Consider the following 72089-nt stretch of genomic DNA (forward strand, 5'->3'; position numbering starts at 1 on the left):
TCCACCATACCTACCTATATGCGGTATCCACCTGCCGTTCCAAGTAAATTTGTATGTGCCAAACTCTAAACCTTCAAATAAATATCCTATTTTGTATGCTCGAAAACTCATGTATCAACTAGGGTTGTCCGTATCTTCCATGTTAGGCGGGTTATTCTCAAGAGGAGTGGACTCCGCTCCTCACTCACAAGAAAGTGGCTGGTCACCGGGATGCCCAGTCCCATGCTTTATGCAAACTAAATCAAAATAGCTGCAAACAAAACTCCCCCTGGGACTGTTGTTAGTTGGAGGCACTCGTTGTTTCGAGTAAGCCATGGATTGATGCTTGTTGGTGGAGGGGGAGTATAAACTTTACCATTCTGTTTGGGAACCGCCTATAATGTGTGTAGCATGGAAGATATCGCCATCTCTTGGTTGTTATGTTGACAATGAAAGTATACCGCTCAAAATATTATTCATCTCTATTTCAAAACCGAGCTCTGGCACCTCTACAAATCGCTTTTACCCTCTGCGAAGGGCCTATCTATTTACTTTTATGTTGAGTCATCATCCTCTTATTAAAAAGCACCAGTTGGAAAGCACCGCTGTCATTTGCATTCATTACTGTTAGTTTACATTGAGTATGACTTGACTGGATCTCTTTTACCATGAATTACAATGTCTAGTCAGTCCTTGATCTTTAAAGGTGCTCTGCATTTATGTTTTGCGGTCACAGAAAGGGCTAGCGAGATACCATCTTGTCATATCATATTATGATTGTTTTGAGAAAGTGTTGTCATCCGAGATTTATTATTATTGCTCGCTAGTTGATTATGCCATTGATATGAGTAAACTTGAGACCTAAGCATTATTGTGAATGTGGTTAGTCATAATCTTTGCTGAAAACTTGAATGCTGGCTTTACATATTTACAACAACAAGAGCAAACAGAGTTTGTAAAAGTTTTTCTTTATTACTTTCAGTTTGTCAACTGAATTGCTTGAGGACAAGCAAAGGTTTAAGCTTGGGGGAGTTGATATGTCTCCGTCGTATCTACTTTTCCAAACACTTTTGCCCTTGTTTTGGACTCTAACTTGCATGATTTGAATGGAACTAACCCGGACTGATGTTGTTTTCAGCAGAATTACCATGGTGTTATTTATGTGTAGAAACAAAAGTTCTCGGAATGACCTGAAACATCACGGAACATCTTTTCAGAAATAATAAAAAATCCTTGCAAAAGATGAAGACCAAGGGGCCCATCACCTGTCCATGAGGGTGGGGGCGCGCCTGCCCCCCTAGGGCGCGCCCCTTACCTCGTGGCCCCCCTGGAGATCCTCCGACCTCAACCCCAACTCTATATATTTGGTTTCAGGGAGAGAAAAATCAGAGAGCAGGATTCATCGCGTTTTACGATACGGAGCCGCCGCCAAGCCCTAAAACCTCTCGGGAGGGCTGATCTGGAGTCCGTTCAGGGCTCCGGAGAGGGGAATCCGTCGCCATCATCATCATCAACCATCCTCCATCACCAATTTCATGATGCTCACTGCCGTGCGTGAGTAATTCCATTATACGCTTGCTGGACGGTGATGGGTTGGATGAGATGTATCATGTAATCGAGTTAGTTTTGTTAGGGTTTGATCCCTAGTATCCACTATGTTCTGAGATTGATGTTGGTATGACTTTGCTATGCTTAATGCTTGTCACTAGGGCCCGAGTGCCATGATTTCAGATCTGAACCTATTATGTTTTCATCAATATATGAGAGTTCTTGATCCTATCTTGCAAGTCTATAGTCACCTATTATGTGTTATGATCCGTTAACCCCGAAGTGACAATAATCGGGATACTTACAGGTGATGACCGTAGTTTGAGGAGTTCATGTATTCAGTATGTGTTAATGCTTTGTTTCGATACTCTATTAAAAGGAGGCCTTAATATCCCTTAGTTTCCGTTAGGACCCCGCTGCCACGGGAGGGTAGGACAAAAGATGTCATGCAAGTTCTTTTCCATAAGCACATATGACTATATTTGGAGCCTACATTACATTGATGAATTCGAGCTAGTTCTGTGTCACCCTAGGTTATGACTGTTACATGATGAATCGCATCCGGCATAATTCTCCATCACTGATCCATTGCCTACGAGCTTTCCATATATTGTTCTTCGCTTATTTACTTTTTCGTTGCTATTGCTATCATCACTACAAAATACCAAAAACATTAGTTTTGCTATCATTACCTTTTGCTACCATTACCACTACTATCATATTACTTTGCTACTAAATACTTTGCTTCAAATATTAAGTTTCCAGGTGTGGTTGAATTGACAACTCAGCTGCTAATACTTGAGAATATTATTTGGCTCCCCTTGTGTCGAATCAATAAATTTGGGTTGAATACTCTACCCTCGAAAATTGTTGCGATCCCATATACTTGTGGGTTATCAATATGCTAGGAATCCCACGCAGGCTGGCCAAACACAGCCTCAATATATTGAAGGAATATAAGCCGGTCAAGCAAACACTGCGGCGCTTTTCCAAACACAAACGACAAGCTATGGGGGAGGAGCTAGCCAAGTTAATCGAGGTCGGATTCATCAGAGGAATAAAACACTTGTTCTGGCTAGCAAACTTGGTGATGGTGCCAAAGAAGGATAAATCCTGGCGCCTGTGCATCGATTTCAAAGACCTCAACAAGGCCTGCCCTAAGGATCCCTTCCCCCTCCCCCGCATCGATTAGATTATTTATGCTACTGTAGGACAAGACTCACTGTGTTTCCTCGACGCATACTCCGGATACCATCAAATCAAAATGAAGGAGTCCGGTCAAGCCGCAACGACATTCATTACCCCATACGGGCCTTTCTGCATCAACACTATGCCCTTCGGGCTTAAAAACGCCGGCGCCACCTACCAACGCATGATTCAAACATGCCTGGAGAAGCAAATCGGCAAGACAGTTGAGGCATATGTGGATGACGTTGTCATCAATACTAGGCACGCCGAGTCATTAATAGGCGACATGCGTCTCACATTTGACAACCTCCGCAGATATGACATCAAGCTCAATCCGGAAAAGTGTGTTTTTGGTGTTCGCGCTGGAAAACTGTTGGGCTTGATCATTTCCAATAGAGGAATTGAGGCAAATCCAGCCAAAATCTGAGCTTTTTCACAATTGGCTACACCAACAAACCTTAAATAGGCCCAAAAACTAGCTGGATGCGTGGCAGCTTTAAGCCGCTTTATCTCCAGACTAGGAGAAAAAGCATTGCCACTTTATCGCCTTCTCCGACGCACCGACCACTTCGAGTCGACGGATGCGGCAACGGCCAGACTAGAAGAAATAAAGGCTCTTTTAGCGAGCAACCCAATCCTAGCCGCGCCGAACATCGGCGAACCGATGTTATTATACATCTCTGTAACACACCAGGTGGTGAGCGCGGTGCTCGTCGTTGAGCGAGAGGAGGACAGACACAAATTCCCACTTCAGAAACCGGTATACTATGTATCCACTATCCTCACACCATGCAAATCCCGGTACCCTCATTACCAAAATATAGCATATGCGGTCTTCATCCCATCCCGGAAGCTACGACACTACTTCCAAGCGTGCTCAATCACGGTGGCTTCTGAAGTACCACTCAATGACATAATAAACAACCGCGATGCTACGGGCCAGATTGCCAAGTGGGCCATTGAGCTCCTGCCATTCGATATAACATACAAACCACAACGAGCCATTAAATCCCAAGTATTGGCCGACTTCGTCGCCAAATGGACAGAGGCCGAACTCCCTAAAGAGTACGGTACATATTCCAACTGGGTCATGCACTTCGATGGCTCTAAAATGCTGGCCGGCTTAGGAGCGGGCGTCATCTTAACGTCCCCCACTAGAGATACAGTCCAGTACGTACTCCAATATTGTACATAGACTCCAACAATGCAGCCAAATACGAGGCCTTATTGCACGGTCTTCGGATGGCTTCCTCCATGGGCACACAATGCCTGGAGGTGCGCGGGGATTCAAATCTCGCAATATCCCAAATAAATGGAGACTTCGACGCCAAAGATCCGAAGATGGCGGCCTATCATAACGCCATACTTAAAATATCAGCTCAGTTTGAGGGACTCGAGTTTCATCATGTGGCTCGAGAAAGTAATCAAGCGGCGGATGTCCTTGCTCGCATGGGCGCCAAGCGTGACCCCCCTAACAACTTTCTGGAAAGGCTCTTCAAGCCATCCATGGTGTGGTAGGGTGAGAGCAGGAACACCAGTCCAGATCCGATTATACCCCCAGATTCCAAACACAATACAGATATCATTGGGGGCTCAGCCACCCAAATAACACCATCGGCCCATCTAATAATGGCAGTAATTGCCCCATGGACCAAACCATTCTTGGCCTACCTTAATAGGCAAGATCTCCCCGAGGATCAGAATGAGGCTCGCTGCATTGTTCGGCGCTCTAAAGCCTACAAGGTCCATGACGGAGAGCTCTACAAGAAAAGCGCTACCGGAGTCCTTCAAAGATGTATCTCCGAAGAAGAGGGACGGCAGCTCCTGGCCGAAATCCATGCTGGTCTCGGTGGTCACCACGCCGCGGCTCGGGCCTCGTAAGTAAGGCCTTTCGTACAGGTTTCTTTTGGCCGACGACCCAAGCAGATGCAGAGGACCTTGTCCAACATTGTGTCGGATGCCAGCTAGTCGCTAATCAAAGCCATATGCCGCCTACCGCCCTACAAACAATCCCCATTACTTGGCCTTTCGCGGTCTGGGGGCTTGATATGGTCGGACCCCTTAAAGGAGGAAGCCATAAGAAAAAATATCTGCTGGTCATGGTAGATAAATTCACCAAGTGGATAGAGGCCAAACCAGTTAAAACGGCCGAAGTTGGACCAGTGATAGACTTCACATCCGGTGTCGTGCACCATTATGGTGTCCCACACAGCAACATCACTGATAATGGCTCCAATTTCACAGCCGATGAAGTAAAAACCTGGTGTGCTAACCTGGGCATTAAGCTCGATTACGCCCCCGTCTATCACCCACAAACAAACGATCAAGTCGAACGAGCTAATGGTCTTATCATGAGCGGCGTTAAGCCTAGACTAGTGCAGTCTTTGAAAGAATCAGACAAGCACTGGGTTGAGGAGCTCGACTCCATACTCTGGGGGCTGCGGACCACGCCCAATTGCACTACCGGATACACACCATTCTTCATGGTGTACGGCGCAGAGGCCGTTTTGCCCTGCAAAATCATTCATGACTCACCTCGAGTGTGCATGTATGAAGAGAGAGAGAGGCCGAGCTTGATCGGCGGGACAGTCTAGATGCCCTGGAGGAGGAGCGCGATGTTGCAAAAGCCCATTCTGCATTCTATCAACAACAGGCTCGCAGATACCAAAGCAGAGAAGTGCGGGCCAAGACTTATAATGTTGGTGAGCTCATCCTACGCTTGCCAGAAAAGAAAAAAGGACAAACTCAAGCCCAAGTGGGAGGGTCCCTTCATCATAGATTAAGTTCTCACTAGAGGAGCGTACCGCCTGTGTGATGCATCGAACAATCGCTTAGAGCCGAACCCGTGGAATGCTGCTAGACTCTGAAGATTCTACGCCTAGAGCCGTACTCTTTGTTCGTCTTCTTCTCCCTTTCTTTCCATTTTCTCTCTTTTTAATTTTTTTCTCCACCTCTATAGCTCTTGTGCGGCTAAACCGCACACCTATGACGTACACATCCTTAAATGTATACACTCATAATACCTGGGGGCTTCTTTTACAGAAGCTTATTATTATTTTACGAGCATCAAGCTCACCACATATGTGTCCTTTCCTCATATGTACCTTTTCTTCGCAATTATATGCGCCATCATGAATTAAGTTTTTGCCAAGCTGGGTTGTCTGGCTCCTGTGCTTATGCCCTACGTTCCCGTTTGTTTGGCTAGGGCATAAAGGGAGCACCTCTGCGATTGTTACAGCCGGGTCATCCGGACTAGTACCTCAGTGTGACGCCCCGAGACCGACGCTCCAGACAGCTTTCATGTTTTTCGTTGTTGTCATGTGTTTTGATTGCTTTGTTGCATTCATCATGGCATCTCTTGCATTGCATCATGTCATCATGCACCCCCTTTTTAAAACTCAACTAAATAAATTGCATGGATCTTCGATCCATTTAAATCAAGGGAGATGCACATGGTGATTTCTCTTTACAACATATAAAAGGCTCCCAATATTATTAGGGAGCTATAATAAATATTCTAACACACTTGCAAAAAAATTTCATGTATTTTATACTTCAAGTTTGTTCCCCAAACTTTGCCCATAATTTCTTTCACCGCTTTCCCGTTCTCCACAAAATTCCGAACATTTTTGGACTCTCCAAAAATGTTTTCCTAATTCAAACTTATTTGAATCACATTCAAATGTGTTCGAATGCAATCCTTCCAAACGGTGCCAAATGTATTATTCTTTGATCAAGCTCCTTTTTATGAGTCTAAGAAAATCGCCACCCTGCTCCAATTCTTCTCCTATCTCTGTCTACATTTCTTATTTCTCGGTTTATTTGTTAAATCAGAAAATAAAGAAGTAAATAAGAAGAGGGAGAGAGAGAGCCCAGCCTTGCCACTTGGGCCTCCTGCGGCCCATTTGGCTCAAGGCTTCCCGCAGCCCAACCTGCGCTAACCCTAGGCGCCTGAGCCACCTCTCCCGATCCCCTCTCCCTCCGCCGCCAGGAGAATCCACGCTCGACCCCTCCTCTCGCCCGTGCCCTTTTCTCCCTCTCGATATCTCCCTCACTCGCTACCTCTCCTTTCCCTGCTCGCGCCGCCACACACACAACACACAGCGCCCCATGCCCATCCCCTTGACTGCTACCTTAGCCTCCGGCCATGGCGCCCGCGCCGGCGACCCTGCAGGCCGCTGCCCTGCTGCCATGTTCCGCCGCTGCCGCACGCCAAGTCCCGCGCCGTTGCCATCGTCACGACCTGCATCGGTCCCTGCCGAGCCCCTTCATCGAGCAGCCATAGCCGCATGTTGCCGGATCCCGTCCGCTGCGACCAGGAGCGCCGTCGCCCTCGACCCGCCTCACCGTCATCCATGGCCACGCCTTCGCCAAGTGTCAGCGCAGCCTGGCCACATCCTGTTGTTCTCCTTCATCTCCGGACCCGAGCCGTCCTCTACTTCCTCTACGCCGTCCAGGAGCCACCTCGCTCGCGCGTGTCCTCCACCAGCAGCCTGCAACGCCTGAGGAGAGCCGAGCTCCTCCCGGTCCCCATGGTGGCTGCTTCCCCTGTCCCGAGTTTCCATGGAGTCGACGTTCAAGTCTCGCGCCCCCATGACCTCGCTGCATCTCACGCCGCTGCTCATGGCTTGCACCAACCTCCTCCTCCACCGTCAAGTCCGTCGTTCCCCGTCGCACCATCGCTGGAGTTCACGTCCAAGGCCCGCTGCAACCTCACCTTCGGCCATGCCTTGCCTTTCTGTACTATTGTCACTGAACGCCAAGACCAAACGTTTTGTTTTCGCCAAGTTCCGTCAAACTGACCGACCGTGTACGTCTACCGTCGCCGTGGGTTTTTTCATCAAGTTCGACTACAGCACGAAGATGTGAACAACTACGCAGAGTCGCGAAGAATGACTACACACGGGACCCGTCAAGTTCTTCTACGTGCGTGTACGACTACACATCCGAGATGCGTCTAGTACCTCTACGGAAGACCCGAACGTCTACGATCCATGTATGATGACCGTTGCCAAAGACCGTCGAGTGAACAACTACCCTCGCCGTGGACTCGACAGGAAAATGTGTACAACTACTTCCACGACGACCGCGCACCACTACCGTCGCGAGAACGACTACTTCCTATGGCCGTCCCGAGAACACCTACTTACTTTACCGAACTCGAACCACCCCGAACTCACGCTTCAAAGGTATACCCCGAGACGACCGTCCGAGAACGAATGCTTGTGTGTATGAGATGCACCCTATGTTTGCACCGTGTCTGAGTTGTCATTTGCTTGGTCCTCCTCGTTTCCATGCCACTAACCCTTGGGAACCCGACAGTCGGGAGCACCCCACCATCTTGCTCGACTCGCTCACGCCCTATCTTTTTCACCGGCATCTCAATCGAGTTACCAGAACCGTTATGTTGCCGTGGCATCATTTTCGGATTCGTTGCCGTGGCCCCTTTTCCTTCCGCCATGTCGACAAATGCTTCATATCATGTTCATGTCAACATTTTCATAAAATTGCATAAAACTTGCACATGCCATTCGCATCATGATAATAACATTTATATGTTTAAAATTGTTGTTGCGCCAAATTGCTAATGCATATGGGGATTATTGGATTTTTTGCTTGTTATATCCGGCCCCATTTAAATTTTTTAGATAGTATAGTTTTGTTATGCTTCACCTCTTGCCATGTTAACCAACATTTAATATTGTTGAGTACCTAACCGGCAGGGAACTAAATAATTGATGTGATGTTCCGTCAATATGCAACTCGTTGCATATTGAGCTCCACTTAATTTGTAGTTTTGTTTGTTGCACTTTGCCATGCCATGCATATTTAAACCGGATATGCATAATACTTGGTTGTGCATCATGCCTTATTTATGTGATGGTTGTTTATTATGTTGTTTGTTTCTTTCTGGGTTGCTTCTCTCATTAGCATCGGTTTCGTTCCTGAGTCGCGAGGATTCGTTCGACTACGTTCGTTTGTTTCTTCTTCATGGACTCATTCCCCTTCCTTGCGGGATCTCAGGCAAGATGACCATACCCTCGAAATCACTTCTATCTTTGCTTGCTAGTTGCTCTCTTTATTGCTATGCCGCGATACCTACCACTTGCTATATCATGCCTCCCATATTGCCATGTCAAGCCTCTAATCCACCTTTCCAAGCAAGCCGTTGTTTGGCTATGTTACCGCTTTGCTCAGCCCCTCTTATAGCATTGCTAGTTGCAGATGAATATTGAAGTTTGTTCCTTGTTGGAACATGGGTTTTGTTGGGATATCATTATTATATCTTGTTTACTTTAATGCAACTATATACTTGGTAAAGGGTGGAAGGCTCGGCCATATGCCTGGTGTTTTGTTCCACTCTTACCGCCCTAGTTTCCGTCATACCGGTGTTATGTTCCTTGATTTTGCGTTCCTTACGCGGTTAGGGGAATGGGACCCCCTTGACAGTTCACTTTGAATAAAATTCCTCCAGCAAGGCCCAGCCTTGGTTTTACAATTTGCCACATAACCTTTTTCACTCGGGTTTCCGGAGCCCGAGGGTCATCTTTATTTTAAACCCTCGGGCTAGTGCTCCTCTGAGTGTTGGTCCAACCTATCAGTAGCTGGTGGCCACCAGGGGCAACTCTGGGTTGGCCTACCGAAATCTTGGACAATCCGGTGTGCCCTGAGAACGAGATATGTGCAGCTCCTATCGGGATTTGTCGGCACATTCGGGTGGCTTTGCTGGTCTTGTTTTACCATTGTCGAAATGTCTTGTAACCAGGATTCCGAGTCTGATCGGGTCTTCCCGGGAGAAGGAATATCCTTCGTTGACCGTGAGAGCTTGTGATGGGCTAAGTTGGGACACCCCTGCGGGGTTTTGAACTTTCGAAAGCCGTGCCCGCGGTTATGGGCAGATGGGAATTTGTTAATATCTACTTGTAGATAACTTGACACTTAACTTAATTAAAATGCATCAATCGCAGGTGTAGCCGTGATGATATCTTTCCGGCGGAGTCCGGGAAGTGAATACAGTCTCGTGTTATGCTTGAACGTAAGTAGCTTCAAGATCACTTCTTGATCACTTATTAGCTTCTCGACCGTGCTTTGCTTCTCTTCTCGCTCTCTTTTGCGTAAGGTAGCCACCATATATGCTAGTGCTTGTTGCACCTCCACCTCACTACCCTTTCCTACCCATAAGCTTAAATAGTCTTGATCTCATGGGTGTGAGATTGTTGAGTCCTCATGACTCACAGATACTTCCAAACAGTTGCAAGTGCCGATGATGCCAGTGCAGGTGACGCAGCCCAACTCAAGTGGGAGCTCGTTGAAGATCTTGGCCGTTGTTTTATGTATTTTCTGGTTGTTCAGTAGTGGAGCCCAGTTGGGACGACCGGAGATCTAGCATTTGGGGTTGTCTTCTTTTATTTTGGTTCTGTAGTCGGACCTTGATTGTATTCTGGATGATGTATGTTTAACTTGTCTTTGTGTGAAGTGGCGATTGTAAGCCAACTCTTTATCCCTTTCTTATTCGGTACATGGGATTGTGTGAAGATTACCCCTCTTGCGACAAACCTAAAATGCGGCCATGCCTCTAAGTCGTGCCCCGACACGTGGGAGATATAGCCGCATCGTGGGTGTTACAAGTTGGTATCAAAGCCATCCCCGACTTAGGAGCCCCCTGCTTGATCGAATCGCTAATGTTGTTGAGTCTAGAACAAAATGTTTTGAGTCTTAGGATTATATATATCGGAGAGTAGGATTCTTTTTACTCCTCAGTCCCTTCGTCGCTCTAGTGAGGCCTCCTGACGTAGTGTTTTGACTCTCCTCTCTCAAATTTCACTAAAAAAAATTAGGATCACGCGGGTATCTTGGAATCGTTCCGATGGTTTTGTGACGAGAACATTGTTCTTGGTGCCTCCTGACATTTAGGGGTTATGGCAGTGTTCCGGGGAGTTGAGCTCTGAGGTGTTGTTGTCACAATTTTATCATTGCAGTTCTGGAATACCTGAGTTTCGTCGACATCAAAAATCTCTTTTATGCAGTTGTTGGTGAGATAACCTCGACGCCAACCTGTACTTGGGCGGGAGTTCGGGAGTATTGCCATAACTCATATAACAGATGCTTTTCGAAGGTTGAGGTAAATGATTTCCGAAAGTTTCTTGGTTATGTGTTGAAGGAGGATACAGCTGGATGCAGGATTTGTTAGTTTTGGGTGAGATATTATGCTTCCCCTGCATCCCCAACACCTGATTGCATAACCAGAAAGTTTCGGGAGTTTATAAGTGGGAATTTAAGTAGCTCCTAGAATATTTTTCCAACAGACACATGGTACAATATGGGATCTATCATATGTTTGTTTCCAGCTTATTCTACAAGCCAATCCTTTGTTTTGTTTTCAGTTGTGGTATTCGAGTTGCTTCAAAGTCAAGTGTTGATTCCATACCTTCCTTAAGCGATGCTCTCATATTTCTATGAGAGTATTAATCCTTTTTGATCATCAAGGTTGTCATCTCAATTCTTTTGGGTCCGAATAACTGCCACACGTGTGGCGTCGATAGGAACCCGCCCGCACGCCTCGTGCGGCATAGACGGGGATCGGCCCGCACGACCACGTCCGAGCGCACAAAAGCACGGCCCGCACGTCCGGCGTGTGGCAACCCCGCCCGCACTGCCCCGTCCGAGCTAGAAGACCGGCTGCCCGCACGACCCAGCCGATCCACGCCTCCGATCCATCCCCTCTCTCGTACGCCACCATCGTCCCCCACCTCTCGAACCCCGACATCCGTCGCCGGCCATCCCTGGTTGCCATGGCAACCAGGGCAGATCCGTAGGGCGCTCCGACCCCAAACCACACCCTAACCCTTCCCATCCCCAGCCGCCCACTCCAATCCAGCCCTCCAGACACGATCAACTAAAACCAGGTGAAAATTCTCGATCTCGTCCTTCCCTCTCATCCTTAAGGCTGAAAATCTCCCGATCTTGTACTGGGTCCATACTATAGGGGTAGAACACTGCATGGTTCGGTGTATATTCGCAATTGCCAGGCAGAATACACCAGATCTGCCATGTACTACGTTTGAGGTTAACTTAGGTGCCTAGTTTAGGCACTTAAGTAGTTGGGTATGAAATGGATGAGTAGGAATCCCTAAAAAAGGGCAGGAAGGACGATTTTTTGAATGAAGAGGGTGGGAAAAAATAATTGCCACTTGTGTGTAACGACAGTTGCCGCTTGTGTATGATGACAATTGCCACCTATTTTGACCTGTTGCTTGCCATCCCTATCTTCCATGTGCAAGCAGCAGAAGAATACAATTCTTGTGGATTATTGATGCCTTTTTGATCATCCAGTGATTGAGAACATGTCGGAAAAGAATCGAGACGCGGAAAGGATGAATCGCGAAGGTGGCGCTGATGCTTGGGGTTCTCAAAGGCCAGAAACACCGCCTTGGGATGCAGCAGAGTATAGTCAACTCATCTCTGCACGGCCGTTGCTGCCACTACTAGAACAGTATGCAGGCGTAGGTATGATGCGTGGTAACAAAAAGAAGAGAGCAGTTGCCAACTTCGCAACGATGAAGATGACATTCTACTTATGTCCTACACTCCCATTTTTTTGCAGGTTCTTATGACCAAAACACTCTCAGGGGGCCCCATGGCAAGTTCAGTCACAAGGCGCTAACACTGACATATGTACGGGCAACCAACCTCAACTAGCTAGTATGGCTAATCAAGGTAATGCAAAACCAAAAAAAACACATACTGCTGTGGACGTGAAAAATGGACATGCAAAAAAACTGGCAAGAGGACTCACGAGTTATCACGGGTGAAAATGCAGGGCCTTCATGCAGCACGTGACATCAGCCAGCACCCATGTACCTGCCATCGACGTCATACACAGGTCAGTCCATAAAAAAAGTGAAGTTGCGGATGTTCAATTAGCAGAAGGGGCATAGTTGGCAGCTCCAAATTGCCATGACTGGACTTCTACAATTGCCATGAATTTAAAACTACATTTGCCATCCCTGGATAACTGTTGTTGCCATCAGTCGACACTTGCAGTTGCCATGGAGAAACAACTGCAGTTGCCATGCCAGAGCAACTACAGTTGCCATGTCATCGCAACTGCAGTTGCCATGGAGGAACAACTGCGGTTGCCATGCCGATGCAACTATAGTTGCCATGCCAGTAAACTGCAGTTGCCACATCAGGGGCGACTGCAGTTGCCGTGCTAGCACAAACTGCAAATTGCCATGAATTGACCAACCACTACCATGCTTACAGCGTATTACGCTGGTGGTGACACGGCAAACGTCCCGTGGCAAGCTTCACAAATTGCAGGTGGAGCACGACATTTTGGTGTCACAGACCACACAAGATGGCCAAATGCAGCACAACAAGGTAAGGAAAAAAATTGAACCACAAAAAACATCACTACATTTGTTGTTTGTAGTTTTTTGTAGGCAAAACAATAGTTGCCATGTTTGTTGAACAGTACCTGCCATGACTGGACAGCTACAGCTGCCACACATGTCCACACGCAGTCTCACGGCTTGCTGTTTGAAAATATGTCGTGCCAAATCAATCGAAGATGGTGTGATCCGTTGTGATACACATCTTATTCAACCAAAAAATCTTACTCTCGTGCTTGTTTTTTCTATTACAGAACCTACAACTACAGTGAACAGCGGTGCGGGGACATCTACTGCGGGGAGCTCTGAGCGCACGGAAGACGCGTTCCACCAGCCAGCAGACTGTCATGCCGCAAACAATTTCGAGTCAGAGTCGGGAATGGCAATCATTCCAGCAATGCCGACGAGCACCCCTTTGAACACAAGCACTAGCAACACTCGAGTAGATGGAACTGCCGCCGATACTGAAGCGAATGATGAAACTGACGACGACGCACAAGAGGATGAAGATGGTGGGCAATCCGAGATCGTGGTACCTCAGCCACCATACATTGGGCAGAGATTTGGATCGTTCGCAGAAGCAAAGGAATACCACCAGGCATACGCAAAGTTCCATGGATTTGCGGTCAACACCGAGTACCATAGGAAAATTAAGAAAACTAATGAGTACAGCAGAGGTGAGATGAGGTGCCACAAGGCACGGAGGAACAAGAAGGGGAAAGGTGTTGCGCCTGTCATTCCGGAACGAAAGAGAGGCATCATTCTCAAGACGGGGTGCCCTGTCCGGTGTAAGCTAAACATAGATGGAGCAACATGGGTGGTCAATGAGTATTTTGACGAGCACAACCACGAACTCATAAAGAAGTTCGACCTGGTGAAATTTCTGACCGCCCACAGAGGGTTCACCCCCGTCGAAAGGAAATTCGTAAAGCTGCTACATGATTGTAACGTCGGTCCATCAAGAATGGTACAGATACTATCTCTCATCCACAGCAAAAAGGGGACTCTGAGTAGCATGCCATACATACCAGCTGACGTCACAAACCTACAGGCCAAGTACCGTAGAGAGAGCAAGTTGGCAGACATAGAGGCCACAATAGCCTACTTCGATGCGAAAGCAAAGGAAGATCCAGATTTCATCTACAGGATAAGGTTGGACGATGAGGACCGTGTCAGGAACATGTATTGGGTGGATGGTGCTGCAAGGAGAGCCTACAAACATTTCCAAGATTGCATTTCATTCGACGCGACGTACCTCACCAATATGTACAAGATGCCATGCGCTCCGTTCATAGGAATAAATAACCACAATCAGTCGTTGCAGTTCGGATGCGGCCTCGTCCGGAACGAAGACACAGATGGGTACGTTTGGCTGTTCAAGACCTTCTTGGAGTGCATGGATGGACTTGCTCCGATGAACATAATAACGGACCAAGATTTCAGCATGCGTGCAGGCATAGAGGAGGTCTTTCCGTTGGCAGTGCACAGGCACTGCAGGTGGCACATTATAAAGAAGGCTGAGGAGACGCTAGGACCGTTCTTTGCCGACCGTCCAGAGCTGCACAAGGCATTCGAGCTGTGCGTGGACCACAGCTTGACGGTGGAGGAGTTTGAAAGGAGCTGGATGGCCATGACTGAAACACATCAAGTCCAGGACAACGAGACTCTTGTTAGCCTGTGGGAGAAGCGAATGTACTGGGTGCCGGCCTACTTCATGCAGTGCTTCTTCCCCTTTCTGCAGACTACGCAGCGCAGCGAGGGGTTCAATGCTGTTTTAAAGCGGTACGTCAGCCCTGGCAACTCATTGCTACAGTTTGCCAAGCAGTACACAGCTTTGCAACAAAAAATTCTGGGATCTGAGCTACAGCAAGAAGCGACCACAGCCCTAAAGCAGCCAAAATTGCTAACGTATTTACCGATGGAGAGGCAAATGAGCAAGATATACACCAACAAGATCTTTAACAAGTAAGTCAGTTGCATTACAGTCTTATTTGCATAAAAAGCACCAAGTCAGTAGGGGCCTTGTAGAGTGCAATGCAGTTGCCATGACATGCAGCTGCCATGTTTAATGAAATACTGTTTGCCATGCTTACTCAGATGCAGTTGCCATGTTAAAATGAAAATTTTGTTTTGGCATACTTGCTCGGGTGCATTTCCCTTGTTGAATGAAGTGCAGTTGCCATGTTTTATGCGCTGTGCTTCCATTGGAGCATGTTGGCATGCAAATGCCAATGTCAAAAAATGCTAAAAAAATGTTATATTGGCGACACATATGCTGAAATGCAGTTGCCATGTTTAATGAAATGCATCTGCCCTTTTTTTGAAATGCAATTGACATGTTTACTCAGCTGTAGATGCCATGTTTAATAAAAATGCAGTTGCCATGTTTTATGCAATGTGCTTCCATTGGGGAATGTTGGTGTGGAAATGACGATATCCAGTTGAAAATGTACTGCAATTGCCATGTCTGTTGTACTGCAATTGCCATGTATGTTGTAATGCATTTGCCATGTGTAGTGTACTGCATTTGCCATGTTCAACGTAATATATTTGCCATGTTCAATGAACTATGTTTGCCATGTTCAAACAAAATGTATTTCTATTTCCATGACAACATAAGGGTGTACAAGAAAAAGATCGCATGAAAGTTTAATAGAAAACACACAAAACTTGCAGATTCCAGGAAGAAATAAAGCGTGCCAGCATGTTCACGGCTTTCCGGGTGGACGAACATACGTTCAAGGTGTGTTCTATTTTGGGCATGTCAAATTCAGAACCTGAAGACGCGGACAAAGGAAGGAACTACTTCGTCAGAGCCTCGATAGGCGAAGGCGAGTACTACTGCCAATGCTGCAAATTCGAACGGGACGGCATTGTGTGCTGTCACATACTAAAAGTCATGGACATGAACGCTGTGACATGCATGCCCCGCCATTTCATAAGGAGGCGATGGACTTGGGACGCTGACGACGCGTTGGCGCCGCAGACAACACACGCAGTTCTGGCTGTGCATGACGAGAGACCTGAGTCAACCATGGAAGCCGTGAGGCACGTTGTGCTGACAAAGAACTATGCTGAGCTAATTGATGAAGCGTGCAAGAGTGATGACACAGCGAGAGTCGCAGAAAAACACAGGAAGGCACTGAAAAGAGAGCTTGATGAGATCAAAAAAAGGAAAGCCGAGGAAGCCTTACACCAGTTCCCCCGCACATCAAGTGTGCCTTCATCCACGGGGCCATCGTCTGAAAACTCGGAGATAGGATCTGGAACAGCAAGCACACAAACCCAGGTCAGGAACCCACCCCGTTCCATCACAAAGGGTCGTCCGAGAGAGATAAGGTACAAGTCGGGACTGGAGATTCAAGCAAAACACAAGAAAACGAAGAAAGGGGCGGGCAATCCATGAGCAAAAATTGGGGCGCTGTGACATGGTCCATGTGGACATTTTGTTTTGTACCCCTATACGATGGGATTTTTTTTAATTGGGAGAATGACTCTTGAGGGGGGACAGAAGTAGAAGGAAAATTCATTGAATGGATAAAATGCATTTGCCATGTTATGGGTACTTAATCTGCCATATTATGTGTAGTTAATCTGCCATGCTATTTTATACCAAATATGCCATGCTATTTTATACTAGATAAGCCATGCTATTTTATACTAAATATGCCATGCTACTTTATACTAAATATGCCATGTTAGTTGTACTGGATCTGCCATGTTAGTTGTACTGGATTTGCCATGTAAGTTGTACTGGATCTGCCATGTTATTTATGATGTATCTGCCATGTTAGTTGTACTGAAAATTTCCGGATGCTTTTTGTAATGACTCTGCATGGCATATATCCCCATGACAAATACGATGCGGTTTAGAAGCACGTAGTGTGTTGTGTGCAATGTATGGGAAAACAAGTTGGAAAAAAAAGCGTAAACGTGCATAAACCGCAGCAAAGGTTATGGCTACATGATAAACCTACCCAATGCTAGCCGGTGCAATTAGCGATGAAAAAGAACAAGCAAAACAGCCAAAAATGAAAAAATGACAATGACTTTCACTAACCATGTCTGTTGAACTACATTTGCCATGTTTTTTTTGAAAACATCGCAGACGCATTCGAAAGAGCAAAAAACGATGCTAGAAACGACGAAACCACTGTCGTAATGATAAACATAAAAACAGATCTGATGTAACGCCTAAAATAGGTTCACGTCCACACATGTATTACAGAAAACACTAAAAATGTCGCTAACACGCCACCATTACATAGTAGGCTACACGAGGTTGCAGTCATAACGTAGCACACAAAACATAGTTTTCGACAAAAGAACAGAGAGATAGTACCTTACATTCCTCAACAACAGAATGTAAGGTGTGCGTCTGGTGTGTAACGCCACGTGATCACTTGTACTTCTTGATGACTTGCTTGACAGCTTCCTCCACGAACTCGCGTGCTCCGGACCGCTTGTTGAAATCTTCATTCGTCAGCCAGTTCCATGTGCAGATTTTTCGGAGCTCAACGACCGTTGCATCTGTGATAGCGGGGACAATTCTGCCTTCCCACTTTGCAAAGTATTCCAGCGCGTGAAAGCCACAGTCTGTCCTGCACGAGGAAAAAGAGTTCAGGTGAACACGCAAAATGGACAGCTGCACCAAAGATGGACTTCAGTTCAGATGTGTCAACAAAAAGAGGGGGTGGATTGATGTAAAAATGGCACATGAAGGAGCGGGTTAAAAGAAATTACGTGTTCCCTTGCTTCACAGTCGCCACATACTCAGTCGGGAAATGCCTGATCTGGACCTTTGAATGTTCTTAGTGACGGTTCCAAGTCTCTTTGAGGTTCTTGATGAAGAATTCGGCATGCATAGTAAGGTCTGCATCAGCTTCCGAACGGATTGAATCAAGCACCTCGATACGTTGGTTCTTCAGGTCAAGACAGACCGCATAGTGGTGACCACACTTGTCGTGTCGGTCGTGTGGTGCAAGCTCCTGGAACATGGGGAACATGACCTGCATTTAAAAAAGTGAAGAAATGAGATACAAAGTTCACATGAAAGAACAACAGAGGGACAAAAAAATTAGAATCACGTAGAATGTTTGATTATGGGTGGGAGTAGTTGAAAGAAAGTTGCCGTCCATTGTATGAACAAAATGAGCCATGTATTTTACTATCAAGTTGCCACATAGTTTGCATGGGGATACAAAAAATCAAGAAGTCAGTGTGCACGGCAACTGTTGCCACATGAAAACTTCTGCCACACAAACGCAAGTACAGGTTCTGGCAAAAAACCACGCCATGTGAAAAAACGGTGCAGACAGGAAAGGAGTACTCACATATTTCTTCAGTGTGAGCTTGAAGTCACCGTGTTGTGCAAAATTGTTCCTCAGGATTTTGTGGTGGAAGTCACCATCCCATATTTTGCAGGTCACATTGTAATGCATGATTATCTTGTCAGCGCATACATCGGTGTGATTGTTGATGTAGTCGATCCCGCATGCAACTACATTCGTCGACATTTTTCCGTTTGGCCTCACGGACTCGGCAAGATCACCCAGGTCGACGTACGTCGCTCCGCACTGAATGACTTTCGTTCTGTCCAAACATGAGCTGTATGAAAACGATATAGCATGGAAGAATCATGCCTACTAAGTAAAAAAATATATGAAAGAACTAAAACGTAAGCGGACCATTTATAAAAAGTACGAAGTAGATAAATGGTAAAAAAGAGCAAGCAAGATGAGAGATTATGGGGTATGGTAATTTACGCTTTTAGCTCCTTCATGTGCTTGCTGTTGGTCCTCGCATTTCCAAAACGCTTGACGATATCGTACAGCTGGGTCTGTTCCTTAGTGGCCCTGAATTCGGGCTCGTAGTCTTCCACGGGGGGTGGGTGAACTACCCTCTGCTGCCTCACAGGACCAGGGGTGACACTCCTAATGGTATCCTCAGATACCGTATCTGCAGGCACATTGGAACTTGATTGCCCTTGCCCTCGTGAGGAACTCCTCTGCAATGCTATCTCCTCGATCATGCGGTAAACTTCATCAAGTGACGGTGAAATCTCCTCAGGGGTGGCTGCAATGAATATAAAAAAAAGTGGGTTAGGATACATATAAAATCCAAAAACAGATGGATTGTGAGGAGGTAAAGGTCCATGATGTGATATGTAGGTAGAAAAAGTGGGGCAGTTGCCATGGGTGGTCCAACTACAGTCGCTATGACATAGCAAATACAATTGCCATGTAGTTGCACTGTAGTTGCCACCTAGTTGTACTGTAGGTACCATGTCACAGCAACTGCAGTTGCCATGTTGTGTCGGCTCCACTTGCCATGTGAATGCCGTATGAAAAAATGCAGCATGGTAGAAAAAATGCAGGTGGCATGATGTGGCAAATCCAGTTGCCATGTGTACTGAACTGTATTTGCCATGTGACAGCAACTACAGTTGCCATGTTGAAATAACTTCAGTTGCCACGTGCTTGCCCAAATGTCAAACGCAGCATGGCAGCAAGAAAAAAACGTAGGTGACATGGTGCATCAAATCCAGTTGCCATGTCGTCACATGGCAGTTGCCGTCACAAGTGAGGACCCCCAAAGAATGTGATTGGGACAAAAGTCAAACTACAAACATGTATACAAGAAAATCGTAAGTGCGTGATGAGTGTACCTTGCACAATTAGCTCTGCGAACTTGACAGCCTTCCTGCCCTCGACCATTGGCTGCGCCATCATTGCGGGCATGCCTCCTGGGAAAGCAAAGGCAACTGGTATAGGATCGTGCACCACCGGTTGATCTTGACTGACGCCGAGGCTGAAGCTTGGTGGGGTAAAGGCCATTGGGTGCCTCTCATTCCTACTGGCCGGACCACTAACGACTTTTGGGGCAGAATCCAAGGGTGAAAGATCAAAAAACATATCTGAATCGGCCGCTACAAAATGATCGGCCTTATTTGCAGGGCGGGGCGTGTTGTCAGCGGTCTCAGCCGCAGCTTTCATGACAATCTTCTTGTTTGGACTGTAGGGGACACCGACATTGACTGGGAGCCTGGAAGTGCGCAGATTTATGCTGGAAGACCAGCACGCGGGGGCTACGACGCCTAGGTGGAAGACCAGCACGCGGAACGGTCGCCTTAGCAGTATCTCCACCGACAGGAGCTGGAGCTGTTGTGCCAGGATTCTCATCTGCAGATGGCATATCCTTGTGAAGTGCCGCCTTAGCCGCTTCTGTCATGGACACAGGTGAGACACCAGGCACGCGCTTGGAATCAGTGTCAGATGAGCGGGAATCTTCCATGCCTAGGTTGGTCTCAGGAGCATCCACTTCGACGCTTGCTGATGGGGTGGCATGGCTCACAGCAGCATCCTTCATTGCCAGAAGAGTTGGCAATATTTCAGCTGTCCTGGCGGATACCGACTCGTCACTCCCCGATGTACGGATGCCTGTTGTTCTAGCCTGCACATCTGCAGCCGGCGGAGATGGTCGGCCACTTGCATCAGAGTTAGTGGGAGCAGTTGACGGTGCAGCAGCAGTATTGTCGCCTGGCGCCTCATGTACATCTGAGTTGCCACCTGTTGACAACTTTGAATGCAGGCGTTCGAGTGGGTCTCTACTGATATGCTTGGCCCCGCGCGTAGTAGTCTTCTTCACCCTGCAAAGGAAAAAAAGCACGTGAAAAATGGTATGAAAAAAATGGACAAAAAAATATGTTTGCAATGATAGAAGCATTAAAAAACTAAAAACAAGTGGAAAAAGCTGGTAGTTGCCATGTAAGGGGGTCATGAGTTGCCATGTGCCATAGTTAGCAGTTGCCATACAGCAGCAGTTATCAAAGTTAGGCAAATTGAAAGGAATGATAGAAATGTCTGATCTGTGAGGAATGCAATTTCAAAATTAGGTGGGGGATGAACTATCAGAAGAAAATGGTAAAAAAAAGATGACAGTTGCCATTAGGTACAGAAATAGTTGCCATTTGGCCTAGATGCCAGTTGCCATCTAAAGATAATAGGAGTTGCCATACATTTAAAAAATGAAGGAATAAATCATTTGGAAAAACAGCAGTTGCCTCGTGGGGGATGATAACAGAAGAACATGTGACAAAGCAGACCAGTTGCATTGAAAAATCAAGAAAAAAACCGCTATCTCAAATGAAAAGCACATGGAGAAACCTACTTCTTGACTGCCTTCCTCAGGTCAGGCAACACGACAGGATCCCCGGTGTTGGTTGTCGTCGTACGAGCAGAAGACCTAGTGGAAGGGATGTCACCGGCAATGGGGGCACCTTTGTTCAAGCGAGCAGAAACACGGGTTGGCGTTGGCGCCTGTTTCTTCGTAGCTGCTCGTCCACCAGCGGTCGGCTCACTGCATGCAACAGATGGAAGGAAAAAAGAAGGTGGCAATTGTCAGACAACCAACTAATTGCCGCGCTTGACAAAAAACAAGTGCAAAAGAAATGGATGAGATTGTTCCAAAGAAAAGATACACAACAGAAAACTAAAATTGAGAGTCGAACCTCTTCCTGGCAGCTACGGGATCGATCCTAGACCTCTTGCCAGCAGAACCCTGCCCAACATCCTCTGGAGCCCTCCCCCTCCTTGATGGCAAAACCCCCTCGCGTCTCGCAGCCGTATGTTCTTTCACTTTCTCCGGTGGGTGGGCACCTGTTGCATCCTTGCCCTTGTTGCCGCATGTGCGAACTTCAGCGTGTTCATCGTCATCGGTGTCATCGTCGTCGTCCTTGCTGAGGCCAGCGTCTCCATCCACATCATCCTGTGTGTCACCGGGCTCTTGGGAGCTGTTGTAGTCATACCGGCCACGGCAACCGGTTGGCCGATGTGTACGTTCTGGGACAAATGAAGTGAACTGCCTCGCAACCGCGTCGCTGTCAGAGGCACTGAGGGACGTCCACCCCTCAACCAACTTCCCGAGCAGGCCGGTCATTCCGGATGCAAACTGCCCAATTAGATGCTCCACTAGTGCCCTCGCCTGTGCACGAAAACAAGAAGCATCAACAAAACAACACCCGTACTGCATTCGCTTCCGCGACATCAACATGTAATCCACGGCAAACCGTAGATGTGGACATTTTGATTACCTCAGAAGGGCAAGACGGAGCTAAGTGCACGTCCATCCACTTTTCAAATTTTTGAGGCCCCCCAAACACGTTGTAGTCTATAGCATGCTTGGCCATCAACTATGAAAAACAAAAAAAGAAATTGTAAGCATGCCTTATAAACCACGGACGGTTGCGTCATGTCAAATTTGTAAGCATGCCGTGTGAAAAAGACATAAACAAAAACTAACCTGTAGTTTTCCATATGTGCCATCAGTTGCCCTGTCTGCGGCAAGCACAGCCTTGACAGCGCTGATGGTCCACGCAGAAACAGCAAACTTGTGAGTAGGCGGCGGGCCTCCTATCCCGGTGAAATCCACGGTGGACAGATCAAGAGAGTCGACATGAGCTGATTTAAAACAATTTTGCAAAGAAAAGAAAATATCAGTTGCCATCGTGGTTAATTTGTAGTTCAGAAAAAAAAGAGCAGGATAATGTATGATCCAATGATAATATGTATGTGTTAGTTGCCATTAAAGTGTGATGGCAGTTGTCATCCTACTGTGATAGCAGTTGCCATGCTAATATGAAGGTAGTTGCCACATTGTCAGTATGACAGTTGCCACGTTGTCATTATGGCAGTTGCCACATTGTCACTATGGCAGTTGCCATCTTGTTATGACCAGATTGTCATGCATGAAATAAAAGTACGTTATAAACAAAGAGTTCACACAGAGATCTGGTGAAAATAAATACCATTAAGTGCAGACGACAACCCTTCTGGTACATCTTGTTTTTGAAAGCATCGTGGAGAAAGTCGGCAATAAACTTACACCAGTTCATACTCTTCACGTTTTTTAGATTCGCCTGCACCACACAAAATTTCAAGGCAAAAAAGTTTGCCGCGTCAGAAATCAAAACGGAAGAAACACAACGAAAACACTGGCAGTAGCAAGCATGGATCATTCACCAGGATGGGGAAACATTTGTTGCTTGGGCGAAGAGAAGTGGTCGGCGCGAAAACAGCTGAGATGAGGTACATGAGTAGCTTCATCTTGAAAACTTCTCCGTGCGTCGTCATGTCCTACAGAGAATCTGCCATTACAGACGTGTTCGACATTGCCTCCAAGCCAGGAAACAAACGGGCGAACAGCTCTTCCTCGATCTCATTATTAACCTCGTACGGGACTTTGATATGTCCCCAAGGCACACCCAAAGTGCAGAACACGGATTCCTCATTCAATGGAAGTCTTCCCCGTCCCGGGATCACGAATTCCCTGGAGGCGGGATCGTATATCTCACCAAGCCAGTCGCATACCGGGTTGACAAGGTTCGTACACCGAACATCCATCAGAACCTGCATACCCATCTCAGCAGCAGCTCCCTTTTGATCGTCAGTGAATTTGTCAATCAACACGGTCAGACGTTCCTGGGAGGCTCTGTTGCGAATACGTTTCTTCTTCTGCAAAAAACAAACACAAAAGTGTTGAGCTGTTGCCATGTTTTTGCAATGTTATGAAAATTTAGTTCATGATGGACGACTATAAAAAAGATCTAGCTGCCAACAAATAACATAAATCAGGAGGAGGGGGGCGGGTGTGTGGACAGTTACCTCATCGCCCTCTTTTCTCCGTCCAGTTGCCTGGTTACGTTGAGGTGGATCCATGAAATCGTCATCATCACTTTGATGATCGCCACGAGCCATTCTGTTGATGTAGGAACAGACCAAATTGTTAATGGCGAAAATGTAAAATGCAATGGGTAAGCAGTTGCCACCTAACAGAAAAATATTAACTATTTGAATGCAAATGTGGTTGCCATACTATGCAGCCAGTTTGCCACACTGTCATATCTGTATTGTGGCAACAGACATTGTGTTCACATACTGTATTGCAACATGATTATACAAAATCCAAAGTGGCAAACACGCCAACTCAATGTGCACATTAGTTCCGTCCAGTGCTACCGATTGTGGCAACTATCAAAGTTTGGAAACTGTCGCAAATAATTCAGAAAAAAAAAACAAGTCTCACAAATGAAAAAGAATGTTTGAGGTTACTATTATGTAAATTCAGTAAAAAATCAGTTTGCCTCGTTCAAGAGCGTGTATGTGGAAACTATCTCATTCATTCAGTAAATTTTAGTTGCCCCCCTTGTGTGTGAGCTTGAACACATTTGTGGCAACTATGACAGTCAGTTTCAGAAAATATGTTGCCGCAGAAGAGAACACAATTGTGGCAACTGCCACATTTGTTCATGTAGTTTAGTTGCCACACACCTGTTCACGTTCGGTCATACTGCCATAGTTGCCACATTCAGAAAGCATATTTTTTCTGGTTACTTATCGTACAAGTTCAGCAGAATTAAAATTTGCCACATGGGAAGAGCATGCGTGTGGCAACTGCCACAGGAGTTCAATGAAATTAGTTGCCACCTCGTTTTGGGGTGGCAACTATGACAGTCATTTTTGGAAATCTATTGCCACATGGGAGAACACGTTTGTGGCAACTACCACGTTTCTTCAGGTAGTTTAGTTGCCGCACATTTGTTCACGTTCAATCATACTGCCAATTTCGCCACAATCTGCAGTTTCAACCCCAAAACTAGACTAGATCTAGGTTTCAATGGCAACTGCTTCAACCTCAAAATCACCCTTACAATTCTCGCGCGAAATGGCTGCAACCCCAAATTTCGAACCAATCCGCACCAAAACAACCCAGCGGACAACTCTCAAAATCCAAATGCAAGACTAATGCGTTGCCTACGAGCAGGCATAGCCTCACCGACGATGCCGCCGCAGCGGCGGCGACGAAACTGCCCACTCCCACGAAGCAACGGCAGGCACACAACTATGGCGCACCGCCGCAGCGGCGGGAACGCCGGCGCACTGCCGAATCGCCGGAATTTCTAGGAATGGATCTAGAAATCGAACAGGAAGGAAAGAGGGGAACAAAATCAGGGAGGGTATGCGATAGATGAAGCGAGCATTACCTTCGACCCGCACGCGTTCCGGCGACACCGCTCCGCTCCGACGAGCACCACCAACGCCCGCGAACACCGTCGACTGTCCCGCCTCCGCCGTCGCCTTCTCCCCTCGCCTTCTCCTCCAGTGGACTGTAATGCGAGTGGGTTGTGCCAGTAAATGCGACGCGGGGGAGAGTGAATGGAACCGTGAGGGAGAGGGTGGAGGGGTGTGCGATGTGTTTGACGTCAACTGCGGTCGGACCGTGGCGTGCGGGCGCATGGCAGTTCCACCGCACGCCTCTCAGTGGCAACCGCTGACCGCAGGATGGCAGCTACCGTGCGGGCGAACCCACTCGCACACCGCACACTAGAATCGTCCAACGTGGCGCTGAAAACCAGCCCTGTTGCTCCAAGATTCGTGCAAAACGAAACCAACGGCGATGCTTGCGTGTGGACGGAGTGGTGAACGCCCACACGTGTGGGCGTTAACATTTCCGATTCTTTTTCCAACCGGTGTGCTTCTCTTCAAGTGGATCCGGCCATTTTCCCATCCGCAAGATCAACTCAAAGTCTTCTCAACATTATTTGTTTCGTCCGTCCGAAGTTGCCTTTGTTTTCCCGCCCTCCCACCCCTTTTTCTTCAGGGACTCAGAGATATTCAAATCAAGTATCCTTTTTATTCATGTGAATTTTCTCCATTCCTTTCTTTCAATGTTCTTATCCAGTGATTCGCAGGAAGATTGTAACGGAGCATCAAGTTCATCATTCTTCATTCTTTTTCTTCTCCGATGGACTCAATTCAATCTTTCGGTGTTGATCATATTCTTTTCCTTATTTCAAATGTTTTCTCATGTCGGTGCACCCCCTAATCATTCACCTCTCGCTATTCATTTGTTCCGGAGTACTGAGATATCTCAGAAGATTCAAGTTTCCATTCTAAATTTGTTCAGGTTATTTTGAGGATGCTATCTCATTAAAGCCATTTAATTCAACCGGCGCAACCTATCTTTTAAATCATTCAACGGTGTATCTTTTGAGTGGGCCCTAACCCACAGGTCTTTTCCCAGGATCTTACCTGACTCTTCTAATTTTTCCGGAGTTATTCTCATATTCTTTTTCAAAGTTTGACGTAAGAATGAATTATCATCAGTCTTATGTCTTTCTCCAAGATCTTTCAAATTCTTTTCATTGTTGATTCAACCTTTATATTCTTCATTATTCCGGAGTACCTCAACAATTCATGGTGGTGTTTCCCATCGTCATTCTCGGATTTGAAGACCCAAGAGGAGTTCCTCTTAAATTCTTACCCGTTCTTCCATAGATTCGTGATTCTAGCTTGATGCCATCCTCTCTTAATTGTTTTCGATTGTGAGATATTCTTTTCACCCATCCAGAGCAATTCACGAGTCTTTTCAGTCTGATTCTCCGGAGGCCATCATTTCGGGTTTATTCATTCTCAGCTTTCAACTCTCATTCTCAAAATCTTACCGGTGCATCGCTCAAGTATTCTCTAGTCAGTTCATGATCTCTTCGTTTCACTTGTATCTAAATTCCCTCAAGTATCTTCATTCGTTTTTCCAATTATACCCAGTGATTTGTGCCTTTGCTACTCTCATTTTCAATTCTTACGGTGGTTCACGCAAGAGTTTTATTCCTTGGTTATCATATCAATTCATTCATTCTTTCAAATCCTAACGGTGGTTCGTTGAAGCCTTTTCTCAAGTTTGCGCTATATTTATCTTAATCCTTTCCACGAGAATAAGTAGTATGCCAAATACATTGCTTGTCATCAATTTAAATTGGTGAAGGATACACATAACATAATTCTTATTCTTGCTTCATCGAAATAATGGATTCTTTTCTTCTGGAGATTGTCCAAGATGAGTTAATTCTTGATTACAAGTGAGTCACCTTTCTTTTCCGGAGTTCCAAGGTTTTCCGCTTTATTTCGTCGCGAAGCTCCATCTAAATCATTACAAGGCTTCACCTTGTGTTTTCAACTTTCCTTTCTTTTTATCATCATTTTTTACCGGAGTTCTTCATGGAGGCTCTACATGGTGGTTCATAAAGGATTCCTTTCATTCTTCAATTGTTCGTCAAGATTTCTCTCGAAGCTATGATTCGCCAAGCTATACGTCAAGTATTCTTCATCTTGCATTTCGAAGTGCAATTCTTTCATATCTCATCTTTTGAGGTGGTGTTATGTCATTCTTGATAATTTCCCTTCGTGTTTCATGATTCACAAGTTATCAAGAATGAGGTATTTTAAATCCATTAATCTCTTCGTTGGAGTTGTCTTGTGTCATATTTCACCTAAAGCCTTCCCTAAGGAATGTTGCTATTGTGGTGCTTATCAATGATTTAAGTTATCTCTCTATCTTCTTGGTGGAAGAAGTTTCCATCTCTTCTTTATTCCCGATCAATCATTGTTTTTTGTTAGTGGCAGAATTTCACCTCAGTTTTGAGATGTTCTCCATAAGCCTACTACAAGCTTACTCTTTTCGTTGTTGGTTTTCCAACAACTCCGTTATAACCCTCTTGGAAGGGTGCCTTCCAAGATCATTTGTGGCAGAAGTTGTCATTTTCTTATCAATTCTTTCTTTTCCAACGATCCAACTTCTATTCTTTCGTTCCGGAGGCATTGTGATGTTGCTCTTTTCACTCATCATCTCAGATTGTGCAGATCATGTTCTTTCCTTTGCTTATACATTCAACCAGAGTGTTGTGTCATCCCTTCAATTTCTTTTCATCTTATCAAGTTTTCTTCTCTTTTCTACCGGAGTGCTCTCCAAATTATATCATTATTATGCCTTCTCTATCTTGTTTTAACCGGAGTGTTGTGTCATCTGCTCAAGTTCTTTTCGTCTTATAAAGTCTTGCATCTTGTTTCAATCGGAGTGCTTGCATCTACTTCTTGTCCATTGTAACCTTTTCTTATGTCTTTCAACCCACAAGGTTCCCGTAATGTTCCTCCTTTCTAACGGAGTGTTTTCAACCTCGTTCATCTTTGTTGTATTCTTTCTTTCAATTTGTTCAACCTCTCAAGGTTCTTTGGTTTCTCTCGTTTGTCAAAGAAGCAACTTAGTTTTACCTCTTCTCTTCCTCTCCCTCTTCCCTCCGGTGCCATTCTAGATCTCGGGACGAGATCCTCTCGTAGTGGTGGAGTGTTGTGACGCCCCGAGACCAATGCTCCAGAGGCTTTCATGTTTTTCGTTGTTGTCATGTGTTTTGATTGCTTTGTTGCATTCATCATGGCATCTCTTGCATTGCATCATGTCATCATGCACCCCCTTTTTAGAACTCAACTAAATAAATTGCATGGATCTTCGATCCATTTAAATCGAGGGAGATGCACATGGTGATTTCTCTTTACAACATAAAAAGTCTCCCAATATTATTAGGGATCTATAATAAATATTCTAACACACTTGCAAAATAATTTCATGTATTTTATACTTCAAGTTTGGTCCCCAAACTTTCCCCATAATTTCTTTCACCGCTTTCCCGTTCTCCACAAAATTCCGAACATTTTTGGACTCTCCAAAAATGTTTTCCTAATTCAAACTTATTTGAATCACATTCAAATGTGTTCGAATGCAATCCTTCCAAACAGTGCCAAATGTATTTTTTCTTGGATCAAGCTCCTTTTTATGAGTCAAAGAAAATTGGTGCCCTGCTCCAATTCTTCTCCTATCTCTCTCTACATTTCTTATTTCTCGGTTTATTTGTTAAATCGGGAAATAAAGAAGTAAATAAGAAGAGGGAGAGAGAGAGAGCCCAGACTTGCCACTTGGGCCTCCTGCGGCCCATTTGGCCCAAGGCTTCCCGCAGCCCAACCTGCGCTAACCCTAGGCGCCCGAGCCACCTCTTCCAATCCCCTCTCCCTCCGCCGCCAGGAGAACCCACGCTCGACCCCTCCTCTCGCCCGTGCCCCTTTCTCCCTCTCGATCTCTCCCTCACTCGCTACCTCTCCTTTCCCCTGCTCGCGCCGCCACACACACAACACACGCACGCAGAGGGGCAGTGCCCCATGCCCATCCCCTTGACTGCTACCTTGGCCTCCGGCCATGGTGCCTGCGTCGGCGACCCTGCAGGCCGCTGCCCCGCTGCCATGTCCCGTCGCTACCGCACGCCAAGTCCCGCGCCGCTACCGTCGTCACGACCTGCATCGGTCCCTGCCGCGCCCCTTCATCGAGTAGCCACAGCCGCACGTCGCCGGATCCCGTCCGCTGCGACCAGGAGCGCCGCTGCCCTCGACCCGCCTCACCGTCGTCCATGGCCACGCCTTCGCCAAGTGTTAGCGCAGCCTGTCCACATCCTGTCGTTCTCCTTCGTCGCCGGACCCGAGCCGTCCTCTACTTCCTCTACGCCGTCCAGGAGCCACCTCGCTCACGCGTGTCCTTCACAAGCAGCCTGCAACACCTGAGGAGAGCCGAGCTCCTCCTGGTCCCCATGGTGGCTGCTTCCCCTGCCCCGAGTTTCCCCGGAGTCGACGTTCCCCATCATACCGTCGCCGGAGTTCACGTCCAAGGCCCACTGCAACCTCACCTTCGGCCATGCCCTTGCCTTCCTGTACTAATGTCGCTGAACGCCAAGACCAAACGTTTTGTTTTCGCCAAGTTCCGTCAAACTGACCATGTACGTCTACCGTCGCCGTGGTTTTTTTTTCATCAAGTTCGACTATAGCACAAAGATGTGAACAACTATGCGGAGTCGCTGAGAACGACTACACACAGGACCCGTCAAGTTCTTCTACGTGCGTGTACGACTACACATCCGAGATGCGTCTAGTACCTCTACGGAAGACCCGAACGTCTATGATCCCTGTACGATGACCGTTGCCAAAGACCGTCGAGTGAACAACTACCCTCGCCGTGGACTCGACAAGACAATGTGTACAACTACTTCCACGACGACCGTGCACCAGTACCGTCGCAAGAATGACTACTTCCTACGTCCGTCCCGAGAACACCTACTTACTTTACCGAACTCGAACCACCCCGAACACACGCTTCAAAGGTATACCCCAAGATGACCGTCCGAGAATGAATGCTTGTGTGTATGAGATGCACCCTATGTTTGCACCGTGTCCGAGTTGTCACTTGCTCGGTCCTCCACGTTTCCATGCCACTAACCCGTGGGAACCCGATAGTCGGGAGCACCCCACCATCTTGCTCAACTCGCTCACACCCTATCTTTTTCACCGGCATCTCAAGCGAGTTACCGGAACCGTTATGTTGTCGTGGCATCATTTTCGGATTCGTTGTCGTGGCCCCTTTTCCTTCCGCCATGTCGACAAATGCTTCATATCATGTTCATGTCAACATTTTCATAAAATTGCATAAAACTTGCACATGCCATTCGCATCATGATAATAAAATTTACATGTTTAAAATTGTTGTTGCGCCAAATTGCTAATGCATATGGGGATTACCGGATTTGTTGCTTATTATATCCGACCCCATTTAAAATGTTTAGATAGTATAGTTTTGTTATGCTTCACCTCTTGCCATGTTAACCAACATTTAATATTGTTGAGTACCTAACTGGGAGTGAACTAAATAATTGATGTGGTGTTCCGTCAATATGCAACTCATTGCATATTGAGCTCCACTTAATTTGTAGTTTTGTTTGTTGCACTTCGCCATGCCATGCATATTCAGACCGGACATGCATCATACTTGGTTGTGCATCATGCCATGTTTATGTTATGGTTGTTTATTATGTTGTTTGTTTCTTTCCGGGTTGCTTCTCTCGTTAGCTTCGGTTTCGTTCCGGAGTCGTGAGGATTCGTTCGACTACGTTCATTTGTTTCTTCTTCATGGACTCGTTCCTCTTCCTTGCGGGATCTCAGGCAAGATGACCATACCCTCAAAATCACTTCTATCTTTGCTTGCTAGTTGCTCGCTCTATTGCTATGCCGTGATACCTACCACTTGCTATATCATGCCTCCCATATTGCCATGTCAAGCCTCTAATCCACCTTTCCTAGCAAACCATTGTTTGGCTATGTTACCGCTTTGCTCAGCCCCTCTTATAGCATTGCTAGTTGCAGGTGAAGATTGAAGTTTCTTCCTTGTTGGAACATGGGTTTTGTTAGGATATCATTATTATATCTTGTTTACTTTAATGCATCTATATACTTGGTAAAGGGTGGTAGGCTCAGCCTTATGCTTGGTGTTTTGTTCCACTCTTGCCGCCCTAGTTTCCGTCATACTGGTGTTATGTTCATTGATTTTGTGTTCCTTACGCGGTTGGGGGAATGGGACCCCCTTGACAGTTCGCTTTGAATAAAACTCCTCCAGCAAGGCCCAACCTTGGGTTTACCATTTTCCACCTAAGCCTTTTTCCCTCGGGTTTCCGGAGCCCGAGGGTCATCTTTATTTTAATCCCCCGGGCCAGTGCTCCTCTGAGTGTTGGTCCAAACTGTCAGCGGCCGGTGGCCGCCAGGGGCAACTCTGGGTTGGCCTACCGGAATCTTGGACAATTCGGTGTGCCCTGAGAACGAGATATGTGCAAATCCTATCGGGATTTGTCGGCACATTCGGGTGGCTTTGCTGGTCTTGTTTTACCATTATCGAAATGTCTTGTAACTGGGATTCCGAGTCTAATCGTGTCTTCCTGGGAGAAGGAATATCCTTCGTTGACCGTGAGAGCTTGTGATGGGCTAAGTTGGGACACCCCTGCAAGGTTTTGAACTTCTGAAAGTCGTGCCCGCTGTTATGGGCAGATGGGAATTTGTTAATATCCGGTTGTAGTGAACTTGACACTTAACTTAATTAAAATGCATCAACCGCGGGTGTAGCCGTGATGGTCTCTTTCCGGCGGAGTCCGGGAAGTGAACATGGCCTCGTGTTATGCTTGAACGTAAGTAGCTTCAGGATCACTTATTAGCTTCTCGACCGTGCTTTGCTTCTCCTCTCACTCTCTTTTGCGTAAGGTAGCCACCATATATGCTAGTGCTTGCTGCAGCTCCACCTCACTACCCTTTCCTACCCATAAGCTTAAATAGTCTTGATCTCACGGGTGTGAGATTGTTGAGTCCTCGTGACTCACAGATACTTCCAAAGAGTTGCAAGTGCCGATGATGCCAGTGCAGGTGACACAACCCAGCTCAAGTGGGAGCTCGTTGAAGATCTTGGTCATTGTTTTATGTCTTTTCCGCTTGTTCAGTAGTGGAGCCCAGTTGGGACGATCGGGGATCTAGCATTTGGGGTTGTCTTCTTTTATTTTAGTTCCGTAGTTGAACCTTGACTGTATTCTAGATGATGTATGTTTAACTTGTATTTGTGTGAAGTGGCGATTGTAAGCCAACTCTTTATCCCTTTCTTATTCAGTACATGGGATTGTGTGAAGATTACCCCTCTTGCGACAAACCTACCATGCGGCTATGCCTCTAAGTCGTGCCCCGACACGTGGGAGATATAGTCGCATCGTGGGTGTTACACTCAGACTGAGTGAAGCCGAAAGCTAGTGTTCTTAAGGGAATATTCGGTCGGCGGACTAAAGACGTTATACCCTAATTACACTGTGAACCCACAGATGTTATGTACACTGCGATTCTTCAATCACAGTTCGGGCATGCATACTAACACATGTTCACCCAGGGAAAGGAACCCTTAACGGAACTATTTTCCCCGGAAGATGTTTCTTACAATCAACAAGTAATATAATATAGCTAGCCGGATACAACTTGTCTGTTCAAGCAACGATGACCCCTACGCCTGGTTTCCACGCATACCTCGGTCTATATTGCCGCTCCGGTATTCAGAAACACTCCGCACCTTCGAGTCCGGAGGTCGAAGCGAAAAGGTCTGCCACACCTCCTGCTATTTTCCAGCGACAATAGCCGGACCAGTAAACCCTCGTACTCCCCACCGCGTGGGCAACCACTGCCGAGTCTTCCCCGGCTCCATGTCGTTCCCTTCCTAGGCCTCGCCATCATCCACCGCCCTGGTGCTCTCGGCACGCCGTGGTCAACATGGTCAACGAACGACATCCATCGGACGTGGACTGTACGTGGAGAGGCTGACAGCTGGGTCCAAGGCCGCACACAAGGAAATGCCTCCTTATTACGCGCAAAATAATGATTCCTCCACCTGACATGTGGGACCCACCGGAAGGGCCTCTGTACTTCGCGAAAAAATGTTCCCCCCGCTGACAGGTCGGAACCACCAGCTATATCTTCACACGCAAGGAAGTGCCTCCTTATTATGCACAAAAAATGTATACTCCCCCTGCTAGCTGGGACCCAGCATAGTGGGAGCCTGACATGTGGGCCTACAAAGTTGACGGGGATGGAGGGCTTTGTCAACTTAGTCAATATGAACGATTCTAGTTCAAGTGACCGTACGATGTCCATCCAACGGTCGTAGTGCTTCTTCAACCTCTGGTGTTCTTGCTCTAGCCGCCCAAAGCAGCGCCGGTCGTGCCGCCTACTCCTACCTCCCGTGGCCGGCTGTGCTGTTATGGAGTCCTCATCGCCCCCTACTACTCCCACCGCTGGCCAGGCCCTGCGACGACGGCAGCCTCACACCGCAGCCGAACCAGTAAACCATCATACTCCTCTCCGCGTGGGCATCCACTGTCGTGTCTTCCCCGGCTCCGCGTCATCCCCTTCCTAGGCCTCACCGTCGTCCACCGCCTTGGTGCTCTCGGCGCGGCATGGTCAATGTGGTCAACGAACGACTTCCATTGGAAGAGTACTATATGTGGAGAGGCTGACAGTTGGGTCCACGATCGCAGCAAGGAAGCGCCTCCTTATTATGCGGAAAATAATTATTCCTCCACCTGACAGCAGGGACCCACCAGACGGGCCACCGTATTTCATGAAAAAAAGTTTTCCCCCTGACTGCTGGGACCCACCAGCTACATCTTCGCATGCAAGGAAGTGCCTGACAGTCGGGACCCACTTGGTCAAAGCATACGTAGGGTTGTCATTCTGGTCGCGAACGTGTACGTACATACGATCGGTCTGTCTGCAGGCTGCAATGATGAACTGTGGCCATGTAAGGAAGGGCACGTGTCGTAGTAGAGTTGTGCACGTGTCGTAGTAGAGGCGCGCACGTAGCATGTACACGTACGTACAGCGGCCAGGGTGCAAGAAAGTAAATACGGCCATGTACGTACATACGGGCGGGGTCTCGAACGCCTACTCATGCATACGTACGGCCAGAGCTCGTGTACATGGCTGTGCTTGGGTCGGAACGGAGAAACTGCGTCGTCGTCATGTTCATGGGGAGGCAATGGAATGCGTCATGTTCATCCGGAGGCAACGGAACGCGTGCTGTTCATCAGGAGCCAACTGGCTTGGACAGAACAGTCGATGGAAATGAGGCCTGGTGTACCGCAAAATGGAGGAAACGGCCTTGTGTTCGACCGACCATGGTCGAAACAGGATCCTGTTCATCGGGAGAGGTCTGGCGTACTGCAAAATGGAGAAAACGGACCTCCTACAGTCGAAACGGGGTCCTGTTGATCAGGAGGGGTGTGGCGTACCGCAAAACGGAGGAAACGGACTTGTGTTGGAGCGCTACGGTCGAAACGGGGGTCCTGTTCATCGGGAGGGGTGTGGCGTACCGCAAAACGGGACTCCACGGGATACTGTTCATCTCCATCGTCGACCTCCTCCAGCCTCCATGGGCTATTGTTCATCCACCGTTGACCTCCTCCAGCCTCCACATGTGACTGTTCATCCACAGGCTCCTGTTCATCCAGCCTCCACCGCACGCTCCTCCATCAGCTACTGTTCAACCAGCCCTCTCCATGGGGTCCTGTTCAACCACCCTCCACGGGCTACTGTTCATCCAGCCCTCCACCGGCTACTATTCATCCAACCCTCCACGGGGTCCTGTTCATCCAGCCCTCCATGGGGTCCTATTCATCCACCGGCTCGGTTGATCGGGGTACTGTTCATCCAGCGGCAACGGCCTCTACTACCACGGGATCCTGTTCATCCAACCCCCGACCGGGAACTATTCATCCAAACCCCCCAACAATGCTCACTGTTCATCAAGGGAAGGAGGCAGCAGTGTTCGATCAGCTTCAGTTAGCAGCAGTAGCGAAGGAATCACTCGGGTTCAGTTAATAGCAAGGGATCGATCAGGCTCTAGTAACGTAGCTAGTGCAATCGCTCGGGTTCAGTTAGAGCCCAACGCCTCGCTCGGGTTCAGTTAGAGCACAATGCCTCGCACACACTCGCGTACGTACAAGAGAAACGCGCATCGCTCGGCCCCCGACCACCCACTGTAACCGGGAACTCCCCCGATATTTTCCTCACCCTCGCTTCTACCACGGTTTTCTCCATCATGGACGGACCAAAGAATGTCATGCAGCTATGTCTCCGGCCCCCCCAAGATGAAAAGCCCATTTTCTGTCATGATTTTTGTCATAGAAGTAGGAGCCCACCACATCTATGATGATGGTTTTGTCACAATTATCATCATAGAAGTGTCATAAGCATGATAGAAAAAATTCGTTCAACCCAAAATGTCACAGATGTGTCTTTTTTTGTAGTGTAGGGTACAAAATCACCTCAAAGCTATTCTTTTCGATCAATCTATTCAAGAGTTCATACTAAAATAACACAAAGCTATTTTTTCCGTTTGATCTATCCTAGAGTTCGTACTAGAATAACACCAAAGCATATTCATATTCATAATACTCAATCCACACAAAGAACTACAAAGAGTGCCCCAAGATTTCTACCAGAGAAACAAAGACAAGAACATGCATCAACCCCTATGCATAGATTACCCCAATGACACCGCGGAAATCTGCAAGTTGAGTGCAAAAACATATATCAAGTGAATCAATATGATACCCCATTGTCACCACGAGTATTCAATTGCAAGACATATATCAAGTGTTCTCAAATCCATTAAAGTATTCAATCGGATAACAACGAAATCTCAAAGGGAAAAACTCAATTCGTCACAACAAGATAGAGAGGGGAAAACACCATCTGATCTGACTATATTAACAAAGCCCGCGATACATCAAGATCGTGACATCTCAAGAACACGAGACAGAGAGAGAGAGAGAGAGAGAGATAGATTAAACACATAGCTACTGGTACAAACCCTCAGCCCCGAGGGTGGACTACTCCCTCATTGTGGTGGTCGCCGGGACGATGAAGATGGCCACCGGAGATGATTCCCCCCTCCGACAGGGTGCCAGAACGGGTCTAGATTGGTTTTCGGTGGCTACGGAGCCCTGCGGCGGCGTAACTTCTGATCTAGGTTAACCCCGAAGGGTTCCGAAATATTTGGGAATTTATAGTGCAAAGAAGGGGTGCGGGAGGCCACCGAGGTGGGCACAACCCACTTGGGCGCGCTAGGGGGTCCTGGCGCGCCCTGGTGGGTTGTGCCCCCCTCGGGGCACCCGCCAAGTGCTGCTTTGTCCCATCGGGAGTCTTCTGGCCCATAAAATATCCACAAAAAGTTTCGCGATGTTTGGACTCCGTTTGATACCGATTTTCTGTGATGTAAAAAACAAGCAAAGAAACAATTGGAGACATATATTGGCATGAATATTTCATAAATTATAGATACATTGGAGACGTATCAGCATCCCCAAGCTTAATTCCTACTCGTCCTCGAGTAGGTAAATGATAAAAGAAATAATTTATGAAGTGTGAATGCTAGCAAAGCGCACAAGTTTAATCAATGATAATTTCAATCACTTTTCCTAGCATCATACCAGCAATTCTTTCTTGTGAAACTTCTCATGTTATAGTGGCAACCAATTCACATGTTAAGGTTCAAACAATGAATTCTGTTGAAACCCAACAACCTTTGTTCTTAGTCACCAAGCAATTTCTGTTCAACTTATTCAGCGGAGTTTAAGTAAGAGCTCCATATACTCAACCATCATATAGTCTTCTATGATTGCTAACACTCACCGCATACACATGAGCAAAACATTTCAACTAGATGCATAGAAAGATAGGGGCTTATTATTTTGCCTCCCAACGTATTCACGTCAAGGGTGATGTCAACAGTAATAACTCATGCTACCCATATTCAACTGGACATGTGTGCCTAGATCTTTCCTCACCACATGATACTTACCAAAATAGAAAATAAAAATGAATAGAGAGGAATACTTTGACTCTTTGCATAAAAGTAAATACTGAAAAGTAAAAGATAGGCCCTTCGTAGAGGGGAGTAGGGATTTGTAGAGGTGCCAGAGCTCAAAGTGAAAATTGAGAGATAAAAACATTTTGGGAGGTGTATCCATCCCACCAACGAAAACGACTTAGAGTTCCAAACACTTCCCATGCTAGATATATCATAGGCGGTTCCCAAACAGAAAATAAAGTTTATTCCTTTTTCCACCATACTTTCACTTTCCATGGCTAACCGTATCCACGGGTGCCCTCCATACCAACACTTACCAAGGAACTTATTATTTGATAACATAAAGTAAATTCATTTTTCATTTCAGGACTGGGCATCCCTAATACCATTGCCTTAATCTCGTGCAATCACAAGTGAATAAACACTCATTGTGAGAATAACACATCTAGCATGGAAAATATTGTCCACCCCTCACTGCCTCCCGAGCGGTACGAGCACACAAAAGAGAAATTTATTTTGAATATTAGAGATGGCACATACAAATTTGCTTATAATGGCAAAAGAATACCGCATATAGGTAGATATAGTGGACTCTTGAAAATAAGATTTGGGTTTAAGGGTTTTTGGATGCACAAGTAGCATCTCTACTTGGTGCGGAATTTTTGGCTAGCAAAGATGGGGGCAAGCACCACATGTTGAAGGATCTATGACAATATAACTTATATGTGAATATGAACAAACATAAACCATTACATTGTCTTCCTTGTCCAATGTCAACAATTTTGGCATATAATATTTTCGATGGGGGCTCACAATCACAAAATATTTCGATGATAGTGTATTTATATGTGAAAGTTCTCTTCCTTATACTAATTATTCGTGAATTGCTTGTATGACCAATATTGTGATTGTCAAGCCTCAAAAGATTTCACTTTCTAAACCCAATGTGAAACTACCACTCGGCATGATATGATTTCAACTTCATGATATTCAATTTTTTCAACAATTTACTCATAGGATATAAGTGAAGCACAAGAGTAAATGACAAGCTACTCCAAAAAGATATAAGTGAAGATCACATGAGTAGTTAAGTGAATAGATAGCTATGGGTGGACTCTATTTTATTTAAAACTTTCAGATCTAAGTATTTTTTAAAACAGCAAACAAAACAAAATAAAATGGCATTCCAAGGATGGCACAACTCATGTGAAGAAGCAAAAAAACTAAGGCTCAACCGATACTAACCGATAAGTGTTGATGAAGAAAGGTGGGATGCCCCCAAGCTTAGATGCTTGAGACTTCTTGAAATATTATCTTGGGATGCCTTGGGCATCCCCAAGCTTGAGCATTTGTGTTTCCTTAATTTTTCTCATATCACGGTTTTCCTAAATCTCAAAAGCTTCATCCACACAAAACTCAACAAGGACTGGTGAGATAAGTTAGTATAAACTAATGCAAAAACCTTATCATTATCTACTATAGAAAATCACTAAGATTATTATTCAACATTGCATACTAAATGCCTCTGCATATTTAATACTCCTATACTCAAATAGATTATTAAACAAGCAAGCATATGCATACAATGCAATCATAACAGCAATCTACCAAAACAGTACAGTCTGTAAAGAATGCAAGAGTATCAATACTTATTCAATTCCAAACATTATGAAAATTTACCACACTGTAGAAAATTTATCAGAGCTCATTTTGCAAAAAAGTTTCAACATTTTATCACATTCTGAATTTTCTAGGGAATTTTTGCAACAGCGGTAAACAATTTATCAGAGCTCATTTTCCCTTCATTCTTACCGAAGGATGAATGCTATGATAATTGCTATGATCCCGTTGATTCTTTTGAAATGTCCCTTTTCGATGAAATTGATGCTTGTGGACAAGACGCTAATATAAATTATGCTTATGGAGATGAACTTGCTATAGTTCCTTATGTTAAGAATGAAATTATTGCTATTGCACCCACACATGATAGCTCTATTATCTTTTTAAATTCTCCAAACTACACTATATCGGAGAAGTTTGCGCTTATTAAGGATTACATTGATGGGTTTCCTTTTATAGTTGCACATGATGATTTTGACGAATATAATATGTATGTGCTTGCTGCTCCTACTTGCAATTATTATGAGAGGAACTACATCTCCGCCTCTTTATGTTTCCGATACGATAAAACTGCAAGAAACTTCTTATGCTATGTATTGGCCTTTACTTGATGTGCATGAATTGTTCTTGTATGATGCACTGATGCATAGGAAGAGAGTTAGACTCCATCATTGCATGATATATGTTGCTTTGTGCTCACTACTAAATTCTAAGTCATTGTTAATTAAAATAGGCTTTGATATACCGTGGGATCCGGGTGGATCCATTACTTGAGCACTTTATGCCTAGCTTAATGGCTTTAAAGAAAGCGCTGGCAGGGAGATAACCCAAAAGTTTTAGAGAGTCATTTATTTCTGTTGAGTGCTTTTATAAAGTTTAAAAACAAAAAGTATAGTGGGGAACTTAAAACTTCACAAAAAGAAAAGTGAAAGTGAGATGGACGAGCATTGTGAAAGTGGGAGCTAGCCTTGAACTTTGTTCATGCCCATGGAAACTTTGTGAATCTTAATTACAGAAACTTTTCAACAAAAATAATTATCCCCCTTGTACAAATCCATTATATTGTAAAATTATTGTGCCAAGATTTGCCTTTAGGATGAGTAGATTGCTTGTTGGTACGTGCGGTGCAAAAACAGAAACTTTTGCTGTAGTGCGTGAATTTACATTTTTTACTGGAATGTCAAAAGCTTCTTAAACTTTTTGCACAGTCCTCATATACAAATTGTTTATTTAGTCCGAAGTCTTCAGAATTTTTGGAGTACCAGAACTATGGTAGATGTTCAGATTGCTACAGTCTGTCTTGTTTAAGACAAATTCTATTTTTGATGCATTGCTTCGCTTGTTTTGATGAAACTATCAATTCTATCGGTGGTATAAGCCATGGAAAAGTTATAGTACCATAGATACAATGCAAAAAGAAAAGAGGAATTGGTTTGCAACAGTACTTAAAGTAGTAATTTTCTTTATTATACTAATGGATCTTATCGAGTTTTCTGTTGAGTTTTGTGTGGATGAAGTGACCAAAGATCGAGGAGGTCTCGATATGAGGAGAAGGAGGAGAGGCAAGAGCTCAAGCTTGGGTATTCCCAAGGCACCCCAAGTAAATATTCAAGGAGACTCAAGCGCCTAAGCTTGGGGATGCCCCGGAAGGCATCCCATCTTTCTTCAACAAGTATCAGTATGTTTTCGTCTTCATTTCATTCATGTGATATGTGTGAATCTTGGAGCGTCTTTTGTGTTCATTTTTCACTTTTCTTTTATGCAGCATGCTGGTATGAGATAGTCCATGGTTGATTTATAGAATGCTCATTGCACTTCACTTATATCTTTTGAGTATGGCTTTGTAGAATGATTCATGTGTTGTACTTATATCATTTGAAGTTTGGATTGCATGTTTCTCATCACATAGAAAATCGGTGTTTGTAGAATGCTCTTTTGCTTCACATATATTTATTAGAGCATGGTATTTTTTAGAAAGAATTAAACTCTCATGCTTCACTTATATCTATTTAGAGAGTTGAAAGGAATTGGTCATTCACATGCTTAGTCAGAAAATCCTACATAAAACTTGTAGATCACTGAATATGATATGTTTGATTCCTTGCAATAGTTTTGCGATATAGAGATGGAATATGTGGGAGGTACTAGTAAACGGTTGTGGTTAGTAAGAATATTGGTGTTAAGGTTTGTGATTCCCGAAGCATGCACATATAGTCTCTCATTATGCTATGAAGTTGGAGCATGATTTATTATCGATTGCAATCCTTATGAGTGGCGGTCGGGGATGAGCGATGGTCTTTCCCTACCAATCTATCCCCCTAGGGGCATGCGTAGTAGTTCTTTGCTTCGATGGCTAATAAACTTTTGCAATAAGTATATGAGTTCTTTATGACTAACTAGTAAATGCGCACGTGCAATGCACGTTAATATTTAGGCAATATATTAATTGCACGTGGATATTAGGTATGCTATTATTTGTGTGTTAATCCTATGATTAGTGTAATATTTGGCATGCTCTTAATTGCATGTTAAACACGTTTAACGCTCGCCATTGGAGCAGTCTAGGTCGTTGGATTGACTTGGTTCGATGCCCGAGATCAGTTGGATCTGCCTCTTTGGGTCTTTTTATATTGGTATAGATGTGAGTCCATGGATTATATGCGCTCTTAACTTTACGCAATTTGCTAGCCTCTATGGTACCGTGCATTGCCTTTTCTCACCTTGAGATGTGGTGAAAACTTTGCAGGTGCATCCAAACCCCGTGATGTGATAAGCTCTATCACACATAAGGCTTATTATATCTTCCTCAAAACAGCCACCATACCTACCTATTATGGCCTTTCTATAGCCATTCTGAGATATATTGCCATGCAACTTCCACCGCTTCCGTTTCGATGACTTGAGCATTCATTGTCATATTGCTTTGCATGATCATAAGATAGCTAGCATGATATTTCCATGGCTTGTCCCTTTTTTGATATTGTTGTTATGCTAGATTATTGCACATCCTGGTACACTGCTAGAGGCATTCATATAGAGTCATATTTTATTATAGGTATCGAGTTATAATTTTTATTTCTTTTGATTTATAAGTAAATAGAATTGTGATGATCACCATTATTCATTATTAGAGCATGTCCCAGTGAGGAAAGGATGATGGAGACTATGATTCCCCCACAAGTTGGGATGAGACTCCGGACAATGAGAGAAAAAAAAGAAAAAGGAAAAAGGAAAAAAGGAAAAAAGAAAAAAAGAGAGAAGGGGCATTGTTACTCTCGTTTACCACACTTGTGCCGCAAAGTAGAACCATGTTTTTCATATAGAGAGTCTCCTATTTAGTCACTTTCATATACTAGTGGGAATTTGTCATTACAGAACTTGGCTTGTATATTCCGATGATGGGCTTCCTCAAATGCCCAAGGTCTTCATGAGCAAGCAAGTTGGATGCACACCCACTTACTTTTCATATTGAGCTTTCATACACTTATAGCTATTAGTCCATCCGTTGCATGGCAATCCCTACTCCTCACATTGATATCAATTGATGGGCATCTCCATAGCCCGTTGGTTAGCCGCGTCGATGTGAGACTTTCTTACTTTTTTGTCTTCTCTATATTTACCCCTATCATCATACTCTATTCCACCTATAGTGTTATATCCATGGCTTGCGCTCATGTATTGCGTGTGGGTTGAAAAAGCTGAAGCACGTTAAAAAGTATGAACCAATTGCTTGGCTTATAATCGGGGTTATGCATGATAAATACTTTGTGTTAAGAAGACAGAGCATGACAAGATTATATGATTTTGTAGGGATAGCTTTCTTTAGCGTCGATATTTTGAAAGACACGGTTGTTTGTTGGGATGCCTAAGTATTGATGTCTTTATGTCAAATTATAGACTATTGCTTTGAATCACTTATGTCTTAATATTCATGCCATGATTAGATATATGATCAAGTTTATGCTAGGTAGCATTCCACATCAAAAATTAACTTTTTATATCATTTACCCACTCGAGGACAAGCAGGAATTAAGCTTGGGGATGCTGATACATGTCCGTCCTATCTATAATTTTTTTATTGTTCCATGCCAATATTATACAACTTTCACATACTATTGGAAACTTTGTATATGATTTATTTGACTAACCTATTGATCCAGTGCCCAGTGCCAGTTCTTGTTTGTTGCATATTTTTTGTTTCGCAGGAAATCCATATCAAACGATGTCCAAACGCGATAAAAATTTACGGAGAATTATTTTGGAATATTTATGATTTTTGGGAGGTGGAATCAACGCAAACGGGGCCCCACGGTGACCACAACCCACTAGGGCGCGCTGGGCACCCCCTGGCGCTCCCAGGTATCTTGTGCCCTCCTCGAACGTCGGTTGGGGCCCTTCTTCTGACGCAAGAAAAACAATTTATGGAAAAAAATCGTGGAAAAATTTCAGCGCAATCGGAGTTACGGATCTCTAGGAATTTAAGAAATGGTGAAGGGCCAGATCTGGGGAACGCAAAACAGAAGAGAATAGAGAGGGAGATCCAATCTCGGGGGGGTGGGCTCCCGCCCCTCCGCCACCATGGAGGCCATGGACTAGAGGGGGAACTCTCCTCCCATATGGGGGGGCTAAGGAAGAAGAAGAAGGAGGGGGGCTCTCTCCCCTCTCTCCCGGTGGCGTCGGAGTGCCGCCGGGGCAAGGATCGAGACGGCGATCTACATCAACAATCTTTCTACCATAAACACCAACTCTCTCCCCCTCTATTCAGCGGTGTAACACCCCTTCTCCCTGTTGTAATCTCTACTTAAACATGGTGCTCAACTCAATATATTATTTCCCAATGATCTATGGTTATCCTATGGTGTTTGAGTAGATCCGTTTTGTCCTGTGGGTTAATTGTGATCTTGGTTGGTATGATTGTATATTTTATTTATGGTACTGTCCTACGGTGCCCTCTGTCTTGTGCAAACGTGAGGGGTCCCCGCTTTAGGGTGTTGCAATACGTTCATGATTTGCTTATGGAGGGTTGCGAGATTGACAGAAACTTAAAACCGAGTAGGTGGGTTGTTGCGTATGGGATAAAGAGGACTTGACACTTAATGCTATGGTTGGGTTTCACGACCTTAATGATCTTTAGTAGTTGCAGATGCTTGCTAGGGGTCCAATCATAAGTGCATATGATCCAAGTAGAGAAATTTTTTTAGCTCATGCCTCTCCCTCATATACAATTGCAAGAATGATTACCGGTACTTGTTATCGATTGCCTAGGGACAAATGACTTTCTTGTTGACAAAAGTTATCCACTTTTATTACCTTGCAATTTATTCATAGTTTTATTCCCGCAAAGTACTCGTAGATTTATTCTTGCCAAATAGTTTCATACTTGTTTAGGTAAAGCAAACGTTAAAGTGTGCGTAGAGCTCTATCTGTGGTCTATAGAACTTGAGGGAATATTTGTTCTACCTTTAGCTCCTTGTTGGGTTCGACACTCTTATTTATCGAAGAAGGCTACAAACGATCCCCTATGCTTGTGGGTTATCAGGCCTACTCATGGAACTTGATGTAATATCTCGGTAGTAATAACCTAGGTATATTTGTCTATTATATTGTATGTGCACCCTTTTCATCTCATGAGAATGATATCACATTAATTAATTAAATAATTAAATAATTTGGACTTACTTGATAAACGGAAAGTAAATGTTCTCCAAATGTGTTGGGTATTTTTGTGTGCCCCCCTATCCATTAGTCCACCAAATTTCTCCCCTTCTAGTGCACTAGTCCGAAGTGTGCGTTGTCGCTCAAGCATGGCGTCATCGTGCGGCTCATGCTGTCCATCGCAGCTGCTAATCACCTGGTCCTTGCTACTCGCAATGGAGTTGTTGGATTTCCCTTAAGAGGAAGGGTGAATCAATATAGTAGCAGATAGTATTTCCCTAAGTTAAGAGCCGAAGTTTATCGAATCGGTATGAGAAAGCACACAAACAACTTTAGAAGCACCTGCCCACAAACAAAATAATTGCTTGCACCCAACAAAGACAAGGGGGTCGCCACTCTGCTTGTTCTTGCCACTTACATAACTAAAAACAAATAGTGATAATGGTAGCAAAGATAATGATACCAAGTAAGTAGCAATGGTAGAAGCTCGCAAATTAATTGAGAATGGATCCGGGGGCCATAGGTTCACTGGTGGCATCTCTCCCGAAAGCAAGGTAGCGATGAGTAGACAAATTAATGTTGTGCAACTAATAGAATTGCGCATTGTTATGATGACCATCCATGGCATGATCTCACATATGCATTACCCATGTGACAAGCAGACCATTAAACTTACTGATGTCTACTGCTATTACTCCAACCCAAGACCGCTATCCAGTATGCATCTCAAAGTATTAAGCTCATAATAAATGGAGTAACACAATAAGCATGATGATATAATCTAGAAAAAATAAGATCAATCAATATGAACAAACCCCGTCATTTTATACTTAATGGCAAGAACACAATAAATGCCTTCGCCCCTCCTGTCACAGGGCAAGATCACCGCACGGTTGAACCCACTTGACGGTGTTTTGGATAAGGGGGTATTAACCCTGGCCCATTCTCCTCGGGTTGGGCCGGCAAGCCTTCATCTGTGATCGAGATGGACTCCGGAAGCTATACGCAGGAGGCGTGATCAAGACTGGTACCCCCGTAGACTTGATGTATACTCCAAGATCTCTGCCGCCACCTGGCTCATAGCTACCGACCTTGTAACCCTAGATACCCTCCCTGGCGTGTATATAAGCCATAGGATTTAGACCGTAGGGGGGACATCAACGCAAAATCATTCACCGAGCCTTAGAGTTAGACCACACATTATGATCTCGTGGTAGATCAACTCTGTACTCGATACATCTGCATCAATATAAACAAGAGTAGGACGTAGGATTTTACCTCCTTTAAGAGGGCCTAAACTTGGGTAAACACCGCCTCCTTCGTTCCTGTTACCCTCGATCCAAGATCCACAACTTGGGACCCCCTACCCTGAGGTCTGTCGGTTTTGACACCGACACTGGTGCCTTCATTGAGAGTTTCGATGTGCAATCGATGAAGAGATTGATGGGATCGTCGATCAACGACCTCGAACTAGAAGGGCTCACTCATGTGCCCAAAGCTTCGGTCACCAACACACCTCCATGTAAAGCCAACGCAAAACATGGCCCTTCTTCGATCCCTGTGGGGAATTCCGCCAAGAACGAGGGGCTAAGATACTCCTTAAAAAGTGAGTCGGACGGCAGCCTGCCGAAGCGGCTGATGAGGCCGACCTCCGTGCTAATTTTTCCCACCCGACGACCACAAATTCGACACCAGACAAGGTGAACTGGGTCTTGATACGTCTCCAATGTATCTACAATTTTTGATTGTTCCATGCTGTTATATTATCATTCTTGGATGTTTTACAATCATTTTATATAATTTTTTGGTACTAACCTATTGACATAGTGCCCAGTGCTTGTTGTTGTTTTCTGCTTGTTTTTTAAATCGCAAGAAATCAATACCAAACGGAGTCCAAATGCAACGAAACTTTTTGTGGATTTTTATGGACCAGAATACACCCAATGGGCCAGAGAAGCACCTGGGGGGTGCCCCGAGGGGGCACAACCCACCAGGGCACACCTGCCCCCCCCCAGGTGCACCCACGTGGGTTATGCCCACCTCGGTGGCCTCCCGCACCGCCTCTTTGCTCTATAAATACCCCAATATTCCAACAACCCTAGGGTTGTCGACAAAAATCAATTCCAGCCGCCGCAAGTTCTAGAACCACCAGATCCAATCTAGACACCATCACAGAGGGGTCCATCATCCTCATTGGTGCATCTCCGATGATGCATGTGTAGTTCGTTGTAGACCTACGGCTCTGTAGTTACTAGCTAGATGGCTTCCTCCCTCTCTTTTGAATCTCAATACAATGGTCTCTTGGAGATCTATTTGATGTAACTCTTTTTGCGGTGTGTTTTTTGGGATCTGATGAACTTTGAGTTTATGATCAGATCTATGTTTTTATCCATGAAAGTTATTTGAGTCTTCTGATCTCTTATATGCAAGATTACTTATAGCCTCGTATTTCTACTCCGATATTAGGTTTTTGGTCTAACTTGATCTATTGTAACGCCCCGTGACCGATGTGCCAGGTGTCTTCCAGTTATTCGATGTTGTTGTCTTGTCTTTGCTTGCGTGTCATGCATTGCATATCATGTCATCATGTGCATTTCTTTTGCATACAGTGTTCGTCTCATGCATCCGAGCATTTTCCCCATTGTCTGTTTTGCAATCCGGCGCTCCTATGTCACCCGGTGCCCCTTTCTACTTCTTTTCGTGTGCGGGTGTTAAACGTTCTCGGATTGGACCGAGACTTTTCATGCGGCCTTGGTTTACTACCGGTAGACCGCCTGTCAAGTTTTGTACCATTTGGACTTCGTTTGATACTCCAACGGTTAACCGAGGGACCGAAAAGGCCTCGTGTGTGTTGCAGCCCAACACCCTTCCAAAGTGGACCAAAACCCACCTAAGACCTCTCCATCATCTCGGTCGTTCGATCATGATCGCCTGGCCGAAAACCGCACCTCATTTGGACTCTCCTAGCTCCCTCTACCTATAAATATGCGCTCCTCTCCCGAAATTCGCGGACGAAACCCTACCCTAACCTTCCCCGCCGCCGCCGGACATGTCCGCTCGCCCGGCCACCTCACTCCGGCCTATCAGGAGATGCCACATCACCCTTCCCCGCCGCCGCATCCAATCGGAGGCCGCCACCTATCCCCGCCGCGCCCACTTCATCGTTGGGCCCGCGAAGCACATCCGGGGCCCGCCCGGGCCCGAGTCCCCGTCGCCTGATCCGGTACGCGCCGCCCTCGCCACCCTGTCTGCCTCGCTGCTCCGCCTGCCTCGCCGTCCGCCGCCGTCCTTCGTTCGCCGGCCGCCGCCGTCCTTCGTTCGCCGGCCGTCGCCGTCCTTCGTTCGCCGGCCGCTGCCTCCCGCCCTCTGCCGGTCGCCGCTGGTGTCCCGTGCCTCCTCGCCGTCTGCTTCGCCGGCGCGCCACCGCCCCAAGCTCCGCCGGCGTCCCTCTCAACGAATCCGGCCGGGAAGGGTCCAGAGGGACCAGATCCGGCCACCTCTGCGCCGATCCGCGCCCGCCGCCGTCGTTCATCTCCGGCGCCGGCGACGAGCCGCCTGTGCCTCCCTCGATCCAGGCGGGATCGAGGAGGAGGACGATGCCTCCAGCACCCCCGTTGACCTCCCCGTGGGCCTCGTGGTCCTTCGGCCGGCCTAGCAACCGGCCCAGCTCGTCGGCCTGCCTCTCCGTCCTTCCTGGGCCAGGCCCGCTAGGTGAGGCCCGCCTAAACCTCGCCCCGAGCATCTTTTGGTTATCCAACGCGCATCTGTTTTTTTCCTGAAACTGCCAAGTCCCAGTAGTTTTTTGTACATTTCACCGCATCGTAACTCTCAACTCATAGCTCCGATTCATGTGCGTAGCATATCAAAATGTTCGCCTCGAAGAGTACATCATTTCATCTCATTTCACCATTTTCATTTGAGCTCATCTTGATGCCCGAAATGCTGTTGGAAGAGAGCTATTTGAGGAATTTGTCAGATCTATTTTAGCAAATGGCATTTTGTCATTTTTGCCATGATTAATGTGTGCATGCTATGATGTTGAGCTCTACATGTGTTTTGTTATATGCCATGCCATCTTTACAGTGGTGCTTACCATGTATTTTTGTGAGATTTATGGTGACTAGCACAAACTTGCAAAGTAGTGTAATCGGTAATGCTGATTTCAGGGACTTAGAATTTCTCCTAGTCCTTGTCCTGATTTTGTCGTTATGCCATATGGTCATGTTGTTTCCTAGCGATCTATGCCTCTTCTGAGGATGATCAGTAAGGATGTTTTGTTAATATTGTGGTGATCTATCCATCCATGTCTTTGTTTGCATTTATGGAGCACCCTAGCTTGAGTCAATCGAGCTCTACTTTTGCTATATCGTGAATCCTGGCAGATTGTTCACTTGTTAGCGATTTTGCCGAGGATGTTGCTATTGATCCGTGCATGCTATGTTATTGTTCTTGCCATGTCTACTTTCTATGCCATGTCTTCTTGATGGGTGTATGATTAGTTAGTCATGCCATGTTCTGTAGTGAGTGCATCGAGCTCGTGAACATGCCTACTCGTTAACTGTTTTGCATGCTCCAGTTTTTCACTAAGTCTGAGATCTGTTTATGTTTTTGCCATGTTCACATGCTTGCAATTGTATTTTATGATCCCTTTTGGCTCAAGGTCACTAAGGGACTTTTGTTAAGTGTTTTGAGTAGCTTCATGCCATGCCTTGCCTTGCCATGTTAAGTTCCTATAGCATGTAGTTTTCATGCTCCAAAGTGTGCTACCTGATGTTAAATTCCAGACTTGCGTTAATTTCACTAAGTCTGAAACCTGTTATCATTTGCACTTTTGCCATGCTTGTTTGAACCTGTTAATGGATGAATTAGCCATAGCTCAGTGTTCATATTTTGTTGTCATGTTTGAGTGTTGTAGCATATTTATCTTGATGTATTTAGTTGGTCACTTGCTGTGTATCGCAGACCGGTGCCATATTTGTTTTGCTTGCCATTTCCAAACCGTGCATCCGATTCCGGTGATCTTTATATCGATTTCAACCAAAATCACCTCCCCTTTCCAGTGGAACTCTTGGATTTCCAAGTTGAGGCCAGGTTCAATCTTTCCTTTCCAAATCATGCATATGCATCGCATACCGCATCCCGCATATCATATCATGTTCATGTGTTGGTTGTTTACTATGGTGTGTGCTTATTTCCGGTGTTGCTTCTTCGGGTTGGTTCTGATAACGTCGCGTTTGTGAGGACCCGTTCGTCTACGTCTGTTTGTCTTCTTCATGGACTCGTTCTTCTTCCTTGCGGGATTTCAGGCAAGATGACCATACCCTCGAAATTACTTCTATCTTTGCTTGCTAGTTGCTCGCTCTTTTGCTATGCCTATGCTGCGATACCTACCACTTGCTTATCATGCCTCCCATATTGTTGAACCAAGCCTCTAACCCACCTTGTCCTAGCAAACCGTTGTTTGGCTATGTTACCGCTTTGCTCAGCCCCTCTTATAGCATTGTTAGTTGCAGGTGAAGATTGGAGCTTGTTCCATGTTTGGAACATGGTTATTTTGTTGGGATATCACAATATCTCTTATTTAATTAATGCATCTATATACTTGCTAAAGGGTGGAAGGCTCAGCCTTATGCCTGGTGTTTTGTTCCACTCTTGCCGCCCTAGTTTCCGTCATATCGGTGTTATGTTCCCGGATTTTGCGTTCCTTACGCGGTTGGGTTATAATGGGAACCCCTTGACAGTTCGCTTTGAATAAAACTCCTCCAGCAAGGCCCAACCTTGGTTTTACCATTCTCCACCTAGCCTCTTTTTCACTTGGGTTAGGCCAGCCTAAGGGTCATCTTTATTTTAACCCCCCCCCCCGGGCCAGTGCTTGTCTAAGTGTTGGTCCGAAATGGGCAGCCTGCAGGGCCACCTCGGGGAAACTTGAGGGCTGGTTTTACTCGTAGCTTGACCTATCCGGTGTTGCCCTGAGAACAAGATATGTGCAGCTCCCATCAAGATGTCGGCGCATCGGGCGGCTTTGCTGGACTTGTTTTACCATTGTCGAGGATGTCTTGTAACCTGGATGCCGAGCCTGATCGGATTGTCTTGGGAGAAGGAATATCCTTCGTTGACCGTGAGAGCTTGTGATGGGCTAAGTTGGGACACCCCTGTAGGGATTTGAACTTTCGAAAGCCATGCCCGCGGTTATGGGCAGATGGGAATTTGTTAACGTCCGGTTGTAGAAAACCTGAAGTTGATCCTAATTAAAATACATCAACCGCGTGTGTAACCGTGATGGTCTCTTTCCGGCGGAGTCCGGGAAGTGAACACGGTGTTGGAGTAATGCTTGACGTAGGTTGTTCTAGGATCACTTCTTGATCATAGTTTCTCGATCGTGCTTTGCCTTCTCTTCTCGCTCTCTTTTGCGAATAGGTTAGCCACCATATATGCTAGTCGCTTGCTGCAGCTCCACCTCATACCTTTTACCCTTCCTATAAGCTTAAATAGTCTTGATCGCGAGGGTGTGAAATTGCTGAGTCCCTGTGACTCACAGATACTTCCAAAACCAGTTTGCAGGTGCCGATGTTACCGAGCATGTGACGCAACAAAGCTCGAGGAGGAGCTCGATGAAGATCTTGTCCTTTGTGTTGTTTCATTCCAGTTGATCAGTAGTGGAGCCCAGTTGGGGTCGATCGGGGATCTGTGTAGCATTTGGGGGCTTCTTCTTTTATTTTGGTTCCGTAGTCGGACCTTGATTGTATCTGATTGATGTAATGCTTTATTCATGTAATTGTGTGAAGTGGCGATTGTAAGCCAACTATGTATCTCTTTCCCTTATGTATTACATGGGTTGTTTGCGAAGATTACCTCACTTGCGACATTGCTTTCAATGCGGTTATGCCTCTAAGTCGTACTTCGACACGTGGGAGATATAGACGCATCGAGGGCGTTACATCTATTTACCTTGCAATGGGAAGAGGTGCTTCGTGATGGGTTCGATCTTACAGTGCTTGATCCCGGTAACAGAAGGGGAACCGACACGTATGCATCGTTGCTATTAAGGATAACAAGATGGGGTCTATTTTCAACATAAATAGATCTTGTCTACATCATGTCATCGTTCTTATTGCATTACTCCGATTCTCCATGAACTTAATACACTAGATGCATGCTGGAATAGCGGTCGATGTTTGGAGTAATAGTAGTAGATGAAGGCAGGAGTCGGTCTACTAATCTTGGACATGATGCCTATATAATGATCATAGCCTGGATATCGTCATGATTATTTGAAGTTTTATCAATTGCCCAACAGTAATTCGTTTACCCACTGTATGCCATTTTTCTCGAGAGAAGCCACTAATGAAATCTACGACCCCCAGGTCTCTTCTTTATTATATTTGCCTTCGCAATCTATTTTTATTTGCTTTTATTTTCAGATCTATATCATCCAAAAACCCAAAAATACCTCGCTGAATTTTATTTGCTTTTATTTGCATCTATCAATCTATCACAATTTTTATCCCGTCTACTTGCCAATTTCTGGCGCCGTTACCCGAAAGGGATTGACAACCCCTTTAATATGTCGGGTTGCGAGTATTTGTTATTTGTGCGCAGGTGCCGTTCACGTAGTGTTGCATGGTTCTCCTACTTGTTCAATAACCTTGGTCTCATCACTGAGGGAAATACCTATCGTCGCTGTGCTGCATCATCCCTTCCTCTTTGGGGAAATTCCGACGTAGTTCAAGCAGACATCAAAAGGAATTTTTGGCGCCGTTGCCGGGGAGACATCATCAACATCCTCCAGGTTCCTAATCACAAATATCATCTCCTTGCAATTTACATTATTTGCCATTTACCTCTCGTTTTCCTCTCCCCCACTTCACATAAATTTGCCATTTTTATTCGCCCCTTTTTCGTTCGTCGTTTTCTTGTTAGATCTCATCTTTGCTTGTGTTGCCATGTGCCTTCTATTTACTTGCATCTTTGCTTGCTAAAAATCTATTGATATGGATCCTCATCCACTTGCTAGTCTTTTCAAGAGATCCAATTATGATGAATAAATTGCTAGTGAATTGAGTTCACTAGATTATCTTTATAAAGTTTTGCTTGAGATTTATGAATCTGAAAATTGTGATGAAGTGTTAAACAAAGGAATTTATAAAGTGATTCATGATAGATCCTTGGATGAAAAGCATGATTGCAATGATGTTATTATAAATTCTATTAATGTCAATTGTGCAAATAATATGCAAAACCCCAAGCTTGGGGATGCTAATATTGCTATGAATACACTTATTGCAATGATCATGATTGGGGTGATAATAATATTTATGATCTTGATAGTTTATTTAAGCCTCATGATGAATATGTTTGCAATAAAAAGAGGGTTCGGAAGAGTGTCAACTCTAGGTAAAAATAATCCCACATATTTGGAGAGTGTTCAATCTTATGAAATTTTTGATAAAAGTGGGTTTGGAGAGTCATGACTTTAGTTGATGTTAATCCCACTATCTTGGAAGGTTATAAAACTTTTATGCATGTGGATCATGAAGAGAAAATTTTATATGATAGCTATATTGTTGAATTTGATTATGATCCTACAGGTAATTATTATGAGAGAGGGAAATTTTATGGTGGAAATTTTATGTTACTAAATTACCTCTCGTTATGTTGAGATCGTTATTATTTCTTTCTTCTTCCGTGCATATGTTAGATATTTCTTGTCGTGATAATTTGTTTGCTTATAAAATTCCTACGCATAGGAAGTATGTTACACTTAAATGTGTTTCTCATATGTTTCTTGATGCTCTCTTTGTGCTTGAATTCTTATCTTTCGTGTGAGAACCATTGAAATCTTAAGCCAATCTTAATGGCTATAAAGAAAAAGCTTGTTGGGAGGCAACCTAATGAATAAACTTTATTTTTGTCTTTTTCTTTCTGTTCTTGAGTGTTTGCACAATTATGCTACTGTTATGATTGTGTTTTTGTGTGTGTTTTAATTAGTGTTTGTGCCAAGCAAAGCATTGGGTATCATGTTGGGTGATACTTGATTTGATCTTGCTGAAAAACAGAAAATTTTGCGCTCACGAAAATATTTTTTGATTTTAATAGAAGCATGATAAAATACTGATTGTTTTTGCAAAAGATTGATGCACAAATTTCTCACATTGTTCCTAATTTTTCAGAATTGGAGTAAAAGAAGTATTCGAAATATTCAGATTGCTACAGACTGTTCTGTTTTTGACAGATTCTATTTTCTTTGCATTGTGTGCTTGTTTTGATGATTCTATGGTTTCCTTTGAAGAGTTTTTGCCATAGAAAAGTTGGAATACAGTAGATATAATGCAAAAATAAAATTTGAATGTGTTTACAATAGTAATTATAGTAGTGATTTGCTTTCTTATACTAACGGATCTCACGAAGGTTTTGTTGAGTTTTGTGTGATTGAAGTTTTCAAGTTTTGGGTGATATTACGATGGATGAAGGAATAAGGATTAGAAAAAGGCTAAGCTTTGGGATGCCCATGGCACTCCAAGATAATATTCAAGAAGTATCAAGCAACTAAGCTTGGGGACACCCTCGAGTGGCACCCCCTCTTTCTTCTAACAACCATCGATATTTTACTTGGAACTATATTTTTATTCATCACATATTATGTGTTTTGCTTGGAGCGTCTTGTATGATACAAGTCTTTGCTTGTTTTGCTTTTTATTTTAAGTCATGAATCCTTGCTAGACACACCTATTTGAGAGAGCCAAAATTATGCTATGACTTGTTAGAATTGCTCTCTATGCTTCACTTAAATTTTTATGAGCTATGGAATTGCTCTAGTGCTTCACTTATATCTTTTTGAGAATGGTGTGATTTAGTATTTTTGAAGAAATGCACTCATGCTTCACTTAGATTTATTTGAGAGTTAGTAATTTTTTTAATAAAATCTCTCTTGCTTCACTTAAATTATTTTGAGAGAAAGAAATATGAAGCTCATGTTCTTCACTTATATTTGTTTGAGCTTATTAAAGCAACATATGAAACTATTCCCAAAGTGATAGATATCCAAGGAGGATATAATAAAAACTTTCATGAAGATCATTGGACAAAATAAACTTGATTCTTTGTAATAGTTTTGAGATATGATGATATGATATGTGAGTCATGTTGATGAATAATTATGCTTTAGTAAGAATATTGGTGTTAAGGTTTGTGATTCCCTATGAAAGCATGAAAGTCAATAGTTATGCAATGAAATTACATCCTACTTGTGGTGCATTATTCGGTGTTAGTTATGCTTAATACTCACTTATGAGATTTTTCGTTTCTTGATTGGATGCTTCTCAATCTTTTGCTAGCCTTCGTTTGCACTAAGTATGATCACTACTTGTGCATCCAAAATCCTTTAAACTAGTTTTTCCACATGAGTCCACTATACCTACCTATATGCGGTATTCTTTTGCCATTCTAAGCAAATTTTTATGTGACATCTCTAATTTTAGAAATAAATTTCTCTTTTGTGTGCTCGTACCGCTCATGAAACAGTAGGGGGTGGCTAATATATTCCCATGCTAGATATGTTATTCTCAAGATGAGTTTTTATTCACTTGTCATTGCACGAGAGTAAGGCAAAGGTATTAGGGATGCCCAATGCCGAAATGAAAAAATGAATTTACTTTATGTTGTCAAATAATAAATTCCTTGGAAAGTGTTGGTATGGAAGGCACCCATGGATACAGTTAGCCATGGAAAGTGAAAGTATGGTTGAAAAAGGAATAAACTTTATTTTTCGTTTGGGAAACACCTATGATATATCTAGCATGGAAAGTATTGGGAACTACTCGATCGTTTTCGTTGACAAGAAAAGCATGCCTCTCAAATTGTTTTGTCTATATTTTTTTATGCTTTGAGCTCAGGCACCTCTACAAATCCCTACTTCCCTCTGCGAAGGGCCTTTCTTTTACTTTATGCAATTTTATTTTTATTTGACTCTCCATCTTCTCTTATAAAGCACCAACTAAGCGGAACTATGATCGTACTTGAGCATTGGGTCTAGCTAATATGCAAGTGTGTTTCATGAATGGACCAATTATTCAGCATAATGGGCTAGGGATATGTTGCTTTAGTGTTGATATTTTGAAAGACATGGTTGCAAGTGATATGCTTGAGTATTAAAGTCCTCATATCAAAACTAGACTATTGCTTTGAACCATATAAAAGTCCAAATGTCCATGCTACAAAGAAAAGAATATGTGATGAACATGTTAGGCAGCATTCCACATCAAAAATTATGTTTTTATCATTTACCTACTCGAGGACGACAGGAGTTAAGCTTGGGGATGCTGATACGTCTCCAACATATCTATAATTTTTTATTGTTCCATGTTGTTATATTATCATTCTTGGATGTTTTACAATCATTTTATAATCATTTTATGTCATTTTTTGGTACTAACCTATTGACATAGTGCCCAGTGTCTGTTGCTATTTTCTGCTTGTTTTTTACATCGCAGGAAATTAATACCAAACGGAGTCCAAATGCAAAGAAACTTTTTGTGAAATTTTTATGGACCAAAAGACACCCAATGGGCCAGAGAAGCTCCTGGGGGTGCTCTGAGGGGTGCACAACCCACTAGGGCGCGCCTGGGCCCCCACACGCACCCAAGTGGGTTGTGCCCACCTCGGTGGCCTCCCGCACCGCCTCTTTGCTATATAAATACCCCAATATTCCAGAAACCCTAGGGGAGTCGATGAAAATCAATTACAGCTGCTGCAAGTTTCAGAACCACCAGCTGCAATCTAGACACCAACACGGAGGGGTTCATCATCCTCATTGGTGCCTCTCCAATGATGCGTGAGTAGTTCATTGTAGACCTACAGGTCCGTAGTTAGTAGCTAGATGGATCTCTCTCTCTCTCTCTCTCTCTTGATTCTCAATACAATGGTCTCTTGGAGATCTGTTTGATGTATCTCTTTTTGCGGGGTGTTTGTTGGGATCCGATGAACTTTGAGTTTATGATTAGATCTATGTTTTTATCCATGAAAGTTATTTGAGTCTTTTGATCTCTTATATGCATGATTACTTATAGCCTCGTATTTCTTCTCCTATATTTGGGTTTTGTTTGGCCAACTTGATCTATTTATCTTGCAATGGGAAGAGGTGCTTCGTGATGGGTTCGATCTTATGGGGCTTGATCCCAGTGACAGAAGGGGAACCGACACGTATGTATCTTTGCTATTAAGGATATCAAGATGGGGTCTATTTCTACATAAATAGATCTTGTCTACATCATGTCATCGTTCTTATTGCATTACTTCGTTTCTCCATGAACTTAATACACTAGATGCATGTTGGATAGCGGTCGATGTGTGGAGTAATAGTAGTAGATGCAGCAAGGAGTCAGTCTGCTAATCGTGGACATGATGCCTATATAATGATCATTGCCTGGATATCATCATGATTATTTGAAGTTTTATCAATTGCCCAACAGTAATTCGTTTACCCACCATATGCTATTTTTCTCGAGAGAAGCCACTAGTGAAATCTACGGCCCCCAGGTCTCTTCTTTATTATATTTGCCTTCACGATCTATTTTTATTTTCTTTTATTTTAGATCCATATTATCCAAAAACCCAAAAATGCCTCGTTGAATTTTATTTGCATCTATCAATATATCACAATTTTTATCCCGTCTACTTGCCAATTTCTGGCGTCGTTACCTGAAAGGGATTGACAACCCCTTTAATACGTCTGGTTGCGAGTATTTGTTATTTGTGTGCAGGTGCCGTTCACGTAGTGTTGCGTGGTTCTCCTACTGGTTCGATAACCTTAGTCTCGTCACTGAGGGAAATACCTACCGTCGTTGTGCTGCATCATCCCTTCCTCTTTGGGGAAAACCGACGTAGTTCTAGCAGACATGAGGTCTGGAACCCACAATCTGTTAAGATCAGAACTCATTCGCTAATCTCCCACGCAGAGTATCGCCCCGATAACTCTGGCCTGCCCGACATCTGGGATCTGGCCTATGTGCAGCGACTCCCAGACGAATCGATCAGGGAGTACTGGACTAGATTCCTGTCAGTTAAAGACAAGATATCAGATTATCTGGACTCTGATATAGTTTCCGCTTTCCAGCGCAGATGCAAGGATAAAGGCGTCTCAAATGCCCTCGCTCGTTGCTTTGTTCAAATGCTCCCAAAATTATCCGAACTAGTATCGCGGTTCTGCACCATTGAAGATTCCTGGCTCACCGAGGAAAACACGGATTCGATCTGTGAGGATTACCTCGGGCATCTGAATCAGCAGCTCGGCGTGGGTCTCGGAAATGGAACACTCCGGGTGAACGACCTCGGAAGAAGAAATCCTCCGGCCACCCTGGGACGACTTTGGACAGCTCTGTAGATAAGCCATGTCTGACCCATGCTATCCTAATTAACTCTTGCCCAACCCACAGCCTTCGAGACTGTTGGGTGTTAAGACAAGTAGCAAAAGGGGGACCCCCCATCCTGGCAGGTACCTCCCGCCACGCTAAAAAATCCTCAGACGAGGACGAGGTCTTGATGATCTACGAGACCTTTGCCTCTAGCAATGAATGCAAACAGGCCCTGCGAGAAATCAATTCCATTCAGCATGTGCCGGCCGGAGGTGCGTGGATAGACACGCCGATCACCATCAATCATAACGATCAGCCAAAGTCAACCCCGAACAGGTGCCCCGCCGCTTTGGTCCTCAACCCAATTGTAGGCAGCTGCCGGCTTCAGAAGGTCCTTATGGACGGATGCAGCAGCCAAAATCTAATATACGCAGATACTCTGGATAGGATGCACATCGATAAATCATGCATAGAATAGAGTTCCACCACCTTTAAAGGTATAGTCCCTGGGCGAGAAGCATGTTGTAGTGGAAAAATAACCACGGATGTGGTCTTTGGAACACCGGATAATTACCGCTCTGAGGAGGTCACATTCCATATCACGCCTTTCAAGGCAGATACCACGCCCTCCTCGCATGGGATGCCTTCTCTAAATTCCACGGGGTACCGCATTACGACTACATGAAGCTTAAAATGCCTGGCCAAAAAGGGATCATCACCATCTCGAGCTACCCCGACAGAGCACTTAAAGTCGATAACAAGACGACGTCGCTCGCCCTTGAGACCCTGTCCGAAGCCTTCGCGGCCAAAGAACTAACCATGTTGCGTGCCGAAGTCGACTGGGAGGATGTCATCCTCGACAAACAACCGAAGTCTACTTCATTCAAACCAGCCGATGAAATAGTAAAATTACAGGTGCACCCAACGAACCCCGCCAAAAGCGTGTCCATGGGGCAAACCTGGACCCAGAAATTGCAAAGGCCTTGCACACTTTCCTTAGGGAGAATTGGGACATATTCACCTGGCACCCTTCCGACATGCCGGGGATACCCCGCAGGCTCGCAGAACATAGCTTGAACGTACTAAATGGCTATAAGCCAGTCAAGCAAACACTTAGACGTTTTCCCAAGCCATAGCATCAAGCAATGGGTTAGGAACTGGCTAAACTACTAGAGCCGGGCTCATCCGAGATATAAAATACCCTGATTGGCTTGCCAATATGGTCGTGGTACCAACGAAGGATAGGTCCTGGTGGTCGTGCGTAGATTTCAAAGACCTCAATAGAGCCTGCCCCAAAGACCCATTCCCCCTACCCCGCATTGATCAGATTGTAGATCCCACGGTAGGCCATGATGTATTATGCTTCCTGGATGCCTATTCGGGATACCATCAAATAAAGATGCAGGAATCAGACCAGGCAGCCACAACATTTATTACACCCTATGGGTCGTTCTGCTTCAACATGATACCCTTCGGATTAAAAAGCGCTGACGCCACCTACCAACGCATGATTCAAACATGCTTGAAAACACACACCGAGAAGACCGTTGAGGCCTATGTTCACGATGTGGTTGTCAAAACCAAACATGTCGGACAATTGGTAGACAACCTTCGGATACATTTGCTAGCTTACGGGGATATCAGATTAAACTTAGTCCAGAAAAGTGCATCTTCGGAGTCTGAACTGGCAAACTCCTCGGCTTCACCGTATCCAGCCAAGGAATCGAGGCCAACTCGGCCAAAATCCGAGCCTAGGATCGATTGTAGGTTCCAAAAGAGCTCAAACATGCACAAAAATTAGCGGGCTGCGTGGCTACCTTAGTCGCTTCATATCACGACTCGGTGAGAAGGCCCTGCCCCTGTATGGGCTATTAAAGCAAGCTAAAACATTTAAATGGACTGAGGAGGCCGCGACATCCCTGGAAGAAATAGAAGCTCTCCTCGCCACAAATCCAATCCTGGCGACACTAGTAACATGTGAACCGATGATACTATACATCTCGTCCACAAATCAGGTGGTTAGCGCAGTTCTCGCGGTCGAGTGTCGGGGATGTGTAGCAACATATGCCAGGGGGTGGCTAATCATGGAAAGGGACAAGAGTACGTCGCCGGGCTCTAGAAGCGGGAGTGAGCGAGACCGCATATGCCTGCGAATCTTAACCAGGTTCGATGCTCTCCATGGAAATAACACCCCTAGTCCTGCTCTACGAGGTCTCCGCATGATGACTATGATCAATAGAGTAGCTACAAGTTGCTCCTTGAGCTGTTTGGCTAGAGGAGGAAGAAGAACAAGGTTAGCTCTACTCCTCTCTCTATGGGGTGCGTGTGTGATCTCTAAAGTCTGAACCCTTTGCATGGGGAAGCCTAGGGGTTTATATAGGCCTACCCCAGGGGTACAATGGTAATCTGGCTGGGTGTAGGACCCGGTCGTCAATGTCTCTAGACGTCGGCTTCTCCGCCGGCTGCTGGGTCCTGCCGCTTGGTGGGTCCCGTCGGCTGTTGTGTACTCGGCCGATAGGCCGTGCCCGCCGCTTGCGGGTCTGGTTGATAATTTTGCACTGTAGTCTTGCTACTGATGATGGATGTTTTCTTGCGGGGAGCGTGGCTACAGTCCTGCTACCTGGTGGGTGTTCACTGTATCCACACCCCGTCTCTTTTGGTTAATGGCGCATAGACTTTGAGGGGGAGGGGGCCGCCTGCTAGGAGGCGGCCCGCCCTCGTTGCCGCCTGCTGGGGATTCGCCGCCTTCTGGGGCTCGCCGACAGGTAGGGCCCGCCGCCTGCGGGCCGTACCGACCGGCCGTTGTGGGAGCGTAGCTCCCTAGGTAGTAGCTGATGTCACAGACATCGTGGCTACAGTACCCCGCTGGGTGAGGGGCGTCCGTTGGGTACGCCCATACTGTAGCTGCGCTCAGCCCTAGATTCGGGGGTGGCAGGTCGCATTGTAGCCACGCCCCGTCCCTTCACAGTTATGTGGGTGCAAAAAAAATTGGTACGAGGGGCCGCCTGCTAGGAGACGGCCTCCTCGTAGCCGCCTTCTGATGTCTTGCCGCCTTCTAGTAGTCGGCCTACTAGACCAGCCAGCCCAAGAAGCCGGTCGTGCATTCAGGAGGTGCGACGGGCACAACTAACCCCAATGTCTTGAAATATCATAGGGAGCCGATGAGGCTACCCGTGGTCATTTACTCCGACAGTAGTCCCCGAAGCTGGTGAGGTGTCGCGGCTGAAAATCGAGGTGCCTCAGCAGCTTCCTACTGCGAGTGTCTTGGTGATCTTATTTCGTCCGTCTTCCAGAGAAGCCGACTGCTAGGAGCCGGCCGAGGAGCAGTCGGCCGCCTGGTGAATTCGAATAGTCACGGTGGAGGCCGAGTGGCCTGCCAGCCGGGTGGCTGGCTTGCCGCCCGTTGCTCGCACGCCACGCAGCGCTAGCTGACCAGGCCGGCCGGCCAGCCCACGCGCGTGACGGGACGCCGCCGCAGGCCTAGGCCCGCCACTACAGGGCCTCTGCGCGCGCAGATCCGCTGCAGCCGAGGCAGGCGGTTGCGCTTCCCATGCGTGTTGAATACATGCCGTTATGGCGCGACAAATGCGGGATTGTGGGGGAGTGGGCGCAGTTAATCTCGCACCCCCCAATTCGCACCCCCTTGGCTCCACCGCCGCGGGGCTCTAAGTAGGGGGAGGGGGCGGCAGAACGCATGCGCGCCCTCCTCTCCCTTTGCCTTCTTCTTCCTTTGCCTCCCTAGCCACTCCGCTGCAGCCGCGCTGCCTCTCGTCGCTGGAGCGCTGCCGCATCCGCCGCCGCACGGCTTCTTCGCCCCGCTGTGGCTCCGCCCCTCTTCATCACCGCGGCGTGCCACCGTCGAGCTCCCGCGTCCATGGTAAGCGGCAGCGGACGCTCCGGGGACTGGGATGGCTCCAACGTCCACAACGACCACCTCATCTTCCTTCGACCAACGAGGCGGCTGCCCCGGACAACAGACGTAAAGATGCCCATTCCTCCCGAGGCAGAGATCTCGCTGGCACCGGCGAACGGCGAACGCATCGTCTTCCGGTCGCACTTCCTTCGCGGCTTCGGTCTGCCGGCGAGCAGCTTCTTCCGCTCCTTCCTCACCTTCTACAAGGTACAGCCCCACCATCTCACACCAAACACGATGGTGCTGCTCTCCGCTTTCGTCACCCTGTGCAAAGGATATCTCGGCGTGCTCCCCACCCTTGAGCTCTGGGGGGAGCTCTTCTACCTCAAACTCGGCGTTGCCGCCAAAGACGAGGTGACCCAGTGCAGGGCCTGCATCACGGTGCGGTGTTCAGGTTCCGAGGTCTGCTTCCTGGCCCTCGCCTCGCTGCAGTCGGCCAAGTTGTGGTACACAGGTCGTACTTCTACATCGAGAACATCCACTCGGCGAGGGACTACGCCAACCTGCCGGCTTACGTAGCCGGCCCACCTGCCGAGCCCCACACCAACTCGCAGTTTCGGCCGAATAAGCTGTCGGTCGCCTCCTCCTCCGCTCTCGCCTGACTCCAAGAGATGACGAAGGAGGAGGGCCTCATGGCCTCAGACTTGCTGACTGCCTTCGTGGCACGCCGAGTGCTTCCCCTCCAAGCCCGGCCCCACCTCATCAGCAACATGACTGGGCGTCGGGACTCATGTCGGATGTGCACCAAGGAACTACCGGACATGGAGGTGGTCAGGTTGGTCAACTTCTTCTCCAACTACAAGTTGTCGGAGATGGAGTGGCGGTTCGGCAAGGATTCGTAGAGCCGCGCACACCCGCCGGCTGCGGTGAGTCTTCTAGATTTTTTGTCTTTATCAATTCAAATTTCTTCTTGCCGCCTGACCACTCGGCTGCAAAGCAACGCTTCCCAGGCCAGACGGCAGACGGCGCGCCAGCCCCATGTCATCAGTACCAGGCAAACTGGGCGGAGAGTGACATGGACGACCCCAAGCTGGGGGTGGCCGCCGGAGGTGGCGGCGAAGGAGTAGGCGGCTCCGGAGAAGGCGGCCTCGAAGGGTGGCCTGATGACGATGAGGAACACGACAAGCCGCACCGCGCCCACGGCGCCGACAGGACAGGCGCCGGCACCTTGGTCGTGCTGATAGCAATAGGCGGCGCGCCGAAATATCGGGCCGACGTTGGGCTGTACGATAGCCGGCCCAAGAAGCCCAAGGCCTCGGTCGCCGTGACCAAGTGGCAAGAGGCTGCTGCGAAGGCGGCCATCCTCTAGGAGGCCCCAAGACGGCTCTCGCTGGTGTTCGGGTAAGTGCCTTGATTCTCTTCGCGTTTCTGTTTTGTGTTTGCTTTTCTTCTTCTTGCAAACCTCTTATTCTCTTTTTCTTGTCTTATTGAGCAGGGCCCTGATACGTCTCCAACGTATCTATAATTTATGAAGTATTCATGCTATTATATTATCAACCTTGGATGTTTTATATGCATTTATATGCTATTTTATATGGTTTTTGGGACTAACCTATTAACCAAGAGCCCAGTGCCAGTTTCCGTTTTTTCCTTGTTTTTGAGTTTTACAGAAAAGGAATATAAAATGGAGTCCAATTGATGTGCCAATTTTTGATGATTTTTATGGACCAAAAGAAGACCCCGGAGTAAAAGAGTTGGGCCAGGAGAGTCCCGGGGCGTCCACGAGGGTGCCCCCCCCACAGGCGTGTGGGCCTGCCTCGTGGACGCGTCGGGCACCTCCTTGACGTGAGACCGACGCCAAAAATTCCTATAAATACAGAAACCTCGGAAAATTAACCTAGATCGGGAGTTCCGTCGCCATAAGCCTCCGTAGCCACCGAAAACCAATATAGGCCCTCTCTGGCACTCTGCCGGAGGGGGCCATCATCACCATGAAGGCCAAGGACTAGAGGGAGAACCTCTCCCCATCTAGGGGGGAGGCCATGGAGGAGGAAGCACAAGGGGGAGAACCTCTCCTCCTCTCTCTCGGTGGCACCGGAGTGCCATCAGGAGGGGGATCATCGCCGCGGTGATCGTCTTCATCAACATCACCATCATCATCACCATCCTCATCTCTTTTATGTGGTCCACTCTCCCGCACCCCGCTGTAATCCCTACTTGAACATGGTGCTTTATGCCGCATATTATGATCCAATGATGTGTTGCCATCCTATGATGTTTTGAGTAGATAGCCTTTGTCTTTGGGTTGATTGATGATCTAGATTGGTATGAGTTGTATGTTTTACTCTGGTGCTGTCCTATGGTGCCCTTCGTGTCGCGCTAGCGTGAGGGATTCCCGTTGTAGGGTGTTGCAATACATTCATGATTCGCTTATAGTGGGTTGATGAGTGACTGAAACACAAACCCGAGTAAGGGGGTTGTTGCGTGTGGGAATAAAGAGGACTTGAAGCTTTAATGCTATGCTTGGGTTTTACCTTAATGATCTTTAGTAGTTGCGGATGCTTGCTAGAGTTCCAATCATAAGTGCATATGATCCAAGTAGAGAAATTATGTTAGCTTATGCCTCTCCCTCATATGAAACTGCAATAGTGATTACCGGTCTTGTTAACAATTTCCTAGGACAATTCTGTACCCCGATCCACCATTATTTCACACTTGCTATTTATAATATTTAGCAATATATTCTAAATTTATGATAACAGCACCTACTTTTATATTTTATCTCTCCGATATCATACAAAGTTATCCTCTTCATACCCACAACATAGTTTTCTCGTTGCTAGTTGGAAGCAAACGTTCGGTGTACGTAGAGTCGTATCAGTGGCAGATATGGCTTGAGAGAATATTTATCTTACATTTAGCTCCTTGTCGGTTCGACACTCCATACTTATCACTTCCACCTTTGGAAATTGCTACGATGATTCCTTGCACTTGGGGATTATCAAGCTCTTTTCTGGCGCCGTTGCCGGGGAGCAATAGCGTGGGGTTGATATTCTCGTGTATGCTTGTTTGCTTTCTTCACTAAGTAGAATATATTTTTTATTTTTTGTTTCTGTTTAGTTGTGGGTGAAACATAATTTTTTTTAAAGAATGAAAATACCAAAAAAAAATACTTGCCTCTCATGCCTAAAAAGTTTTTCAAAAAGAGAAGTGATTGGAAAGTTATGCATTGAAGAAGTGACGGTCGACCTTGAGCACTTGTGTTCATGCTCACAGAAACAATGAAGAATTTTTCATGGAAGTTTCTCTGTAAATAATTATCCCCTTATATATATATCCATTGTATTATAAAAATAATGTGCCGAGCTTTGGTTTTAGGATGATTAGATTGCTTGTTTACTATGTGCAGAACAAAAACAGAAACTTTGGCTGTAGCGCGTGATTTTACATTTTTTACTGGAAAGTCAAATGGGTCTGAAACTTTTTGCACTTTACTTCTGTACAAATTTTTCAAAGTTTCAAATTTATTTCATAATTTTTGGAGTTACAGAAGTTTACTAAACCTTCAGATTACTACAGAGTGTCCAGTTTTAGACATATTCTGTTTTTCGTGTGTTGTTTGCTTATTTTGATGAATCTATGGGTAGTATCGGGGCGTATGAACCATGGTGAAGTTGGAATACAGCAGATATAGTTCTAATATGAAATTTTAATGAGTTTTCAACAGTACCTAAAGGTAGTGATTTGATTTATTATACTAACGGATCTCACAAAGTTTTTGTTAAAGTTTTTTGTGGATGAAGTGTTCGAAGAACGAGGAGTTACCGATGTGATAAGAATAAAGAGAGGAAAGAGCTCAAGCTTTGGGATGCCCAAGGCACTCCAAGTAAATATTCTAAGGATACTCAAGCATCTAAGCTTGGGGATGCCCCGGTTGGCATCCCATCTTTCTTCTTCAACAATTATCGGTATACCTCGGTTTTTTGTTTCGTTCACATGATTTGTGTCCTTTGATTTTTTGTTATTTCTTTATGAACCATGCTAGTATGAGATAGCCCTTCATTGATTTATAGAACTCTTCATGTGCTTCACATATATCTTTTAAGTATGATCTTATAGAATTGCTCTTTGTGCTTCACTTAAATCTTTTGAGTATGGTTTTATAGGATGCTTCGTGTGCTTCACTCATACATTTTGAGCTTGGACATTGGTTAATTTATATTAATTGTAGAATGATCCATGAACTTCACTTATATATTTTGGAGTATGAAGAATACTATCATCTAAAGTGGGTTTGGAAGAGTGTCAACTTTAGGAACTAGTGATCCCGCCATTCCGAATGAGGAGAATTTTGCTTATGTGGAGAGTAGTAAAATTTCTATGCTCGTAGATCATAAAAAGAATGCTTTTATGTGATGGTAATATTGTTGAACTCATTCATGATGCTACTGAAAATTATTATGAGGGAGGAATACATGCTTGTAGGAGTGCAATAATATCAAGTTTTCCTCTATATGTGCATAAAGTTTTGAAGTTATACTTGTTTTGCCTTCCTATGCTAGTTGATTCTTGTTCCTATAAATTATGTGCTCACAAAATCCCTAAGCATAGAAAGTGGGTTAGATTTAAATATGCTAGTCATATTCTTCATGATGCTCTCTTTATGTTTCAATTCTTATCTTTTATGTGAGCATCATTGAAATCATCATGCCTAGCTAAAAGGCATTAAAGAAAAGCGCTTGTTGGGAGACAACCCAATATTTAACCTTACTGTTTTTGTGTGTTACATGATTAAGATACTGTAGTAATCATGTTTTATAGCTTTTGTTTCAATGAAGTGCCAAGTAAGACCTTTGGGAAGACTTGGGTGAAAGTTAATGTGATCTTGCTGTAAAAACAGAAACTTTGCGCTCACGAGATTAGCTGCCGTTTTTTACAGAAGAGTGCGTTGCTCCTGATTCTTTTTGAAGAAGATTAATAGACAAATTCCTCACGTCCACAAATTTATTTCATAATTTTTTGAGTAGCATAAGTATGGTTAGTGTTCAGATCATTACAGACTGTTCTGTTTCTGACAGATTCTGTTTTCATTGCATAGTTTGCTTGTTTTCTAGTTTCTATGGCTTATATTTCTCAATATAAATTGTAGAAATGATATGGTACAGTAGGAATTGTGTGAGAATAATTATGAACCTTGTCTTTGACAGTACCAAAGTGAATGGTTTACTCTTTATCATACTAACCTATCTCACGAAGTTCCGTTAAGTTTTGTGTGATTGAAGTTTTCAAGCTTTGGGTGAGATATCGATATGAGGAGAATAAGGAGTGGAAAGACCCTAAGATTGGGGATGCACGAGACACACCAAGGTAATATTCAAGGAAGACTCAAGTGCCTAAGCTTGGGGATGCCCCGGAAGGCATCCCCTCTCTCGTCTTCAAAACTATCGGTATACCTTACTCGGAGCTATATTTTTATTCGTCACATGATATGTGTTTTTCTTGGAGCGTATTTTCAATTTTACTTGCTGTTTGAATAAAATCATTGGATCTGAATTATTAAATGAAAAATAATCCTCCCATGGCTAGTTAATTATTTGACTACTCAGTGTCCTTCACTATTATCTTTTGGAGTAGTTTGTCATTTACTCACATGCTTCACGTATATCCTATGAGTAAATGGTTGAATAATTGAATATCATAAATCTGAATTTATATATGTTTCATATGCTTATACCACGGGGAGTAATGACTTCACATAGAATAAGTATATGTAGTAAACTTATTGGAAGTTAGCAAACATAGAATTGGTCACTTGAACAATTCATGAAAGAATATTGAAGGAAGAGAGATTTCACATATAAATATACTATCTTGGACATATTTTGTAATTGTGAGCACTCATTAAAATATGACATGCTAAAAGGTTGATGTCGGACAAGGAAGACAACGTAATGGGTTATGTTTTCTTATATCCGAAATAAAGTATATTTTCTTGGATCATCCAACATGTTGAGCTTGCTTCTCCCCCTCATGCTAGCCAAATTCTTTGCACCAAGTAGAGATACTACTTGTGGTTCCAAACATTCCTTAAACCAGTTTTGCCATGAGAGTCCACCATACCTACCTATGGATTGAGTAAGATCCTTCAAGTAAGTTGTCATCGGTGCATGCAATAAAAATTTCCCTCTAAATATGTATGATCTATTAATGTGGAGAAAATAAGCTTTATACGATCCTGTGATGTGGAAGAAATAAAAACGATGGACTGCATAATAAAGGTCCATATCACAAGTGGCAATATAAAGTGACGTTCTTTAGCATTAAGATTTTGTGCATCCAACCATAAAAGCGCATGACAACCTCTGCTTCCCTCTGTGAAGGGCCTATCTTTTACTTTTATCTTCTACCTTATGCAGAAGTCATGGTGATCTTCATCTTTTCTTTTTTACATTTTATCCTTTAGCAAGCACATTGTGTTGGAAAGATCCTGATATATATATATATATATATATATATATATATATATATATATATATATATATATATCCAATTGGATGTAAGTTATCATGAACTATTATTGTTGACATTACCCTTTAGGTAAAAGTTGGGAGGCGAATCTATAAGCCCCTATCTTTCTCTGTGTCCGATTAAACTTTGAACCCATAAATATCACATGAGTGTTAGCAATTGTGAAAGACTAAATGATAGTCGAGTATGTGGAGTTTGCTAAATCAAAGCTCTGACATAGACCCTTCCTGAAAATAAGATGAATTGCAATTGTTTGATGACTGAGAATATAGTTTGTTAGTTTCAAGAGAGTTTATGATCTATACTTTAACATGTGAATAACTTGTTACTTGATCATGAAAAGTTTTATGAAAATGAGCTGTTGTTATGATATATAATGATGCTAGAAAAAGTGATTGGAACTATCATTGATGAAACTTATGCACTTGCTAGCATTCACACTTCATAAGTTATTTCTTTTATCATTTACCTACTCGAGGACGAGCAGGAATTAAGCTTGGGGATTCTGATACGTCTCCAATGTATCTATAATTTATGAAGTATCCATGCTATTATATTATCAACCTTGGATGTTTTATATGCATTTATATGCTATTTTATATGGTTTTTGGGACTAACCTATTAACCTAGAGCCAAGTGCCAGTTTCTTTTTTTCCTTGTTTTTGAGTTTTACAGAAAAGGAATATCAAACGGAGTCCAATTGATGTGCCAATTTTTGATGATTTTTTATTGACCAAAAGAAGAACCCGGAGTAAAAGAGTTGGGCCAGGAGAGTCCCGAGGCATCCACGAGGGTGGGGGCGCCCCCCTAGGCATGTGGGCCTGCCACGTGGACGCCTCGGGCACCTCCTTGATGTGAGACCGACGCCAAAAAATCCTATAAATACAGAAACCTCGGAAAATTAACCTAGATCGGGAGTTCCGCTGCCAGGAGCCTCCGTAGCCACCGAAAACCAATCTAGGCCCGATCTAGCACCCTGTCGGAGGGGGCCATCATCATCGGAGGGCATGGAGTAGGATCCCGGAGGGGCCATCATCACCATGAAGGCCAAGGACCAGAGGGAGAACCTCTCCCCATCTAGGGGGAGGCCATAGAGGAGGAAGCACAAGGGGGAGAACCTCTCCTCCTCTCTCTCGGTGGCACCGGAGTGCCATCAGGAGGGGGATCATCGCCGCGGTGATCGTCTTCATCAACATCACCATCATCATCACCATCCTCATCTCTTTTATGTGGTCCACTCTCCCGCACCCCACTGTAATCCCTACTTGAACATGGTGCTTTATGCCGCATATTATGATCCAATGATGTGTTGCCATCCTATGATGTTTTGAGTAGATATCCTTTGTCTTTGGGTTGATTGATGATCTAGATTGGTATGAGTTGTATGTTTTACTCTGGTGCTGTCCTATGGTGCCCTTCGTGTCGCGCAAGCGTGAGGGATTCCTGTTGTAGGGTGTTGCAATACATTCATGATTCGCTTATAGTGGGTTGGTGAGTGACTGAAACACAAACCCGAGTAAGGGGGTTGTTGCGTGTGGGAATAAAGAGGACTTGAAGCTTTAATGCTATGCTTGGGTTTTACCTTAATGATCTTTAGTAGTTGCGGATGCTTGCTAGAGTTCCAATCATAAGTGCATATGATCCAAGTAGAGAAAGTATGTTAGCTTATGCCTCTCCCTCATATGAAACTGCAATAGTGATTACCGGTCTTGTTAACAATTTCCTAGGACAATTTCGCACCCCGATCCACCATTATTCCACACTCGCTATTTATAATATTTTGTAATATATTCTAACTTTATGATAACATCACCTACTTTTGTATTTTAGCTCTCTGATATCATACAAAGTTATCCTCTTCATACCCACAACATAGTTTTATTTCTCGTTGCTAGTTGTAAGCAAACGTTCGGGTACGTAGAGTCGTATCAGTGGCAGATAGGGCTTGAGAGAATATTGATCTTGCCTTTAACTCCTTGTGGGTTCGACACTCCATACTTATCACTTCAACCTTTGGAAATTGCTACGATGATTCCTTGCACTTGCGGATTATCAGGCCCCGCTTTCTCTCTCGCGGGCCCTGTCAGACTCAGTGATAAGGGTAGCAAATAGCTTCCGGGACCCCACCGCATGGACCCGCTCGCCACCCTCAAAGAGGCGATGGAGAGGAACGCGCGGGAGGTGCGCGGGGATCAAGAGGCCGCGGCCCGGGAGAAGGCAGAGGCCGACGCGGCGGCCAAGGCTCTGGCCGACGCGACGACCAAGGAGCGGGCAGACGCGGCCGCCAAGGCGCAGGCGGAGGAGGCGTCCCGCAGCGGGGCTCTAGAGCCCACCGTCCCGCAGCACATGGAGCCACATGCGCCAGAGGGCCAGGCGCCGACTGGAGGAGTCGGTGACGACCAGCCGGCCCAGGAGAGGGAAGGAGGAGGCCCCGTCATCTTGGAAGCGTAGGCGCCTCCCCACACGCCGACTGCCGACGCGCCGGGTAGTCGGCCTGAGGCGCCACTGGTGCCGCCGTCTAGCGGCGAACTGGTGGTGGGGCCGACTCCTGCGACTCGTTCTCCAGTGCGCCGGCGTCCGGAGAAGGCGGTCTCAGCGCCGCGGCCATTGGAGATCGGGGCCGCCAGCTCGTCGGCCCCTGACACCAAGGCCACCAGTGTCTCCCCATCGGGTTGGACATCTGGTGGCTGCACATGCGTCTTGAACGTAGCTGCGCAAGATGTCCAGGCCCAGTTCAACGCCCAAGGCGCCACTCTCCAGCAATACACGCAGGAGTTCTTAGCTACGCGGGCGGCCGTCCGGGTATGTTTCTTGCTTCTTGTTTTGTTTCTTGCAATCTTCCGTGGGGGTGCCCCAGCGCACCCACTAGGTGTAGCCCCCGAGTTTCGGACCGGCTGCTGAGCGGGCAGTTCGGTACTTCAAGTTAGTTCCGAGTGCTGACTTGTCTTTTCCTTTTGTTGCTTCCGTTGCAGGACTATCACAACATCCACGTAGCCGCCTACAACTCCCAGATCCAAGAGCTGGCTAAGCGGACTGCTGACCTGAACCAGAGCCGGGTAAGTGTTCTATCTTTCTTCTCGCGGGGGCGCGTTAGCGCACCCGTTGGGTGTAGCCCCCGAGATTCGGGATGACTGCTGAGCAGTCAAGCCGGATCTCCCGGCAACTACTTATTTTTTGGTATTGAATTTTTCCTTTGTCTTTGCAGAAGCCGCCGTAGATCTACCGAAGCGCCTGGGCGTGGTTGAGTCCGAGCTCCACACCAAGGAGCAGGAGCGCAGCCGAGCCGCCAAGGAGTGCGACCGCCTGACCAAGGAGCTGACGGACCAGGCAGAGCGGCACAAGACGAAGCTCCAAAAGCTGAAGGATAGCGAGGCTCACCTCCAGGCCGAGTTCGAGACTCAGCGCTCGAACTGGGCCGAGAAGGAGAATTTCCTGGCCTCTGGCTACGGCGAAATCGAGGACATGATCGACGGTAAGTTATTTCTTCTTCTGAGTAGCTGCCGACTATTGCGGGAGCCAGCTTCTGGCTTCTGCTTTTTTTTGACATCTCTTCTTGTGCAGAATACTTTCCCGGCTACTCCATCACCGTCAGTCAGGCCATCGAGGCGCGACCCGATCAGGGGAGGAGGGCAGGCATTGACATTCCGCCGAACGCTTCCCGCAATCTTGGCGAGCACCTTTTGGCCGTCAAGACGTGCCTGCAGCCGGCTCATCGGATGCTCCGCCGTCTGTAGCGCATCGGGGCTCAGGTACTGTCCGCCCTCTGACCAGAGGCTCAGGTGCCATAAACCCCTAGCCGGACTGCCGACTGGCTGGAGATAGCAGTCGGCCGCTTCGAGGCTTGGAAGGGCGCCGCGGCTCGGGCTGGCACCAGGACGACCT

The 72089-nt window shown here is 45.5% G+C and overlaps 1 protein-coding gene across 1 annotated transcript; it reads left to right on the top strand.

Moving 5' to 3' along the window:
- The first annotated feature begins 11475 nt into the window (after positions 1-11475).
- Positions 11476-57855, top strand: LOC119333519. Its single transcript, XM_037606390.1, has 6 exons — positions 11476-12222; positions 12320-12432; positions 12536-12598; positions 12982-13098; positions 13364-13707; positions 57487-57855. The coding sequence occupies exons 3-6, from the start codon at positions 12571-12573 to the stop codon at positions 57853-57855; spliced, it is 858 nt and encodes a 285-aa protein (XP_037462287.1). The 5' UTR covers positions 11476-12222; positions 12320-12432; positions 12536-12570.
- Positions 57856-72089: the final 14234 nt, after the last annotated feature.

This window comes from Triticum dicoccoides, chromosome 7A, assembly GCF_002162155.2.
Source record: "Triticum dicoccoides isolate Atlit2015 ecotype Zavitan chromosome 7A, WEW_v2.0, whole genome shotgun sequence".
NCBI classification, from domain to species: Eukaryota; Viridiplantae; Streptophyta; class Magnoliopsida; order Poales; family Poaceae; genus Triticum; species Triticum dicoccoides.

Coding starts and splice junctions, on each gene's coding strand:
- LOC119333519 (XM_037606390.1), top strand. CDS start 12,571: ATGTACCTGCCATCGACGTCATACACAG. Junction 13,099..13,363: donor GCCAAATGCAGCACAACAAG/GTAAGGAAAAAA, acceptor TTTCTATTACAG/AACCTACAACTACAGTGAAC. Junction 13,708..57,486: donor AAGCAAAGGAATACCACCAG/GCATACGCAAAG, acceptor GCCTATGTGCAG/CGACTCCCAGACGAATCGAT.